Consider the following 64,161-nt stretch of genomic DNA (forward strand, 5'->3'; position numbering starts at 1 on the left):
GGTGGCGCTGCACCTGCCTGGCAAGCACAAGGTCCTGAGTTTGATCCCCGGTACCAAAAAAAAAATCTAAAACAAAAATCAAAGTTAAGTATTGATGATTTTCTGGATTTCTGTAGTATCTGTTATGATTTCACCCTTTTCATTCCTAATTGCATGGATTTGAGCCTTTTTTTTTTTTTGGTACCGGGGATCGAACTCGGGTCCTTGCGCTTGCGAGGCAGGCAACGGAACCACTGAGCTAAATCCCCGGCCCAGGATTTCAGCCTTTTGTTTTTCTGTATTTTTTATAAGGATGACTAAGGGTTTGTCAATTTATTTAATCTTTCAAAGAACCAACTCTTCAATTCATTGATTCTTTGTATTATTTTCTTCATCTCCATTACATTAATTTCTGCTGTGATCTTCATAATTTTCTCCCTCATATGAGCTTTGGGCTTGACTTGCTCTTTTTTTCTACAAGTATTATGTTGTTTATTTGAGCTCTCTTTGTTTTTCTGATATGGGAATTCACCACTATAAATTTCCCTCATAGGACTGTTTTCACTGTCCCATAAGTTGCAGTATATTGTATTGGCATTATTGTTTAATTGTAGAAACTAGTTTTTTCTTTAGTTTCATCTCTGACCCATTGGTTGTTTAGGAGGGTGTTATTTAATTTCCATGTGTTTATGAAGTTCTTGTGGTTTCTTTTGCCACTGATTTCCAGTTTCATTGCAGTATGGTCAGATAATATGCATGGGATAATTTCAATTCCTTTGCATTTACTTAAGCATGTTCTATGAGCTATTATGTGGTCTATTTTGGTGAATGTTCCATGTGCAGCTGAGAAGAATGTGTATTCTGATGTTGTGGGGTAGAACACTCTGTAGATATCTACTAAGTCCATTTGTTCAAAAGTTTGGTTCAGTTCTAATATTTCATTGTTGATTTTTTGTCTACTTGATCTGTTTGTGACAGTGGAGTTGGGCCAAGGATTTAGCTCAGTGCTTCCGCCGCCTGCCTGAAAAGCACAAGGACCCGAATTCAATCCTCGGTACAAAAAAAAAAACCAAAAACATGTGACAGTGGAGTATTGAGGTCCCCTATTACAATTGTATTAGTGGTTATTTGATTTTTCATGTCCATTAGTTTTATATAGTTGTTTTATATAGTTGGGTGCACATTGATGTTTGGTGCATATATATTTATGATTGTTATCTCTTTCTCTTGGATGGTTCCCTTTACAAGGATAGAGTGACCTTCTTTGTCTCTCTTAGTCTATGCTTGAAATCCACTTTGTCTGCAAATAGAATAGCTACCCGTGCTTTTTTCCAGATTCCTGTTGCATGAAGCATTGTTTTCCATCCTTTGATTTTCAGTATATTTCTTTTTTAATTAAATGTGTTTCTTGTATGCAGCATATTGTTGGATCTTGTTTCTTGACCCATTCGGCCAGTCTGTTTCTTTTTACTGGTGAATTGAGACCATTAACATTGATGGTTATAACTGATATGTACTGACTTATCCTTGTCATGTTATTCACCTGTTGTTGGTTTTCTTTTTTCCTCTTTTTAATTTCTTGCCTTACCTGGTGGATTCATTCTGTTGGGATTCATGGAGTTATAATCCTTGTTATCTCTTTCTAGAATATCCTTCAGAACACTTTGGAATGCTAGTTTGGCATTCATATATTTCCTAAGGTATTCTTTGTCATGGAAGTATCTTATTTCTCCATCAATTTTGAAAGATATTTTTGCAGGGTACATCAGTGTAGGTTTGGGGTTGTTTTCTTTTAGGGCTTGAAATGCTTCACTCCAAGCTTTCCTTGATTTGAGGGTTGGTATTGAAACATTTGCTGTGATCCTGATGGGCTTTCCTTTATATGTGAATTCTTTTCTTAAAAGCTTTTAATATTGTATTCTTCTGCTGGATTTCTGGAATTTTGATTATTATATGCCTTGGTGTAGATTTTTTTTGATCATGGGTAACTGGGGGTTCCATATGCCTCAATTATCTGTATGTCAAATTCCCTTTCTCTGTGAAGTTTTCTGCTATTACTTCTGTGAACAGGTTTTTTATTATTTGCACCATCTCCTGCTTTTTCATTGACTCTTATCAATCTTTATTATTCTTCTTTGCATCTTCTAGCAGTTGCTGGATTGATTTCTTGTGATATCTTGCTGTGCATCTGCAGGTTTGAGTTGCCCTACCCATGCAGCGAGTCTGGGCTGATGGAGAAAGTACTGCCTGCCCCCTCCTTCTTCTTTGTTGAAGTCTCTCTTTACTCTCCCCATGGGCTTCAATTCTCACCTCAGATCCTCCCTGAGTCTCAGAGACCCACTTCCCTCCTTCTTCTCTTCCTCACATTGCCATATTCCAGTGTCTGGACACCAAATTTTGGAGAGCCTCTTTCTCTGCTGCTCACCACTCTGCCATCTTCCTTCTTTTTTCAATACTCCCCATTATGGTTTATATCTAGATGTCCCTCCAAGGCCCCATGTGCTCATAGGTGGGGCTCTGAGGAGGTCATGGGGGTGTGATACTATTCAGTGAATTAGTCCACTGATGCCTTTATAGCTAACTGTGATATTGGGAGGTGGAGCCTGGTGGGAGGAGGTGGATCATTGGGGGCCCTCCTCCTCACTTGATCCCTCTCTGCTTCCTGCTGCCACACCATGAGCTGTTTCTCCTCTTCCATGCCAATTGCTTTGGAGCCAGCCAACTATGGACTGAAACTTCTACAAACTGTGAGCCAAAATAAACCTTTCCTTCTTTAATTTGTGGATGTTGGGTATTTTGTCTCAGCAATGAGAAAGTAACTGAGACACTCCCTACAGTGATCTGCAGAGTCAATGCAATCTTTATCAGAATACCAATGGCAGGCAGGCTCTCTCTCTCTCTCTCTCAGAAATGGAAAAACATTCTAGAATTCATATGGGATGGAATTGCCTACAACAGCCAATCAAACAGGAGGCCAAGGCTGCCTGGGCTGAAGGCTGGTCCAGTCTTTTCCTCCTGACCTGCCAGCCAGAACTGGTTAGAACTGCAGCTCCCTCTGGCTGTATATAATCTCCCTTGCGCAGTCCCCACCAGCACTGCCTCTCTTTGGCCTCTGAGTCCTGACACCCTGCCTGGCAAAGATCCTTCTCTAGCGGGTTAGCAGGATCAAATTGAGAGGGAGCAGAGCACCTCATCCTCCTCCCAAAGGAAAACAAATTAGAATGGAGCTGTGGGGTTCAACCAGGGGGTGGGAAACTCAGAGGACTCTAACTCCATCACCATCCAGCCTAGGCTTCTGAGTAGCTGTGGACCTTTGAAAAGAGTTTGAAAAACACAGGATTAGAGGGCTGGGGATTTAGCTCAGTGGTTCTACCGCCTGCCTTGCAAGTGCAAGGTTCCGAGTTCGATCCCTGGTACCAAAAAAAGAAAAGAAAACCACAGGATTAGGACCAAAAGTGGAGTCCCTAGAGTATTGCATATAACCATTCAACATTTTTATTTCTACAGAGTGTGATATGCACATCTGTCATCCCAGCACTCAGGAGGCAGAGGCAGGAGGATCCCCCACAAGTTCAAGGCTGCCTAAGCTACATCATCAGTTCAAGTTCAGCCTGAGCTATATAGTGAGACCCTGTCTCAAAAAGGAAAAAATTCTATTTCTTCTTGAATCAGTTTTGGTGGTTTGCTTTTTTTTTTTTTTTTTTAGTACCAGGGATTGAACTCAGGTCCTTGTGTTTGCACAGCAGGCGGTGAAACCACTGAGCTAAATCCCCGGCCCCTTTTTTTTTTTAATAAATTTGTTCATTTCATAAAAGTTATATAATCTGTTGGAATATAGTTGTTCACAGTATTCTCTTATAATACTATCCCTTTTATTTCTGTAACATCTGTAGTTATGTCACTATGATCATTTCTGACTTTAATTAATTTTTTTTTCTTTGTCAACATAAAAGTCTGTCAATTTTGTTGAGCTCTTAAAAGAACCAATTTTTTTTTTTTTTTTTTTGGTACCAGGGATCAAACTCTGGTCATTGTGGTTGCTGGCCAGGCGGCAGAACCACTGAGCTAAATCCCCAGCCCAAAAGAACAAATTTTGATGTTAGTTAATTCTGTTGTGTTTTCAGTCTGTATTTCTTTTTTTGTTTTTGGTACCTGGGATCAAACTCGTGACCTTGTGCTTGCGAGGCAGGCATCAGAACCACTGAGCTAAATCCCTGGCCCCTGTATTTCTATTTGTCTGTATGCTAATCTTTATTATAGCCTTCCTCCTTCGTTTACTCTTTGTTTTCTAGCTTTGTTTTTCTTTTTTTTTCTAGCTTCTTAAGGTGTAAAGTTAGGTTATCCATTAAAATCTTTGTTTTTTGTCTTTTTTGAGATATTAGGGATTGCATTCAGAGCCTTTGTTCAGAGCTATGTCTCACCCCTTTTTTACTTTTTATTGTTGACAGCATCTCAGATAAGTCACTGAGTTGCCCAGGGCCAGCCTGAACTTGTGATCCTCCTGCCTCAGCCTCATAGAGTGCTGGAATTACAGGTGTGGACCTCCACTTCCGGCTTTATGTTTTTAAAATATACGTAACATAGGCACTTATAGCTAAACATTTCTCTCCAAGCACTGCCTCTGCTGCATCCCAGAAGTTTCACTATGTTGAACTTTCATTTTCATCCACATTCACAGTACTTATCTATGTGGGCTTGTAGGAGCCCAGTCTCTGAGTCCCTCTCCACTTCCTGTCTTGAGATGCGACCACTTGCACAAAAGCATGTCCACTATCACCATCCATTGGAGCCCAAACCAGTGGGCGTCACCTGATATTGAACTTGAACCTTTGAAGCTAAACAAACCATTTCTCTTCCTAAGTTAGTAGCATTGGGTATTCTGTTATAATAATCCAAAGCTAACATAGATTCTGTGTAGGTAACATTTTTTTGTTCTTTTTAGTTTTCTGAGATAGGGTCTCATCATGCAGTTATAAGGTGAGGGCCCAGGGTGGGCGATTTAGCCCAGCGGTTCCGCAGCCTGTCTTGCAAGTGCAAGGTCCCTAGTTTGATCCCCAGTACAAAAAAAAGTCAAAAGATGAGGGGCCCCAGCACACTTCTTGGGGGAGGTGGTGTGTGAGTTTGATTCTGGAAGACAGAGGGTTGGGCTGGAAGACAGGATTCTAGGTAGAGAGAACAGGGTAGATAAAGCAGCAGGCAGGGCTGAGGGTGTAGCTCAGTGGTAGAGCTCATGCTTAGGCATGCCAGAAGCTCTGGGCTTGTTCCCCAGCACGAGAAAACAAACAGCAGGCAGCCGGACACGGTGGTCCATGCCTGTAATCCTAGCAATCAGGAAGCTGAGGCAAGAGGATCTCCATGAGTTTGAAGCCAGCCTGGATTACATAGTGAGGTCCTGTCTCCAATAAGTGAATGAAATTTAAAAAGAAAGAAGACAAAAGGCCAAACAGCAGCTCCCTAAATATCTGCCCTAGATATCATCTAGGTCTTTAACATCTGTGTAAGGTTGTATGCTGCAAAAAAAAAAAAAGTTGTCATCTGGGGCTCCCAAGGGGCCCTGGCACTGCCCGGAGACATCTGTGGCTGTCACAACTGAGGAGGTGGCTGGCGTCCAGGATGCTAAATGTCTCATCCTGCACAGGTCAGCCTCTAGCATGAAGAATCACCCAGGGGCAACCCACTTTCTGGTCCCCCTTCGGTCTCTCTTTTTTTTTGGTACCAGGGATTGAACTCAGGACCTTGCACTTGTGAGGCAGGCAGCGGAACCAATGAGCTAAATCCCCGGCCCTCTTCTGTCTCTCTTAGAAGCTTTCTTTCTCCCAACAAATTTTTCCTACTCTTAAAAAAAACAAATCATCCAGCCCAGGGGTCGGCAGTGTGGAAGTTGATTGAGGCCCTGCTAATGATGTTGTCGCTAGCCACTTTCTTTTCTGTTTGTTTTTTGAGACAGGGCCTTGCTTTGCAGCCCAGGCTGGCACTGAACTCACAGGGATCCTCCTGCCTCAGCCTCAGAAGTGCTGGGATTACAGGCGTGCATCACAAAGTTTGGCGGCTCACAGCCACTTTCTATCTGCCCCTTCCAGCCTCAAAAGGCCATTTCCTCCGTGGCCAACTGGAGGGTTCTACCTGGTGACCCTGGGCCTTTCTATCCCCGCTCCCCCCAGCCCCCCAGCTACGTTTCTGGAGAAGAGCCGCATCTACTTCCTCTTGGCCCTGGCCCAGCCCGAGTGGGAGCATCTGGGTGAGTTGAAAACTCCCTACCTCTGTTATGTGAAGGCCCTGGGAGGAAAAGGGATCCAAGAATAGTAGCGCTTTCTCCCCACCTCTAGGCTGTCCAGCTCTAGCCTCTGGGTCCTAGGCCCCTGGCTGCACTGGGGGAGCTGGCTGGGTGGGGGTGATTTCCCCAGGGAACCTCTGGGTTGTGCTAGTCATGGGTGCACAGGGCCTGAGCTGGTTCATTTGAGGGGTGCTGGTCAGGGGGAGGTGGGACCCTGGAAGAGGCAGTGGTGAAGGAGGATCCCCCTTTTTGCTCCTGCCTTGTTCTCCAGCTCCTGGTTGCTGCCTCCCCTGCAGGACAAATGCCATTGTTTCCCTCCACAACTGCCAGCCCCTGGAGTCAGACAGGGCCTCCTTAGCTGGGCGGCAGCAGTGCCTGTCCCACTCATGTTGGAAGCCTGGAAGGCCTGATCCAGATGAGCCCATGGGCCTCACTTCCACTAGGGTTTAATAAACCCACTGGCAATGCCCTGGCATTGGCCTCTAGAGGAGGGGTACCCTTTTGTTCTTTTTTCATTTGAGTTTGCTTCTTGGTTTTTTGTTGTTGTTGTTGTTGTTGTTTTTGATACTGAGGATCGAACTCAGGACCTTGCGCTCGCAAGGCAGGCACAGTGCTGCTGTGCTAAATCCCCTGCCCTGCTTCTCGCTATGTAGCTCAGGCTGGCCTTGAACTAGCTATGTAGCCCAGGCTGGCCTTGAACTAGCTATGTAGCCCAGGCTGGCCTCAAACGCACGATCATCCTCCTGCCTCAGGCTCCAGAGTGCCGAGATTATTGGTGCACTCCACTAGGCCTGGCTTCTGCTTTTGTTACATCCAGGCCTCCACCTTCAAGAGAAAGTGGTGGGCATTAGTCTGCTGCCTGATACCACAGCAAAACATATCTGAGAAAAACAAACTAGAGGGCTGGAGATTTAGCTCAGTGGTTTCGCCGCCTGCTAAGCAAGTGCAAGAACCCAAGTTCGATCCGCGGTACCCCCCAAAAACCAAAAACAAACAAACTAGAGTAGGAAAGGTTTATTTTGACTCACAGTTCCAGTCCATGGCTGGCTGGCTCCCTTGCTTCCAGGCCCGTGGCAAGGCAGAAGCACCCTGGCAGAGGAGCATGGCAGAGGAAAGCTGCCCACCTGCTGGCAGCCAGGAAACAGACTGGAAGCAGCAGGTGCTAGGCTTCCACTTCCCCCTGCTTTTGTTACATCCTGGCCTCCACCCTATTGGATGGTGCCACACACACTTAGGGTGTCTCCCTGTCAGTTGGCTGTCCCACCTGCCAATCAGCTCTGGACACGCCCTCACAGAAACACCAAGGATGTCCTAGGCATTTCTCAATCCAATCAAGGAAAACTGTTACAGGTGTCCAAACCCCAGAATTGCAGTGCCTTGACCTGGGGAAGACCCAGAAGTCACTGCAAGTGACAAGAGCCACCTGAATTCCCCTGGTGAAACTCACTGGGCTGTGGTGGAGCCAGGGTGCACATGGGTGACACAGAGAGGCATCGGGTACCTAATGGATGGGACAAAGATAAAGATGACGCTCCTCTTCACCACCCGCCGCTGGTTTCTTCCCTGTCCTGTGTGCCCCAGAAGCCACACACCACTGTGGATCCTCCTCCTTCCCCAGAACCCAGGCATCTAAGCTTGGGCACTTGACTGGATGAGGGGAAATAACCCCGCATGAGCTGCCCTGAGCCCGCCACCTCCCACGGGCTGGGCTCCTTCCTCTCCCGAGCAGCCCACTGTAAACCAGCTCCGCCAGCCCCTGCTTTTCTCCCCTGTAGTGGGAGCCCTGCTCCTGGCCTGTCCCCCTTCTTTCTTTCGCTGTCCCTCACATTGGAGCTGTGAAGGTTGAGGTGCAGTTTGTAGCCCTGTCTGCTGAGCTCATGGAGACGTCCAGGTGCCTTGCACAACTTCCAGGGCCTGCGGATCCCAGCCCCTGCCCTCTCCCAATGGGGTGTGTGTGTGTGTGTGTGTGTTTGTGGCCTTGGGCCACTCACATGATCCTATAAACCGGGGCAAACAGAACCTATGTCAAAGGCTTACTGTGAGGGCTGGGGGCACTCACACCACGCTCGGCTGGGGCCTGGGCCACTAATATTCCATATGTTTGCAGGCCTAGCTGTAATTTCTAGAGGATTTATGATTCACCAGGTCAGCCAGCTTGCTGGGCTTTTAGCTTCCAACTTGAAGGTAGCCTTTTTTTCTTTTTTTCCTTCTGTGACACTGGAAATCGAACCCAGGGCCTCACAGATGCTAGGCGAGCGCTCCACCACTGTGCTACCCCCCCAGCCCTACAGGTCAATTATAAAGATGGCGCCTGCCCTTTCGTGGCTGGGTCAGGATAATGACCAGCGGTAGACCCACGGGGTCTGAGCACGAACCCCGTGACTGTCTGCTGGGTAAGTGTCCACTTACGGTCTGAGAAGCGAGTACGGGTGTCCCGCCAGGGTCACAGTGATCTCTGGCGCTTGGGCCCTCCCTGACACTCCCTGATAGCCGCTGTACCCGGCTCCAGCCAGTTGGCTCCCTTCCTCGAATCCTGTTTCCGCTCTTTGCTCCTTTGGCTCCTATCAATGTGCACAGCTCTTGGTGGACTGATAACATCTGGCTTTGCCGATGCCGATTCACTTTCTCTTCAGTATGCAGTCCTGGAGGTCTGCGGGCCTGCAGCGCTCCCGGAAACGCTGTTGGCTGCCCGTTTCCAGCCACTGTGGGGGAGGGAGGGCTCTGTGAAGCACTGCGCATGCGAGAGCTGCCGCGATGGGCGCGGCCAGGAGCTCCAAGAGCCTGTCCCTCCCAGGGCTCCTGCGCACGGGATCTCAGAGCTCACAGACACCTTGCAGCAGACTCTGTGGAGTTTCTTGGCAGGCTGTGCTGGGGATTGAACCCCGGGCTTTGCACATGCTAAGCAGGCGCTGCACCGCTGAGCTACACATCCAGCCTAGGCTAGAAGAGCTGAAACAATAAACTGACCGCCTGCCAATGACTTAATAAGCGTGAGGCCATCTCATTTATAAAGAAAGGATCACAAGATCAAACCCAGCAAGGACGACTTAGCGAGACTCTGTCTCGAAATAATAATAAGAAAAAAGGCTGGAGATACAGCTCAGTGCAAAGGCCCTGGGTTCACTCGCCAGGTACTGGGAAGAAGAGATTAGGAAAAAAGTCTGGCGTGTCCTCAAAGTGAAAGAGTGAGCACACGACCCAGCAACCCCACTCCTACCAGGTGTACACCCCAGAGAGATGAACACATATGTCCACACAGAAACCAGAACGTGAACATTCCTAGCAGCACCATTCCCAATAGCCAAAAGGTGGGAAGAGCACAATGCACTCCATCTGTACAGCAGAATATTATGCAGCCTTAAAAGGGATCCCTGCACCCTGGGAGGCTGGGGCAGGCGGATCATGAGTCTGGGCAACTTAGCAACTTAGTGAGATCTTGTCTCAAAAAGGGAGAGAAGTCAAGGATGTAACTTAGCATGAAGGCCCTGGGTTCAATCCCCAGCACCACACACACATACAGGCATGCATCTGTGTGCAGACAAAAAAGTAATGAAGTACTAACAAATGAAAAAGTAATGAAGTACAACACGAATGACGATGCTCTGCTCAATGAAGGAAGCCTGCTGCAAAAGGCCACATATTGTAAGATTCCATTTATAGAATGTGTACTAGGCACTTGTTTTGTTTTAGGCACTTCCTGGTGGTTGGGACAAAATACTCAACATCTGCAATTTAAAGGAGAGGTCAGGAAAGGGATTTAGCTCAGTGGTTCTGCTGCCTGCCTCGCAAGCGCAAGGTCCTGAGTTTGATCCCCGGTATCAAAAAAAAAAAAAGAGAGGTTTTACATAGGCCCACAGTTTTCTGAGGTTCAGTCCATTGTTAGCTGGCTCCAGGCAGAGACCTGGAAGGGCCGGGTGGAGGAGAGATGCTCACCCCTTGGTGACCAGGAAACAGTGTGGGGCACCTATGCTAGAAACCACCGAGTTTTCACTGGAAAACTCAAATGAGCATTGAGAAAACCCAACAAATACATGTAAAACATGTTGAGACATAGCAAGAATGAGATCTCCTGACTTGAAAAGGAACAGGTGGATACAGAAAACTAAAAATCTTAGCAAAGAATGCAGAGCAGGCCAGGGATTTAGCTCAGTGGTTTCACCGCCTGCTGCGCAAGCGCAAGGACCCGAGTTCGATCCCCGGTACCAAAATAAATAAATAAATAAAAATAAAAGAAAGCAGAGCAGTTCCTACCAAATGAGTCCTTCGGGAAATGGGAAAAGTGACAAGTGACAAGTGTGACAGTGGGATTTATTGATTTACGGCCAGGTGGGAGTGGCTGGTGGAGCGGGGCGGAGTCACTGTCAACACTGCTATAGGAGAACAGGGCAGACCAGGCTATTCCCTGACCCCAGGGGATAAAGGGCTCCTTGCTCTTCTCACCCAAAAGACACTACCATGGAAGAAAGTGTCACAGGTCAGGCCCAGGACATGAGTTCTAGAAAACCAAACTTCCCAGGCTGGCTCAGGTCAGTGACCCAGGTTTATCTTAGAGACATAATTCTAAGCCAAGCGGAGAGGCCACTGCTGCTCCCAGAGGTGCTGACCCAGTACGGCTTATTAAATAGGTGCCATGATCCTCATGTCAGGACTCTGCCCCGTGTGGCTCCCGTAGGTTCCCCAAGTGGCGATACCACCTGCTTTTTCTTTTTCTTTTGTGTGGTACTGGGATTGAAGCCAGGGCCTTCACACTGAGCTACATCCCCAACTTTTTGTTTTCTTCCCCCTTAATGTGAAGACAGAGTCTTGCAAAGTTGTCCAAGCTGAGCTCCAATTTGTGACCCTCCTGCCTCAGCCTCCCGAGTGCTGGGATGACAGGCGTGCTACTTGCTGGGCATGAGTCTTCTTGAAGGGGGTCTCTGCATCCCGAGAGCCAGCCTCCTAACCTGTAAGCGCCACTGCTCTGCGGGCCCCCAGACCCCTCGCCTTTGCTCCCTGCTTCATCTGTCCTCCCTCCTCCTTAGGCTCCATTCCGTTTGCTGCTGCTTCTCTTCCTTCAAAGAAAGAAAAATCATGCTAAGTCTCATTTTTAAATTCTCTCAGCTAAAAGATAAATTCTCCTGGGCCTGGTGGCACAGGCCTGCAATCCCAGCACTCTGGGAGGCTGAAGCAGGAGGACCCAAGTTCAAGCCCAGTCTGGGTAACTTAGCCACCTAACTTCTTTGAGGCGCTCAATGCCTATCATGTGGTCCCCATGGCTGCTGTAATCAATACAGCTTGAGTGGCTTACACACCACGTATTTACGCCCTGGCCCTAGATATCTGAAGAAAGTTTTACCAACCTAAAATAAAGACGCTGGCGGGCCTAGTCCATCCTGGAGGGTCCAGGGGAGAATCTGTCTCCTGCCCTTTCCAGCTCCTAGAGGTCCCAGCCTCCCTCAGCACCTGGCCTTTTGCTCTGTCCTTAGGGCCAAAAGCTGAGCATCTTCCGGTGTCTGACACTGACCCTCTGGCCGCCCTCTTATAAAGGTCAATGGGGACAGTGCAGTTTTCAGACACGTTCAAGAAGAATCAATCGAGTTTTTTTTTTTTAAAGCATCAAAATTGCACTATTTAGATCAAGATGCCTGGTAAAGCAAATGCTTCCAAGAAAAAGTCTCAACAATTAAAAAAAATTCAAAAAGAAAAACTGATGATGAAGAAATGGAGTTGTCAGAGAAAGAGGTTAGAAGGATAATAAAAAGAAGTAAAAATGACCCAAAGCACATGTCTTCTGAAGGACAAACAAATCATATTAATTTAAAGCAGATAAAGATAGCATCCAACAAGAGAAACACCTGGCAACCTCTTTCAAAGAGTGTGAGGGAGCATTTGCAAACTATGATGGAAGCAGTAATAATAGCAATTTTGAGTAATAAAATTAAAGAAAAATAACAAATTAAGTATCATCTCAACTGCCCGAAGAAAAGGTTGCTACAACTGTGTGAAACCCTGAAAGCCCCTCCCCAGAAGCTGAAATATTTAACTAATGTGACAGGTCTACTGAGAATGGAAAGAGCACAAGACAGAGATAATGAAGAAGGTCTGGCATTATTGCCGGAAGAAATAGATAAAAATAGTACAGACTACGGAGTCAGTCAGTGGGAATATTCAGAGTCTAAAAAGCAAAACTGAAATTCTGTCACATGAGCTAGAGGAAGAGGAGGAAAAGGCAAAAGAGATGCTTCAGCTGGATCGACGTAACATACTTTCCCTCCCAGAGCTTTCTCGGCACAGTCTGAAAGCACCCACACTGCAGAAAGAAGTTTTGATGCTAATTCCAAACCAGAATATTCTTCTAAAAGGCTTGGGTATTCTTCATAATTCACCCCAGATGAATAACATGTCAGTGTTCACTGAAGAAGCCCGTAAGAAACTAAATGCCTCTTAGAGAATTTTTTAATAGTTTCCTATTAATTTAATGTTTATAAATTTGTAAAACTGTTAACCTATGATGTTACAGAGGCTGAAGCTTCTGCAGGGTTTATTAGCCTCTAATACGCACTTTAAAATTGGCCTGTGTAGGCCCATCATGAGCATCTAATGTAGTCCTGAAAACTTTTTAGCAGTGACGAAATCTAGAAAAATCAGTATTTACATTGCTGTACTGCAGTTATTTGCCTAAAACATAAGACAGGAATAGCTATGCTCCGATAGTTCGTGATGGATATTGGGAGCTCACCTGTGTTGGCACAGCAGAGTCCTGACGCTGTGACAGTGTGTGAAATGGCCACGTGCAGTGCTTACAGCATAAACTCGAGAGTGTTTGCCGTCACTCATTCTGTAGCTGAGAGCTTGCATTTTCTGTCTGCTTTCACAGAGCTTGAGAAATCCCCAAGTGCCCCTACCCTTACCTAACTCCCTAATCTTGTTCGATAGTTAAAGTTTCCCAGGTTCCTTCAACTGTGAAGTTGGCATTAAGTTCTTATTTCGTTTGTTTTAAATATTTACTTTCTACTGTCATCAAAGTATACTCTTAAGAAAATTACTAAAAAGGGATCTAAGCACATTTATTCCCTTAAAACCAACCAAAAAAACCCCCAAAACTGTTTTGAGAAGACCCATTGTGTGAGAACCAGCCACCAAAGGTAGAAGGTACTCAGACCAAAGAAAGCAGACAGCTGGGCATGGTGGTACATGCCTGTAATCCTAGCGCTTGGGAGGCTGAGGCAGGAGGATCTCTGCAAGTTCAAGGACAGCCTGGGCTACCTAGAGAGTTCAGGCCCAGCCTGAAGCAGCAGGTTCTGTCTCAAAACCAAACCAAGCAACTTCAGAACCATGAGGACAGAAGGAGTATACACATAGTGTACACGAAGCCCCACCGGCCTCTGCCTGTGTGGCTCTAGGGCAGCTACGGCGCGGTGCGGAGGAGCGGCTGGCTGTGCACTGAACAACTGAAGGTCGCCGAAATCTCATTTTGTGTCATTTTCACACGTCACAAAGTACTACTATTGTTAATTGTTTTCATTTTTTTCCCAACCACGTAAAAACATAAAGCTCATTCCAGCTCCTAGGCTGTATGAACACAGGCAGGGGTCCAACCCGGTCGTCCCTCAGCGGCACCCAGTTACGGGGTCGCACACCAACTTCTCCACTTGACTCTGGGGACTCCAAAGCCAGGACAGACCCCACTCACCCCCTCCCCCTGTGCTGTCCCTTGTCCCCCAAGGTCCTCCTGGCCCAATCTGTGCCCTTGCTCAGCTGGGGCCCCTGCCCCTTCTCTGCCCGGCAGCTCTGCCTCACCACGCCCAGTGGGACCCATCTGTGCCTGTCCCTGTGCCCTGCGCCTGTCTCTCCCTCAGGGCCACAGTGTCCTCAAGAGCAGGGGCCCAGACTCTGTCATCTGTGCCCCAGGAGTCGATGGCAAGGACAGCAGCGGTCAGAGAAGACTCTGGTTCCTACCAAGGACTGGAACTACACTTCCGACCCAAGACAAAACCGGAAACGAGCTCCTTTCTCAATGAAGATCTCTAAAACTAAGCAGAACTGGGTTCAAATCACTGCTGTCCTTGCTAGGGCTGAGCACTAGACAGTCACTTCCCTTGCCCTCAGGACTGGTTCTCAACTGAGGCCTTGTGTGACCTGACCCTGCCAGTCGCATGTGTGTCCTTGATGGCACAAGTCTCCATAGCTGGTCTCTCCTCAGTTCCCGAGTCTGCTGAGTCCTGCCTGCCTCAGGACCTTTGCACTTGATGTATTGACTTTTTGTGGATGGAACCCAGGGCCTTGTACATGCTAGGTAAGGTATTGTGGTTTGAATCAAAAAATGTCCCCCAAGAGGCTCATGCACTCAGAGGTGAGGCTTCTGGAAGGTGACTGGATCACAGTTGTTCCAACATCACCCCTGATGAATCTGTAGCTGAAGGCACTGCGAGGAGGTAGAGTCTGGCTTCAGAAGCAGGTACCTGGGAGGGTCTATACTTGTCCTGGTCCCCTTCCTCTCTGTGTCCCTTTCCAACCCCCTTCCATCTGCTGTGAGGTAAGCAGCTTTCCTCTGCTACGCACTTCTGCCAAGCTGTTTCTACCCTGGAGCCAGAAACATGTCTGACCATGGACTGAAACTTCTGCAACCGTGATCCCAAATCAATCTTTTGTCCTTTGAGCTGTGTATGTCAGGTATTCTGTCCCCACTGACAGCAAGGCGACTGATGCGCAGGGTCTAAGTTGCCCAGGCTGGCCTCCTCCTGCCTCAGCCTCCTGAGCAGCCAGGATTACAAGAGTGTGCTGCTGTACTTGGCACTGCTATTCTTTTTTTTTTTTTTTTTTTGGTACCGGGGATCAAACTCAGGACCTTGTGCTTGCGCGGCAGGCGCCGGAACCACTGAGCTAAATCCCTAGCCCTGCATTGCTATTCTTTCTGCCTGAAATATTCTCCTCCCTGGTGCCTCAACAGCGACACTGACAAGGCAAGCTTTCCCTAGCCACCCCACAGCTTTTCTGGCGTGGTCTCTGTAGACTGTAGCCATTGGGGTCCCTCATTATTATTAGCAGTAAGGATAAGATCAAGCACTGGGATGTCGCTCAGCTTGCCGGGCATGTGCAGGGCCTCAGTTCAATCCTCAGCACCACAAGAAATAGAGATAGGGAGAGAGAAAGAAAAGAATGCAATAAGCACTTTTTTTTTTTCCGGTCAGGCTCTGTTCCAGAGTTTCTAAAAGTAGGTTATGCCCTCAGGAAGTATTATAATCACCCCCACTTTATGGGGCAGAGGCTCAGGCAAGGAGACATTAAGAAATCTGCCTGGGGCTGCAGACCTCCTGAGTCAGAGCCACCCTCTTAGACCTGTTCCCCTGGGGCTGGGGCGGGAGACTCTGAGTTAGTGGGGTCCTCACTGCTGTGTCCCTGGAGCTCAGCACCCACACCTCACGTTATGTAGCCCAGGTTGGCCTCAAACATATGGTGATCCTCCTGCCTCTGCCTCCCGAAGGCTGGGATTACAGGTGTGCACCACTATGCCCTGTGGAATGATTTAAATTAATTAAACAAAATTTTGAGCAGGTTTTTTGAGATAGGGTTTCGCTACGTAGTTCAGGCTGGTCTTCAACTTACTATGTAACCCAGGCTAGCCTCTAACTTGCAGAGATCCTCCTGCTTTAGTCTTCTGAGGCCTGGGATCACATACATGCACCACCACACTTAGCAAAATTAATAAAAAATTAATACAACTAAAACTTCAGTTCATCAGCCACATGTCAAGTGCCCAAAAGCAACCAGGCCAGAGCGTACTGAACTGGACGGTGCTGATACAGAACATGCCCATCACCTCGAAAACTTATCTTGGACAGTGCTAAACGATGAAGCGTGCAATTTTTTTTGTTCAGTGTTCGCAACTCCTTGGGGTCCTTTTGCAAATGCCATCTTCTCAACTTTCAAACTACAATCCCCACATTCCCCTAATTTACTTTGCTTCTTACCAATTCACCACTGGAGGTGGAATCCACTGATTTCTTGTCTGCCTCCCCATCTAGCACTGTAAGTTCTGATGCAGCAGCAACTGGCAATGTGTGACTGTTGAGTCCCTGAAATAGTCCAATTTGAGATGTAAAATACACACTAGATTTCAAAAGCACATGGGGTAAAAACAAAATGTGAAAGATCTCTTAACTTTTTATATGGATCACATGTTGAAATGACATTTTGGACATATTGGGTTAAGTAAAACCTTTAGGTGTGGTGGTGGACACCTGTAATCTCAGCACTCAGGAAGGTGAGGCAGGAGGACTGCTATGAGTTTGAGGTCAGCAGGGACTACATAGTTCAAGGCCAGCCTGAACTACACAGCGAGACCCTGTCTCAAAAAAACCAGATCAAATGAAACCAAACCATATTATTAAAATTAACATCATCTGCTTATTTTTCCCTTTTTAAACACAGCTATAATTTAATTTTGTATGTGTTGTGCTGGGGGTCAAACTTAGCCAGGGTCTTGTGTATGCTAGGCAAACTTCTCTACCACTGAGCCACACCCTTAGCTCATAATTTAATAAATTTAAATTATATATGTAGTTCACAAATTTGTGGCTTGATTAAATTTCTACTGGACTGGGCTGATTAAGAACGTAAATTATGGGCCAGGGATTTAGCTCAGTGGTTCCAGCACCTGCCGTGCAAGCGCAAGGTCCTGAATTTGATCCCCAGTACAAAAAAAAAAGAATATAAATATGGAAGGCATGGAGGTGCACACCTGTAATCCCAGTACATGGAAGGCTGAGGCAGGATCGCTGTGAGTTCAAGGCCAGTCGCAGCTACCAGCGACAGAATGAGTTCAAGGCCAGTCTGAACTACACAGTGAGACTGTCTCAAAAACACCAAAGAAAACAAACCAAGTCAATTACTAAAAAATTTGCAAATTACAATTGTAGCTTGCATACATTTCTCCTGGACAACGCTGGCCTAGAATGTCAATCCAAAATGGATCTCTCTCTATATATTTTTGGAGGGGTCCATTCTCTGTTCACTACCCAAACAATGACTGGCACATAATAGGAGCTGAATAAAGTTTTAATAAATAAATGAATGGGAGGATGGGATTCTGGCAACCCATTTGCCCTAATGGCTAGCACTGATGGAGTGATCACGTCCGGTGCCCGCCTCCTCACCGCACCTGAAAGAAACTGAGTCCTGGCGAAGTGACGTCAGCCTAACTGCACGTAGTGCGGAAACGTCGGGACCCGGGATTAGAACCCGGGTCCTGTTCCCATCTCCTTGGCGCGCTGACCGCTCCTACCTTGCTGGGCGGCAGCGGCGGTGGGATGGGCAAATGTGGGGCACACGACAAGCGTTGGACAAGGAGCGCCTCTTCTGGGCCGCTGCCTCTAGTCGGCCTCCGGGGCCCTGGCCCCAGCTCAACCTCTCCGCGGCCATCGCTGGCCACCTGTGTCTCCGGTGGCCGCCAGGCCCTTCTCAGGAGGCGCCGACCGGAAGTCCCGCCTCCGCCGCGCGCCCCAGGGTGCAGCGACAGCCACACCGACCAATGAACAGCACGCCGTGGCGGACACTGACCAATGGGCGCGTGCGCCGGGGGGGAGTGTCCGGGCCGCGGGCCGGAGCGGGTCGTGCGCGCTGAGGAGGAGCCGCCGCTGCCGCCGCCGCCGTCGCCGTCGCCGCTGCCGCTACCGTCGCTACCGAGGCCGAGCGGAGCCGTTAGCGCCGCGCCGCCGCCGCCCGCCCGCCCCGGAGCAGCCCCGGGCCCACCTGCCCCCGTTCAGGTGAGGCGAGAAGTCCTCGGCGGCGCCCTACGGGGTAGGCCGCGGCAGGCCTGAGCTCGCCTGACCGGGCCGCGGGCCTGCACCGGCCGAAGCCCAGGCCGCGCTGGGCCGGGAGGGGACGCTCGCGGGCCACGGCTGGCGGGCGGGGGCCGGGCGGCGTGAGGGCCGGCGCTAGGCCCCAAGCCGGATTCCTTGGGCGCCTGGAGGGGCCAGCGAGGGGACACGGCGTGGGCACGCGCCTGGAAGCCGGGCTCCGCGGCCCTGGTCCGAGCAGCCTCAGAAGCCCAGGATCCGGGGGCGGAAGAGTGGAGCCTGGGCGTGGGAGTGGGGTGAGCGCCCCGGCGCGCAGAGGTCACGGCCCACGGGCTCGCTGCGCGGGGAAACCTCACAGATTCTTTTGTGGTCGTTGTCAGGGCACCGCGGCCCATCCGAGGTCCTTGTAGAAGCGTGTAAAACCTTCTGTACGTAGGAAGAGTCCTAGAAAAGAAAAAAAAATTATTTTTAATCGCCATCTCTAACAAAGCTGTTAGCGGGGCGTGAGACGTTTGGATTTGTAAAATGTGTGTGCATGTTGCAAACATAAACTGCACGCAGTGGAACAATGGGGGACGGACGGTCTTCCTTTTCCGGTGTCTTCTGGTAGGCTTATTAAAATGGGGCACTGATATGTGCAGGGCAGGTGGAGGAGAACTTTTGCTAGGGCTGCCCCTGGAACGACACACGGCGCCCCCCCCCCAAGTAATCGAAAGTGTTTATGTGGGATCTCTCTGGCTGGTGCTCCCGAAAGGGGGGAGATGGGAAGGATGTGCCAGCTGGAGGAGCGTTTCTCAATATGGTACTAGGGACAGTTGGGGGTCACATAATTCTTGGTTGTGGAGGGGGGCTGCCGAGTGCATTATAGGAAGTTGAGCGGCTCCAGATGCCAGTAGCACCCCCTCCCCATGAGTATCAAAAATACTTGCAGACATTGCCAGATATCCCCAGTGATCGCCCCCCTCCCTTTCTCTCTGTTTCTCTCTTTCTCTCTGTGTGCACAGCCACCACCACCAAACTAAATGATCTCCCCCTGAAAGTTTCTTCAGCCTCATCTCTGAAACCCTCGTAAATGCTTCCAAGACCTTGAAGGAGCTCAGCTATGTTGAGCCTTAGTTGTTTTATCTGTAAAAGTATTGTGCAGTTTTAAGGGCATAGGAAGCCCCTAGCATTGCCCATGGCCTATGCATGGTAGGCGCTGAATACACGAACACCCATATTGACAATCTACCATGTCCTGACACTTCACAAATACTGATCTCTAGTCTTTGTAGTAGGTGCTGTTATAATTTTCACTTTAGAGATGGAGCAACTGAGGCTTAGATGGGTCACTTGGCATCATGTTCTAAAGTGGCTAAGGCAGAATTTGAACTCAGGCCCTCAGGCTCAAAGCCTTTACTTTGAACCACTGGAGGTACCCTGAGGGGTGGTGTTTCAGGGAGTCTCATTCAGTTGCCATTGAACATCTGTGTGCAAAACTACTGGGGTGAGTGAGGTGGTCTACTCCTGTAATCCCAGCACTCAGGAGGCTGAGGCAGGAGACTCATGGCAAGTTCAAGGCCAACAAGACCTATATGGCAAGACCTATCTCAAAAAGCAAAACAACTACGACAACCTGTACTGGAGCCTCTTTTAAAATTCTACGGCTTCAGGGTTCATGAAGAGGGTGAAAGAGATGAACATCTCCAGATGTGGCAGGAAGTGATGTTTCTGTTAAAGCACTGGCTTGAAGGGCAGAACTTCAGTTGGGATCTGTTGAATCTGAGGTCTTGTTGTCTTCCTGATGCATGATCAGTTGCCTCTCTCTCACTGCATCCCATCTCTGTCCTCTTTCCACACTTCAGCAAAAGTTGGCTTTTGTTAATGCCTATCTAGGCATTTCCCTCCTGATTAAAAGTCTTTGGGCAGAAAAAAAAAAGCAAATTTTGTGGACCTGTGTAAGTGACTTGAAGGATAAAGTGAGGAGCCCTAAAGTTGGGATACCAGTGCTTTTCTTCTCTAACCTTCCTTCCTTTTTGACCTCATCTGCAGAGAGCCCCCCCCCCTTCCTGCTTGTCACGCCCTCTGCCAGGAGCGGGGCTCTCTTCCACCTGGAGATCTCCTCCTCCTGCCGCGAAGCCCAGCTCCGAGCTCACTCACCACTTGGTTCCTCCTCCAGCTGCCACTCTTCCTCCACCCCCACTGGAATCAACTGTTCCCTGGTTTGTGTTCCCATCCCATTCAATTTATTGAATCGAATTAAATGCTGAATGGCGCGGGAGGTGCAGTGTTGGCCTAGCGTCCCTAGGTGGCAGCAGTGAAGTGAAGCGGCGACCTGAGGCTGTGGGTCAGGGGAAGCCCAAAGAAAACCAGCCTATAGGAGGAAAGTGAGCCTGGCTTCCCTCCTGAACTCTCCCTGCTTCTCCCCTGCGTCCTGGGTCCTGCCCTAGGCCCTGGGGAGGCAATAGTGCATGTGCTGTGCATAGATCATTTCAGCCCCTCTGCTGAGGGCCGATGGTCATGGACTGGGTGATGTGGAAGCAGAAAAGAAGAAACTTAGCCAAGCCTAGGTGGGCTGAGGAGATCCTGAAGTACTTCTTGGAGGAGGTGAGGCGGGAGGGGTAGGAGGAGGTAGGCAGGTGACACCAGGAATAGAACCTTTCAGGATGCAAGAGTTGCAGGGGCAAAGACATGGAGGTGGGTGCACCTGAGTGGAGTTTGCTCACGAAGCCACGTGGGGTGTGGTGCTTCCGGGTCAAGAAGGATGAAGTGAGTGGTGGCAGTTGTTGCAGGTCTTCGGCAGAGGGCTTGGTTGCTATCAGGGTGTTACCAGAACAGTGTTAGTTCATAAAGAGGGAATCAGGTTTGCACAAGAAGAGCTGGAGCAGGACGGGGCTGAAGGCCAGAAAACCAGTCAGGAGACAGACAGTTGGATTCCTTCAGGTCAGAGACACTTGGAACAAGACCAGGGCTGTGGTGGCAGGGACAGAGAGGGCAGGCTTGAGAACAGGTATATAGATATAAGAAGTAAGAAAGGACAGCAGGAGCTGGCTTTGCCTGGGCTTGAGTGACCAGAGATGAATGGCCACTCAGAGAAATGAGGAAGGCAAGCAAGGTGAGTTTTTATATGTGGATGAAGACGAGAGCACGTGGCTGGAGTGGCATTTGAGAAAGCGGAAGGTGGCAGGAGTGTCCGCATGTGTATGATCCTAGGCTTGCTTGTATGCCCAGTGGTCCATCCCACTCCATCCAGAACCTCAGTGTGAACTGGCAACATTAAAAAAAACCTCAGTGTTGCTGGGTGTGGTGACACACGCCTGTGATCCTAGCACTCAGGAGGCTGAGACAGGAGGATTACTGTGAGTTCAAAGCCAGTTTGAACTACATAGCAAAACCCTGTCTGAAAAGCAACCACAAAACCAAACCTCAGTGTGTCTGAGTTTTTTTCTTGTTGTTATTTGTTTTTGGCTTTTTGAGGCAGGGTCTTGCTATGTAGTCCAGGCTGACCTTGAACTCACTATGTAGCCCAGGCTGACCTCAAACTCATGGTGATCTTTCTGCTTCAGCCTCCCCAAGTGCTGGGATTACAGGTGTGCACCACCACACTTGGCACCTCAGTGTAGTCTGGAAACAAAACATAACTGCCTTGTCACAGCAAGGAGGAAGAATTCCCTCCTCCAAGAACTTAGAACCTGCATTGGGAAAAAGTGACCTCACTCTGTGAGTTTGAGTAACAAAAAGGTGAAGGGTCCAGTTTCAGAAACTCGTTGAAAGAAATGAATATCTGGTGTGAAGTTTTGTTTTTGTCTAAGCGAGTTGTTGTGATCAGAGAGATGGAGGGGCTGTCTGAAGCAGCAGAGGCCTGAGCATGTTAGAGAGGCTATGCAGGCCTGAGTGGACCGGTTTGGCCAGGCAGAGGGGCAGGAAGGGAATCTTAGAGGTCAGTCTAGAAAACTGCAGGGTCAGTGACAGACAGTTCCCGGACTGGTCAGGGTGGTCCTGGCAAAGTGCTGGGCTGGGGGCAAGAGGACCACGAGCCAGCCCAGCAGTGGGAGAAGGACTACAAGGTGACCCCTCCTGAGGGTTGGACTGGGATTGCACCTGTGTTTTGTGCACATAGTCAGCACTCCATCTGTGTTAGGGGAAGCAAGGGTTAGCAGGGAGCTCAGAAGTGACCTTTATGCCAGAGGAAGGGGTCGCAAGAGAGGGGACAGTGTAGAGCAGCTCAGTGTCAGGGCTGTTGTCATGAACAGAAACCAGGAGGTAGAGGAAGAAAAGGAGGGAGGTTAGCTTTAGAGACATTCCTAGGAGTTGGTCTAGGGAAGAAGTGACAGTGGCAGAGACGGGAGAGTTAGATGCGGCTCACTTGACGAGCTGGCAGGACTTGGTACTCCATTTGTACAAGGAATGGGGTGCCTTGGATGACAGGTATGGGGGAGGCACCACCACATGAAGTAAATCGAGGAGGAGGAGGAGGTTTGATGGGCCAAGGACAGGAAGAGAGATGAAGCATGTGCATTGGGAGACTGGGAGATCAGGGACACACATGTACCTGTTTTCGCTAATGAAGTGGAAGTCAGAATTTACCAGGCGGCAGGCACTATGCATCCTGTCCCCCCTTGGGGAAACTGAGGCTTGGGGAAGGGGAGCGACTTCCTGTGGTTCATCTGATCAGCAGCAGGGCAGTACTTAGGTTGTCAGATCCCAGAGCCCATGGGTTTTCTGCTGCACTGTTTGTTACTTTGCATTTCTCTGCAAGATTTTACCAGCTGAAAAGAGCAGGGCTCTGGAGCCGATTGGGCCTGGTTGGCCTGTGAAAGTCCTTGGCTTGGGCCACATGCTGGCTGTGCCTGACCAGTTCGCACCTGGGTTTCTCAGCAGGCTGATAGGGAATTGCTGTGACTTAACTGGAGCTGTTGCAGCCAGGCAGCCTTCCCTGGCCATGGACAGGATCCAGCAAGGAGTTGTGGCACTATGTCCACCTGAGCCTCACCTCAAGTGGCAGTCTTAAATGGTTCAGGCCATGCCTTCAGATTTTGCTGGCGCCAGAGCATTTCCTGGGTGACCTGACACTTTTACCTTAACAGATCAGAGTTTTACATCTGGAAAAGACCTTAGAAATAGTTGAGTCCAAGCCCTGTCAGATGATGTGTGAAGTGTCAAGTTCGAGCCGGGAGATATATTTGACTGTTCTAGTTTTATTCTGGCTCAAGAAAGCCTGCCCCATCACTGAGAAGTGAGACAGATTCTCATGTTGCCTCTCATGTGTGCCTCACGGAAGCCAGTCCCACATGCACCGCTGGTGCACACTTTTATGGCATGTATAAAGACGCATATCTCGCCATGAGTATATGGGGGAGTAGGTGTCCCACAGATGTGAGCAACATTGCTAGTACCACTCAGGAGTAGCCAGGATGGTTTGAAATAGTGCAGTGGAGTTGAAAATCATCCAAATGGGAACATTTCTAAAGTAGCAAGAGTCATTTTGCCAAAGTCAAAGTTTCAGCCAGCGATGTAGCTCGGCCGTGCCCCACCTGCCTGGCAAGTGCAAGGTTCTGAGTTTAATTCCTGGTACCAGAAAAAAAGGTCAAAGTTTCCCTTTTTGTTTCATGAAGTTGGGTGGATCTGGTTCTTTGGGGAGGTGCATAGTGATGGTCCTAAGAAAGTAGGGTGCTGAGTGTGTTAATAGAATGTCAGCACAGTTTCCACTGCCTTCTTTAACATGAAGGAAATACTCCGAACACACTATTCCAGGAGCACCTGGCAGTCAGTGACTCTCTCTCTCTCCTGCTGTGTGACACACACTCAATTTACCTGGGAACTGTTAGATAACTGGTATAGCCTCAGCCCTCAAGACTCCACCTTTGACAGTGGTGAAAAGCAGGTCGTTACAGGTCAGAGTGATTAGGGCAACAGTAAAGGTTTCCAGTAATGGCACAGAGGCTCTGAGAGCTGGAGCAACCTGTTGTCCTGGGGGAAAGTGACCCTTTAACAGGGAGGTGAGGAGAACGTGGACATGCCCTGCAAAGGGAGGAGCCAAAGCAAAGGTCCCACACATGAGGGTCTGTGGCATGTTGAGAAGAAGCCAGGTGGGGGATGCTGAGCTGGAGCACCCAAGGGGACCTCACACAATGGCCTTGGATCCAAGCTTAGGAGACTCCTTTTAATGACAGCTCAAGGTCATGTCCTGCCATTTACTGGAACCGTGACTGCAAGATATGTGCCCTCCCAGCCTGGGTGGGTGGTGTGATGCTCAGAGAGGCTCAGCAAATGGGCTTGGAGGGGGCGGGCAGGAGGCAGCAGTGACTTGGGAGTCATTGATGTTTAGGTGGTGACAAGGCCCCATTGTGGTCACAGCTGGTGGGCATGGGTGCTGGTTGGGGCCAAGCCGGGCAGTGCAGATTTGCAAAGGTCTAGGGCAGGGCAGGTGGAGCACACCTAAGCACTATGACACTGCTTTGGGGGCTTGGTGTCTCCCTTCCTGCCAGTCACCAAAGACTTGGCCTGAGGGGGCTGCCTAGTTTCAGCTGTGTGTCAGGAGGTGGCAAAACAGACGTTCCCTTTTAAATCTGAATTTTGAAATTTGCATTTGGGAAGATTTACTCTTTGATGTACAATTGATTGGTTGGTTTATTACTCAGGGCCTTTGCCTCATCCTTTTTGTTTTTTATTTTGAGACAGGTTCTCGCAGAGTTGCCCAGGCTGGCCTCAAACTTGTGATCTTCCTGCCTCTATCCCCTGAATAGCTGGTATTACAGGTGCACACCACCATGTCCAGCCTTGGTTTGCTGAGTCTTGACAAATGCACAGACTTGTGTGACTACCACCACCATCGAAATACTAGAAAGTTCTGTCATCTAAAAAGAAAAATATTCCCTCTCGCTGCCCTTATGTAGTCAGTTCCTCCCGTTACACCCGATGCTGAGCAGCCACAGATCTGTTCATGTATGGATGCTCTTGACTTACAGTGGGCCTGTGCCCAAGAAACCCACTGTAACTTGAAAGTACCATAAGTCTAAAATGCATCAAATACACCTTATGTACCAAATGGCATAGCCTAGCCACACAGTACAGTAAGCCCCCAACTTACAAACATTCTAGCTGCGAACTTTCATGGGTATGCTATATAAGACTCACTTTGTCTGATTTAGGAATGAATCCGACTTAGGAATGTTCTCCCAGAATGGAACTCATTCGTGAGTCGGGGATGTACTGTATCAGTGTGTACCCTCATGAGTGCATGGCTGGCTGGGAGCTGCTATTGCCCAGCGTTACAAAAGAGAATTGGCGTACATATCACTAGGCCAGGAAGATTTCAAAATCCAAAATTCAAAGTACTATTTCTACAGAATGAGTATCACTTTTGTACCATCCAAGAGTCGTTAAGTCATATCATCATAAGCTGGGGGCCATCTGTAGTTCTGTCCTTTTCAGAATGCCGTAGAAATGGAATCACACAGTATGTATCCTTTTGGGTCTGTTTCTTTCACTTAGCAAGATGTGTTTGAGATTCATATGAGTAGCATGGATAGGCAGCACCTTTTCGGTGCTGACTAGTATTCTTGGTCCAGGATACCATAGTTCACCCATGGGAACCCTGAGCAGATGGTGACGGAGCTTCCCTCATCCCTCAGCCCTCCGGGGTCTCACCCTTGAAAGGGTGTAAAGGACATTGCATTGTACAGATTTTGGTGACCAGAATAAAGCTCCCACAAGCATTTATGTGTAGGCTTTTATGTGAATGTAGGTTTTTATTTCTCTAGATCGAGTTGGATTATTGGATCATGAGTTGAGTGTGTATTTAACTAAGAAGCTGTTTATTCAGAGTGGGTGTAATATCTTCACATTCCCACCTGCAGCACAAGAAAGGTCTTGTTTGTCTCCATTCTCCCCAGCACTCGACACGGTTGTTGTTTTAGCCATTCTTTGTGGTTTTTTGGTTTTGTTTTTATTTTTTGAGACAGGATCTCAATATGTAGTCCAGGCTGGCCTCAAACTTGCAGTGATACTCCCGCCTCAGCCTCCCAAGTGCTGGGATTACAGCCGGGCACCATCACACCCGGCTAAGTGAGCATCTTTTCATGTGCTTATTTACCATCCATACTTCAGTCTTGGTCTTTGGTGCAGTGTCCAGATCTTTTGCTGTTTTTGAAATTGCATTGTTTTCTTATTGTTCTGAAAGCTTTTTAAAAAGGTGCCCTATTTTTGCAAATATTTTCTCCAGTCTGTGGATGTTAGTTCTGCTATCATCTTTTTTTTTTTTTTTTCTTTTCGGTACCGGGGATTGAACTCAGGACCTTGTGCTTGTGAAGCAGTGCTGGAACCACTGAGCTAAATCCCTGGCCCAGTTCTACTATCATCTTTTGATGAGTAAAGTTTTAATTTTTGATGATAGCCAGTTTAGCAGGTTGTTTTTTTTTTTTAAGGAATGTGCTTTTGGTGTTATAACTAAGAAATCTTTGCCTAGCTCAATATCACAGATTTTTTCCTGGAAATGTTGTATTTCTTCATTTTAGAACAGAGGTCAGCAATTTTTTTCTGTCAAGAGCCAGATGGTAAATATTTTCAGCTCTGTGGGCTGTGCGGTTGTTACTACTAAGCTCTCATTGTAGTGGGAAAACCAAGCATAGACACAGTACATAAGCAAGTGAAAGTGATTGTGTTCTAATAAAATTTTATTTGTAAGAACAGGCGGTGGGCCACATTGGTCTAGCACGATATGGTCTACAGCCTAATGTTTCAGAAGGTCCACTTTTTACCAGGCATAGAGGGTAGAGTTGAGTAATTATTGTCCAATTCATCATCCATGAAATTAGAAAAGCAGACACCTAACTCTTAGACGAAGCATGAAGAGAGGGAGAGAAAACAAACAGGCACACAAAAGAAATGAGTCATTCTTGATCATACTTCAGAATGTATTTTAATTTTTCTGAGTTAATTTTTGTGCTTTGGAATGGGCTTGAGCAAAAGTTTTTGTTTGTCTTTGAGCTAATGATCTATTTTGAAATCTCATGGCCACAGTTTATTCGATGCATGGAGTTTTTCTTTATTAAGCTTTAATGCTTTCTACCGAAAGTTGGTATTTATTTAGCCATCCCCTGTTGAATCACCTCCAGTTTTGTATTTTTACAAGCCATAGGATAGGATTCCTCCTGCATATTAACCTGCACATGTGATTCTTTCTGTAGAACAGATTCTTTACCATTCCCAGGCACAGGGTAGTGTTCACATAAAAAATTTTGGTAGGCACTGCCACTATCCTCCTCCAAAAAGGTTATACCATCTCGCACTGTTGGCAACAGTCGATGAGGCTGTTTCCCCCCCAGTTTATCCTTATTTGCACTGGATTTTAGTCCATCTCAAATTTTATCCCATCTGATTGGCAAAAAGTAGCATCTTATTTTCTTTTGCATTTTCTTCATTATTGGTGAAGTTGAGCTTTTTTGTGTGTTTATTATCCATTTGAATTGTTGGCATCTGTAAGTCCTAGTTCATATCCTTTCTCCACTTATCTATTGGCAATATGTTGGATGCTTTTTTTCTCATTAATTTGTAGATGTCTGTATTATGTTCTCTCAACTTCAGCAGTATTAACATTTTAGGCTGGATATTCTTGGTTGTGGGCCCTCTCCTATGCTTTGCAGAATGTTTTAGTTAACAGCATTCTGGCTTCTACCCATTAGCTGCCAGTAATACACTACTGCTCCCAGTGGAACCAACCAGAAATGTCTCTAGACATTGCTCAGTGTCCCCTGTGGGACAGAATTGCCCAGTGTGAGAAGCACTGATCTAAGTAATACACAGTAAATACTTTCCTTCCAGTCTCTTGCTGCTTATCATTATTTATGATGCTTTTTGCCATACGTTATGTTTAATGTTAGGAGTCTAACTTTCCAGTCTTTTTCGATGCTAATGTTTTTTTTTTTGTATTGGAGATTGAACTCGGGACCTTGCGTTTGTGAGGCAGATTGCAGTACCACTGAACTAAATCCCCAACCCAATGCTAATCTATTTTTTGAAAAGCAGGGAGCACAGACACCTTCAAAAAAGTAATAGAAATGCTGGGAAATTGTGCTAATTTGTATGTTTGTCTGAGAGTAGGAGAGAGAAGGCTGAACATTTCCACTCTTTCCTCTGCCAGCATTGATTCAAGGGTAGGTGGGAAATCTCCATGCAGGAGGTATGACCAGGATTTATGTATCTGCTGGCAAAGGTGTTTTTAAAGAAGGCCCAAGATTCATGACTGGGCGCTGGGCTCACAGTGCAAAGCTGCACACCCGACAGCTGGAGAGAAGTGGGCTGCCTCTGAGGCCTCCATGCAGGTGGGCACCCATGCAGGGACAGTGACTGCTTAGGTTGGGCACCAGCTGGCAGAACTCCCAAGCAGGCGCAGTGTGGCCTGTGCTTCGAGAAGAGGGGTCTCGGCTCTCTAGGGTGGTTCGATCTAGACACTCCTTCCAAAGGCATCCCGTACTCCAGTTTGTTACTGAAAGCAGACTGTGGCAGGCTGCAGAAGTGTTCCAGCACCCATAAGCTGTGAAGACCAAGGTGCTCCGACCTCTTCGCAGTTCCATCAGTCTTTGGGGACAAAGGGCACAAAGGACCATTGCCTGCCTGCTCAGTGACAGGTGTGTGTGTTGGGGTGTTGGGGCTCACATCCTGAGCTCCTCAGTATCTAGCTGGAGTCAGTGGTGAGCGCAGGGTGAAGGCAGCCAGAAATCTTTGGAAGGCAGAGAGAGAGCCTGGACACTTTCTCAGCAGCTGGAGTTACAGTGCTGTGATTGTGTATAGGTTCCTATAAAGCCTTCTTCATAGACATAGTTGAACTTTGAGCTGTTCTGTTTTGTGTTAATAGACTATTTTTTGGAGCAGTCTTTTAATTTTTAAATTTTGTTTTTACCACAAAGGGTATTGAACTCAGGGCCTTCACACTAAGCTACGTCCCAAGACCTTTTTAAATTTCTTTCTTTTTGTGTTTTTTTCTTTTTTTTAGTTTTGAGACAGGGTTTTGCAAGTTATTGTGTTACCCAGGCTGGGCACAGACTTGCATTTTTCCTGCCCCAGCCTCCCAAAGTGCTGGAATTACAGGCATGCACCACTCATCTCAGTTTAGTACAGTTTTAGGTTGACAGAAAATTTACATAGAAATTAGTGAGTTCTCATGTACTCCTTCCCCAGTGCATCGTTTCCACTATTATTCCCATCTTGCCTTGGTGTGATCACTTCTTTTTTTTTTTTTTGGTAACGGGGATCGAACTCAGGTCTTTGGTCTTGCGCAGCAGGCAGTGAAACCACTGAGCTAAATCCCCAGCCCTTGATCACTTCTTATAATTGATGAGCTGATGTTGATACATTGTCATTAACCAGAGCATGTAATTCACATTAGGGCTCACTCCTGGTGTTGTTCATTCTGTAGGATTTGACAAATGTCTCATGTCCTGCCTTTACCGTTAGAGTATCACACAATGGTTTGGCTGCCCTAAAAATCCCCTGTGCTCTTCCTATGCATCCCTCCCTGTCCAGGGCAGCCATTTGTGTTTTTGCTGTGTCTGTAGTTTTGCCTGTTTCCAGAAGGTCATATGCTGTAGTAGGAACCACAGTATGTATAGCCTTTTCACGCATTTCCTTTCACGTAGTAGTGTGCATTAAAGTTCCTCCGTGTTGGGCTGGGGATGTGGCTCAGTGTTGGAACACTCGCCTTAGTATGGGTGAGACCCTGGGTTCTATCCATAGCCCACAAAATATAGGGGTATAAAAAGTTCCTCCTTGGGCCAGGGATTTAGCTCAGTTGTTCCGCCGCCTGCCTTGCAAGTGCAAGGCCCTGAGTTTGATCCCCAGTAACCCCCCCCCCAAAAAAAGTTCCTCCTTGTCTTTTTCTGGCTCTTAATAGCTCATTTCTTTTAAGCACTGAGGAATACTCCATTTTATGGGTGTGCCATTTAATGAATGGAGCTTACTTGTCCATTCACCTGTTGAAGGACGCCTTGGTGGTCTCCAGGCCTTAGTAACTGTGAAAAAGGCTGCTGTGAAGGTCTACAGCAGGTTTTTGTGTAGCCACCTCTGTCCTGATAGCAAAAAGAAAGTGCAAATGTGTCATTACTTTTGCCTTCACATACAACAGCGTGAACGTTTGGATTCACTTGATCTTATTTTTCCCTTGCAGATTAAAAAAAGAATACAATGTCTAATGGTTATGAAGACCACATGGCTGAAGACTGCAGGGATGACATTGGGAGAACGAATCTAATTGTCAACTACCTCCCTCAGAACATGACGCAGGATGAGCTACGCAGTCTGTTCAGCAGCATTGGTGAAGTCGAGTCGGCAAAGCTAATCCGGGATAAAGTAGCAGGTAGAGAGCAGAGGTGTCTGCAAAGAGGGTACTGGTGCTGTCCTCCAGGCATTATCGACTCTGCCTGTGCCTGTGTCCCGTTCCCTGGGGTAGAATAGCCACCGCCTCGGAGCAGTAGCTGTGGTGTTGCCTTTGTTTTTTCTCACACGCTGATTTCTTACACTGCCTTAGTATGAGTTTGAATATAGGTTCCCGAAGAAGAGAGATTCTTTATAAGACAGAGTACATATACAAAGTAAAATGTAGGGCCGGGGATTTAGCTCAGTGGTTCTGGCAACTGCCTCACAAGCGCAAGGTCCCAAGTTCGATCCCCAGTACCAAAAAAAAAAAAAAAAAAACAAAGTAAAATGTAGAAGCTGGCGTGGTGGTGCACACTTCTCATCCCAGCACTTGGGAGGCTGAGGCAGGAGGATAGTTGCGAGGTCAAGGCCTGCCTTGGCTACATAGGTCAGCCTGAACTACGTACTGAGACCCTGTCTCAAAAAAGGGATGCGGCAGGAGAGGAAAATGAGGTGCCACCAGAAACGGGCTGCTCTGAAAGCTGGAAGGAGCCAAAGTGTGCAACCTAGCCCAGCTCAGTCTACGCAGGCTGCGCAGGGCTCACATGGCAAGGGGACCTTGGTGAACCTGCTGCCTGGTGACCCCGGCCAGCCTGTCATGATCTACAGACCCCCACTCACGGTCGAGATCGAGCCCACAACGGGACCCGTGGGCAGCCTCTTGTCTCTTTTAGCCAATGTGACTGTTAACTTAAACTTCTGCACCCATGGAGCTTGAACTCTGAGGGGGCAGGAGCAGGGCAGCCAGGGTGACTGCTGGGCCTCTGTGTCCCCATGCATGGAGGGGTGGGGGCACTGGCGTCTGGGCACCTCCCTCCCGGGTGGTCACAGCAGGCTGTTCCTGTCCAGTCCCGGCTTACATGAAGGTCTCCATTCCGAGGCTTAGGCTTCAGGGCTCTGGAGCAGGGGAGACCAGGTGCTGCAAGCACTGCTGCTTTCCTTTCCCTGCTCCTCCTCCTCCCCTCCCATCCCCTCGCTCCCCTTTGCACCCTTTCACTCCCTTTCCGCAGGCTAAGGAACAGACAGTCCTCTCAGAGCAGTCTTGACTGCCACCCAGCTCGTAGGGACCTTGAGTCTGTATCTTGAAAACTAATTTAAAACTTGGTGTTTTATTTTGGTAATGGGGATCGAACTCAGGACCTTGCGCTTTTGAGGCAGGTGGTGGAACCACTGAGCTAAATCCCCAGCCCTTAAAACTTTTTAAAAAACAGACTTTTTTGTTATGGAAAATTTCAAGTATACATGATCAAAGAGTAATACATTGAACCCAGTGTGCCCACCATCATGCTTCATCGACCTTCAACCTTTTCCCAGTAACCTGAGGACACCTGACCCCTAGATGACCCCTGGCAGGCCTCTCTGACAGAGTCCAAAGAATTAGCCCATCACATGGGGGCCCTGAGCCCAGGTACCTTCTCCCCTTGTGACTCTGAGAGTCTGTGATTTAAACCTTCTAAAAAAACAGACACCTCATAGAGAGGGACTTTCCATAATGTCCAAACTAGAGCCGTGTTAGAAGGTTCCTGAGTAGGAGAGTGCTGGCTGGAGGACCTTTAAATTTGCCTCTAGCAAGTCCTGCGTTTCCCACTTAGCTCCTAAGGGAGGGAGGGACTGCAGCCCGGAGCATCCCCAGTGCTGCAGTCTGATTTCTCATCACCCGACCTTTGTTCGCTCACTTGCTCGCTTGCCTGTGGTGGTTCCAGAGGAAGGTGAGCTGTGCTTTGCAGGAACACCTGGTTTAGAGAGGTCTATCCTGGAGCTGTGAAGGGACAGAAGTGTGATCTGGAAATCATTCAGTCCCAAGATAAGGTTTGTCTTCTGTTTGGGCCGCGGTCTACATGCCAGGAGTTGTGCCAAGGTGCTGGGCTAATGGCACAGCTGTGTCTCTCCAGAAGTCCTTGAAATGCAACAGTGGAGCTGGGTGTGGTGGTCCATGCCTGTAATTCCAGCACTTGGGAGGCGGAGGCAAGAGGATCACCATGAGTTCAAGGCCAGCCTGGACTACCCAGCAAGACCGTGTCTCAGAAAACCAAACCAAAAACAGATGCAGTGAATGAAGCTTCTGAACAATTCATGGAACCCCCACTTCATCCTGCTGCCGCCAGCATGTGACAACTTTGCTGGCTGACCCTGAGGCTGTGGACTTAGATTTCACTGTGATACCACTCTGAAAGCTCTGGTCATCTTTTTCCAGGCTGGAGCTCAAGGTGCCCACCCCAGCAAGAGTCTCTTACACCCAGCCAGTTGAGATTGCTGCCGCCAGATCCCATCCCACCTTACTCAGCTACTCAGGGCCGCCCCCGTGTCTGCACCCACCACATCCCCTTACCATGTCTGTCTTCCCTCCTCCCACCTCCGGCAGCACCTGCTTGCCCTGTCAGCATCAAGCCCTTTCCTGGCTCCCTGACTTGCTCTAGCTCGGGGGTTCTCTGCATCAGCACTACTCCTCCTCGGGACCAGATACTTCTGTCTGGAACCAGGCTGTGCATTATGGGGTGTCAGTGTCCCTGGCCTCCACCCACTTGAGGCTGGTAGCACATTCTGAGTTGTGAAAACCAGAACTGTCTGCAGATGTTGCTGCATGTCCTTAGGGGGGCACACGGCCTGTGAGAGCTGTGCACAGTGTGCCCCCATGCAGACTCTGATTTCCATTCTACTTCCTTCTGTAAGTGTCCTCTCCCATTGACCACTGACTTTCTTTTTTTTTGATGCCAGGGATCAAACTCAGGACCTTTTGCTTTCAAGGCAGGCGCAGTGCCACTGAGCTGCATCCCCAGCTACATCCTCCCATTGACTTTCCACCCTCAAGCCAGGTTGTATCCTGTTTGCAGCTGTCCTTTTCCCGGACTGCATCTGGGTCCTCAGGCTTATTCTGTAGCCACACCGGACGTGGGGTGAGCGGGTGCTCATACCTCCGTGTGACCTGTTTGTCTCCCACCTTGGCCAGAAAGCCCTCCTGCCCCGGGCCCCTCAGCACCACAGGTTCTTGTGTTCTAAACTGGTCTCATCCTGCAAGCCAGCCGCTCGTGTCCAGTGTCCTGTCTTAGCGGATGGCACCACTGTCCACACAGTGGCTTGGTCAGATACCAAGGGTTTCCTGACCTCCTGGATCAGTGGTGGCGAATCTATGGCTCTCATGCTGCAGCAGGCTGTTCGTGTCATTGGAAGCTCTCCCAGTTCTGCCATCACGGTCCTGGGTGTTTCTGCAGTCCATCCCTGTGCTGCACCTCCCCAGGCACTAGCCCGGCCAGGTCACCATCGCCTTTGCACGCACTATTGCTGTGGCCTCTATAAACTGCGCCCCATCTTCCCTCTAGCTGTTCTCACTGCAGCAAAGGGGCCTCTTCAAAGCCCTGTGACTTTGTCACTCATCCTCAACACCCTTCAGGTCCTGGCCTGAGCTTGCTTACAGAGGCCCTTCCTGCCCCACCCAGACAGCATCAGATCCTTGCCTGTGGGGTTCCATAACAACCAGGAAGCCTCGTACCAACCTTACCGAGGTTGGAACTTTCTCCTCTAGTACATTAACATAGTTCTCAGAAGCACTGTTAACTTCTGTGGCCCTAGATGTGCCCACAGTACTCATTGAATGAACGACTGAACAGTGCTGGGAATTGGGGAGAGTTCGGATCAGCATGCATTCATTCAGCAAATACTTATCAGGGGCTAGCCACAGACTGGGCACTGGGAGCAGGGTAGGAAGGGACGTGGTTGTGGCTGGGATGACAGGGTTGTGCAGTGGCTGGCCTGAAGATCAAGAATAACCCGGGTGCCAGTCCCCTGCCAGTGTCATGGCACTTGTTGACTGTTCCATCCACAGATACTAGCTGCAGAGTCCACAGATACTAGCTGCAGAGTGCCACTGCAGCATCCAGCGGTGCCACTTGGTGTCTTCCTGCACAGTGCTGCCTACTCTTTCCGTGATGTCTGGTCTCTGCAGTAGCCCGTATGACCCAGGGCAGGAGCCAGCCCTCCGCCCTCATGCCTGTCCCACATCCACCCACTTCCCATCCTCAGCCCATTTGGTCAGCTTCTGTCTCGCTGTCACCCTCCTGTGGCCAGGATAAAGCCCTGGCCCTGCCCTGCTGCTCCCAGGACCCGTGCCCCTCATCTCACCCACCTGTAGGCTGGGCTGGGCTGCTCCTCATTTCCCAGACAGCCTGCTCCTGCCCTCAGGGTCTCCCCTGCTCCCTTCCCTCTGCAGGAATGCCCGCCATGCCATGCTGGCCTGGCCACTGTGACGTGAGTCATCCTTGTTCCTTTCAGAAAAACTTAAGCCTGAGACAAACAGGAAGAGAACCGTAAGACACCCATCATCCCACCACAGCTCACTTTTTGGGTACCTGTCCTTCCATGACTTTTCTGTTGCTACTTATTGCAAGCAGTCCTGCCCTGTTCAAGAAAGAGACTGGTGCCCTGCAAGCTGTACAGTAAACCAGCTTTCTGGTATCTGGACTTCTTTTTGGTCACTGCACATCGCACTCTCCGTCATCACAGTGGTGGCAGGGTAACCAGTTTTCCATATTTCCATATTTATAAGCTCCGCCGAGATAAATATCCTGGCACCACCAATCTTTGCTTGTTGGCTATTTCCATAGAAGGTCTTCAGGAAGTGAAGCAGCAGATGGGAGAGTGTTCTTCTAAGAACTCTTGGTACCCGTGGCCAACTCACCCTCCCTTCCACCCAGCCCTGCTGTCCCCTGGGTCCGGCAAGGTTTCTCTTTGCCAGCCAGAGATGTGACCGATGACATTGGATCATGTTTCTGATTCACATTTCTGGTGAAGTTCGTCATTATTTCATCTAGGCTGTTTGTATTTCCTGTTTTGTAAAATACTCTTCTTGTCCTTTGCCCATTTTCTTTCTTTTGGAGCCCTGTGCTATTTCTTACCTTTTGCCTGGTGAATTCACACACACACACACACACACACACACACACCCGCCCCTGAGACCTGGTCTATGTCTCTTAGTGAAGTCTTTCCTGGAGGCTGTGTAGATGTTTGAAGAAAGGGGTCATAGTACCAACCTTAGTGCCCACCCCAGGTTGATCCGAGGCTCCCGGATCTGAGAGCACTGCGGGATTAAAGCGTGTGTGTGGCAGGTGGGGAAGGAATGCTGGGACGCCGTCTCTCTGGTCTCAGCTCTTGTCAAGGAGCAGAGAAATGTGTCTGGAAAGGCAGGGGCATGGGCCAGGTCTGCCCAGGGGTTGCCCACCAGGGCCCCTCTGGCCACCGCTGGCGTCTGGGGACTTGGAGCAGTCCTGGGGCCCCTCCCACATGCACCCCATCAGCCAGTGGAGGGAGTTACTTTTGTCATCTGGGTTTTAACTGCCTGGAGGTTGTACTGGCAAATCGGAGAACCAGGGCACAGACCCGTGCCCTGTGGCCAGAACTGTGTTCCTACAATTTGGGGAGATAGCTTAGGGAGCGCTGGCCTCTGCACCGTCCACAGACCTCAGACTCAGGGTTTGTGCAGTCTTCTTCCTCTCGCCATCCTTCCCTTCCCTCTTTCCTTCACCCCTCTCCCATCTGAGGGACCCTGGTCATCTCCCAGCTCCAAATCCTGGCAGGCCCTGCTACCTAAGCCTGTGTAGGAGCTGTGCCCGGCCTGGCTGGGCCCCAAGCCCCCTGCTGCTTGCCAGCCGTCAGGCCGCCCTTGTTCCCTGGAACCAATCTCCATCTCTCCTCTCCTGAAGGGGCATCTGGAAGGAGCTTGGCAGTGTGGATTTGCACACTGCAGGGTCTCTGGTCCCAGACTGAAGCTGGCTGTGCAGAACTGCATCACTGCCCCCATTCCAGACACCTGGGGGAGCCAGGCAGTGTGCACATCGTGCCGCCTCCCTCCTCTCCTTAGGCCTGTCCCCAGGAGCCTGCTCAGTGTGCATTCACCAGGCCAGCCCTGCCCTCCTGCTGCTGCCTGCCTGCTGCCCCCTCCTGCCCCTGCACCCTCCGTCATCCTACATCTCACAGGCGCCTCACTGGGCTTTGCTTGAGCTTCTGCCCCTCACTGTCCACCTCCCACCCAGTGACCACTCCCAGGCCCTTCCCCTGGCAGGATTTTTTTTTTCCCATTTAGTTTATTGGTACATTTTAGGTGCACAGTACAGTTACATTCATCATTGGGATCTTGTACCTGTACATGATGTATCTTGGTTCTTATTTTTCCCCACTCCCCTGCCCTCCCTTCACCCCCTCCACCTCTTCCTATTTACAAAGACTTTGTTTCCATGTTTTTCCTTTTTCTTTTCCCTTCTTTCCTTTCCCCTTCCCCTCCCACTTCCCCTATTCCTTTAGACATTTTCTTCCTATTTCACAATATCTTTTATACATTTTGATTCTTATTTACACTTTTAGTTTTTCACACCAGAGAAACTGTTCAGTATTTACACATGTCCCCTGGCGAGTTTTGCTTGGCTTTGCTAGCTGCCCCTCCTTTCCTAGGGCCCAGCAGAATCTCCGCTGCCTTGGAGATTTGGCACTTGTCCTTTGGTCTGGACTGCTCAAGCCCAGCCACACTGAGGTCTTGGTTCAAAATCTCCTTTGCCATGGCTGTCCCGACTGCCCTATCAGGGCCTGTGCTTGCAGCCCCTCCCAGTGCAGCAGAGCTCGTGCCCATAATCCCTCCACAGGGCCTCATTGTTGGGGTCTTTGCCCATTTGTTTCTGATTTTCTGTTTGACTGCCCCTAGGTGTGGCAGCTTTCACTCTTGACAGCAGCTGTCCTCTGTCTTGAACGTCATCAGTACCCGAGCCGGGCATAGGACCTCATTGGAGAGGGTGGAGGAGGAGGCGCAACCCCGAGGATGTGTGTGACATTGGCAGGTGTATGCTCTTGGATCACCAGGAAGCGCATAATGGCTGAGGGGGCACAACAGGGGTGATGTGTCCTGTCCTAGAGGACAAGCAGGTCCCAGTGCTGCCAGGGTTAGGGAGATATGTCCTGAAAGGCTTGTGGGGCAGCACCAGAGAGTCAGCAGTGGCCACCCTGGGGTCCAGCTGGGCGATGAGATGGCAGGAACAGGGCTGGGCAGGGATACATGGAGCCATGCCGGGGCAGGACTCCTCAGTAGGGCTGGATTTCCCCAGCAGTGCTTAAGTGCTGAAACCCTGACCACAGTAGAGCCAGTGGTTCAGGGTCAGGGGTGGAACAGGAAAACAAGGCTGTTGCTCTCCAGGAAAAGCCGTGATGCCCTGTCCAGGGGTCTTGGCAGACAGGACAGGCTTCATGGCCCGGCACAGTGGGAGATGGGCGGGAAGGCAGTGGAGAGAGGTTGGGAATCTGTGCTCTCAGAATTTGCAGGTGTTGCCTGGACCGTTTGTGGAGACCCTGAAGTTGCCAGCCTCGGGCCACCAGGAGTTTCAGAACTGACCAAGCTGGCTGCTCTGGCCCCACAGCCCTGCTGCTGCTGCTCCTCATTCTGTTCAGGCTCTGGAACCCAGTCTCAGATCTGTGGAGTTTTTTTAGAAATACGGGTTTAGAGGATCAGGTTTTGTTGGTTTTAAAAAAAAAGTTCTCTGCAGAATTGCAAATAATGCATATAAGCTGCTGCACTATGAAGGGAACAAGGCTGCCCCTCAGGTGTTGGCTGCACTTCATGACTTCTGAAAAGGGGTCCGGGAGCGCCTGGCAGTGGAGACCCTCGAAAACCCACCACCAGCCAAGTGATGGCATGTGTCCTGCACCCTAGATAGGCTGTGACGAGAGGGACAGACCGCCCTGTGGTCTTCCACACTCTGAGATGCTCTCAGATGCCCAGGGCAGTCTGAGGACACGTGGTGATTAGACGCTGGGTGCCTTTCTGGGTCAGAGGAAAAGTAAGGGCGTGAGTCAAGCGTGGGCCTAGTTAATGGTAATGTGCAGGTATCTGGGCACTGTAACGAATGCACCACACCGCACCTCACTGCGCCTGTGCTCATCTCCTTTGTCCCAGAGCGGCCCACCAGGCCTCCTGCTCCTCAGGGGAAGGTGTGGCTGGTTGTCTCCCAAGGCTGCCTCCTCCCTCCAGCGATGCTCTCCCTGGGTCTCCTCGCCATGCTGTGTCTGCTCCTGGTATCCACCTGGTAGTGGCTCCTATCTGTCCTGAATATTCCAGAGAGGGGCCAGGGACACCACGCTTGTCACCCTGGTTCTTTTGACAGTGAGGACCTCAGGTTTCCAACTGCCCTGAACACGAGCTGATGACTATATTGCAGTGGAGTCTGCGCCAGGGGAGGTGTGGAACTTTGACTTGGGGCTGTGGAGCTGGGCTGGGGCTTCTCTTGGCTCTGGCTTCTCCTTGGGCCCCTTTCCCACCTGCTCCTCAGCCAGGTCCAGTTGGCCCCACGTTGTTTAGGAATTAATGCGGCCAGTGCTGGATGGTGCCAAGACCCATCAAGCCTTCCCACAGTGGGGGCGAGCACGGAAAGGCGGTTGCTGGCTGCCCTTGGGCTCTGCTCATGGGTGTATCCCTCCTTACCCTCACTCCCCAAGGCCCTACAGCCCATGAGACTGATCATAACGCGTTACTGCCTTTTCATAGCTTTTTAAATTATAAGAATGACTTTTGTTCATTACAAGCTTGTACAAGTTTGCCAAAGAAAGCTAGAAAGTTTGCCCCATCTCGAGGCCACACGTACAGCGGCCAGTGCTCCTAACATTTCTGAATGTTACCTACTCTTTTCTCTGACCTTGCCCCTGACCCTGGTCAGCTAGAGTCCTGTTGGTTCTCCTGTCCTCTCGCCCACCCACTTGCTGTAGCTGGTTTACCTGTGTCCTTGTGTTCTCCCACACAGGACACAGCTTGGGCTATGGCTTCGTGAACTATGTGACTGCAAAGGATGCAGAGAGAGCGATCAACACACTTAACGGCCTGAGGCTCCAGTCCAAAACCATTAAGGTAAAGAGACTTGATCCCCACTCTTCCATTCCTGCTGAGGCCTGGCCCGGCCTCGGTCACTGACTAGCTGTTAGCACAGCCACCCGCTGAAGCCTGGCTTTTGTGGCATCAGGGAGCCTGGTCGCCGTTGGTGGTGACTGTCCCAGGCTTTGCACGGATGGCTCACGGCCACCTCAGCCTCAGCAGCCAGGGCCCCGTGAAGGTAATGTATGCAGGGTCAGGCTTCACCCCAGCCCAGGGTCTCTCCCGGGGCCTGTCAGCTCCCAAGCAGCCTCCTCCACAGCCCCCACCTGTCTCTTGGCCTCCCTCATCACACTCCCAACCTCAGCAGTTCCATCTCCCGTGAGCATGTGGCCGGCTCCAGAGGCTCCTAGCTTGTGATAGCAGCAGCCCCCTGCAGCCCCACCCCTGTGGCTTTCCTCCCTCCTCCTAGAGAGCCATCAGACCTTCCTCTGGCCTGTTCTTTCTACATCCATTGAGCACCTGTGTGTCCACACAGTTAACAGCACACATCCAGGAGCCTCACGGAGCCTGGGCCCCAGGGTGTGAAGCTTCGGAGCTGTGGGGCTGTGGATGGCGAACACTGCAGGTGACAGGCAGACACCGGGGGAAGGCCTCACAGTGACAGGACAAGGGCACCATCCTTGCAGCCCCTTCAAGGGGGCCTCTGCTGTGGCTCTGGTGCCCCACTGCCCAGTCAACTCAGTCAGCCTCCTGTGCCTCTGTCCTCCTGAGCCACTTGGAGGGCGGTGCTCTCAGCCCGAGCTACCCCCATCCCTTTTCCTGTGTCTGCCTGTCGGTTCCCCTGTTGCAGCAGCACCATCAACCCAGGACCAGCTGTGTTCCTCCCAGCCCTTATTCCCATGTCTACTTCATCCAAGACGCTGCTGGGCCTTCCCCAAGCCTCCTCCCCATGACGTGGCTTCCTGCCACCGCTTGGCAGCCACTGTATCCACCGCCCTCTGGCGCACACCTTCAAGAGGTGCGCACAGACTGGCTCTTCACCTCTTGTTCCTGAGAAGTATGGATGCTGGAATCGTTTCTCTCTCGCTCTCAGTATTTCTCCCCGTCCCCCTCCCCCTCCCTCTCCCTCTTCCTTCTCTTCCTTCCTCTCAGCACTGGGGATTGAACACTGGGCCTTTACACATAGCTACATCCCCAGCCCCGTTTTTTCCCCGTCCCTTATTTTGAGCCAGGGTCTCACCAAGTTGGCCAGGTTGGGCTTGAACTTTTGAACCTTCTGCCTCAGCCTCCCAGAGTGCTAGGATTACAGATGTGCACCACCACACAAGCCTGGAGTTACTGCTCTTGATCTGAAGCCAGGTGTACAGGGTTCTGTCAGCGTCAGCATCACTCTGGGGTGCCCCTTACTTTTGCAACCCACCAGGGATGCCTCCTGACCTGGCCTTAAACTCCTCTGTGATCGTGGCTACTCAGTGGCCGTGCCCTCCTGGAGCCACTCACACAATGGCAGGTTTCCCAGACCCACCTTGAGCCTCGTAGGTGTGGAGTGTGCAGTGGGCTCCCAGGGTGGGAGTGTGACTCCCGAGTCCTTGCATCCACTCGGGCCCCACAGTGGAGGCTGGTGAAGGCAACCTAATGTTCTGCAGGAGCCCCAGGTTGTCTATCCTCAGCCTAGGGCTCCCCAACTCTTAGAAATTGTCTCCTCCATTTGGGAAATGTTTTCGTACTCTTGTTTATAAGGCAGCCGGGCTGAGGTGAGACCAGGCCAGTTATTCGTAAACGCAAAGTTCTATTTATTCAGTTGTAAAACACACAACTACGTGCGAATCTGGTGCTTTAACCTCTTCCCGATGGATGTTGGCAGGAAATGGCCCTTCCTGAGGCTGAAACCAGGAGCTCCTAAGACCCCAGGGGAGCAGGCCCAGGCAGTGCTGCCTCTCCTTGTCACCCTGGCCAAGTTCAGGTGGCAGCCTTGCCTTGGACTCCAGAGTCTGGCTCCCAGTGGCTTTCCACCACTCTCCTAGTTCTGCAGAAACAAATCAGTCCTTCAAGGACACGAGGCCCTCAGTCATCATTTCTCTTCCTGTCACCTTGGAGCTACACAGGCCTGGCTTCTTTAGCCATTTCCCCAATGTGCTCTGGGGTGCTTTGTTTTCCCACCATGCCCCCCTGTGAAAGCAAACCCTTACTGAGCCCCCAGCCAGTGCCAGTGCTGAGCTGATGCTTCGAGACCGACTTCAGATTGGCTGCCTTGCCCTTGACAGCCTCCAGCTTGGGGCTGACTCACCAACACAGCTGGATAAAGGCTGTCGCGTGGGTTTACTCAGTATTTGCCTACCACCAGCTGGCGTGCGCCAGATCTATTCTGACCCCAGCCACCCACAGGTGTAAGGGCACAGTCCCCAAGAAGGCTTCCCTGACAATGCCAGGTACACCCTGGGTTCCCCGGGTCAGACTTCTGACCAAATGACTCAAGTTTGGGTGTTCACACGGCCCCTTCTGCTTCCAGAACTCATAGGTCCGATTACGGTTTGATTATAAAGGATGCAAATCAGGACCCACCAAATGGAGAAGGCACAGCGCAAGGTCTAGCAGGGTCCCAAACACAGAGCTCTGTGTCCCCACCTGAGGAGTCAGGGTACCTCACTGTCCTCCCAGCTGGGAAATGCCACAAGCTTCTCATCCAGAGTTTTATTGGAGGTCTCAGTCTGTAGGCCTGACTGGCTCCAAGCCCTAGCCCTCTGGCCACGCGCTTCCATCCTGACCTATCAGCACAAACCCAGGTGTCTCACCCATGGTTCCTGAGTGACAAGGAAATCTCAGGGGTTTTAGAATCCCTCACCAGGAATCCAGCACACGGTCCAGACCTTTTTGTGTTTTTATTCTGCAGGAGTTTTTTGTTTTGTTGTGGGAGGAGGTGCTCTTATTACATTACCTCAGGGTGGCACACAAAGTCTTACTATACAAGCATGGCTAGCAGCCTGGCGCCTTACCCAGTCCCGGGGCTTCTGTGACCCACAGCTGGCCATCAGGAGCACTGCTGTGCTCACTGATGCGGCCTCCAGATCCCCCTAAGAGGGTCCTGGGATGTGCTCAGGCAGTGCCAGGGAAGGTCCTCTGAGAAAGCCAGAGTTGATCTGGAGGAGGAGTTAACCAGGGACCCACAGAGGACGGAAGAACCACTCATGGATGGGTGCAAGGCAAGGGTGCTGGAGTGCAGGAGATGTGGTGGCCAGCATGCTGGGAACTGCGGGCGTCTCCCTGTGAACAGGGCCTTCCTGGGGCTCGAGGTCCCTGTCCTGCACAGCTAGCCTAGTTGTCCTGCTCCCCCCACACAACTGCCTTTTCCCTGTGACAGCAGCCAGGCGCCACGATGGAGTGGACATGTGGAAGAGCCAGGCTGTACGTGGCACAGGAGCTGTAGGCCTGTGTGATTCATGCAGCTCACACTTAGGAAGGTTTACAGTGGCTGGGCCCTTCTGGGCCTTGTCTGTTCTTGCCGCAGCCCTGTAAAGTGTGAGCCCGTTTAGGGCTGAAGAAGCCAGTTTTCTGAAGAGTGAAATGGCCTTTCCAAGGTCACAGTGGGAGGGTGGGGCAGTGTCTGGCAGCTTCCCCAGGAGCCAGAACAATGTAACTTGTGTTACCAGGGCCCAGGCAGCCACCACCTGTCTGTTCCACAGGTGACTGCTAAATGCCTGCACTCTGGGTGCTCGGGAAGCAGCAGGGATCACCCAGTGTTTGCTCCATGGAGTCAATTAAGTAGATGCCATAGTGCTCCAGATAGTAACAAAGGCAGTGGCCCTGACTGACGAGGGACAGGACAGGGCAGCACACTGCGGGTCAGGGAATGTGTGAGCTTCTGGGGCTGTGTGAGCTGCTGGGATGCCATTCCCAGACCAGGCAACTCAAACCACAGAGAGTAGCTACATCTTGGGCTGGGGATTTTGCTCAGTGGTGCTGTGCCTGCCTTACAAGCGTAAGGTTCTTAGTTGGATCCCCAGTACCGGAAGAAGAAAAAAAAAAAGACACATGAAATTGTCTGGAAGGCCCCAAGTCAGGCTGCCTGGGCTGGTCCCTTCCAGAATCACTGGGGAAGGATCTGTCCTGGCCCTGCCTGGCACAGCCCCTCTCCCTGCAATCTAGGGGTTGCTGGCAATCCTGTCCTTTCTGGGCTTGTAGAAGCCCCACCCTGCTCTCTGCCTCCTTGGTCACCTAGCAACCTCCCAGTGTGCACCTGTGTCCACACTGTGTCCCCATGGTACAGGACACAATTGCAGTGGTTTAGGGGCCCACCCTCCTCCATGTGGCCCCCTCTTAGCTAAGTACCTTTGCAAGGAAACTGGCTCTGAATCAAGTCTTAGTACGAGTCCCGGAGGCATGAATTTGGGATGGGGCGTGGGGACACGATATCACCCCTTACAAATTTCCCAGGAAATAGACAGGGAAAGACTTGATTGAAGCTGAAGAACAGGTGTCACCTGAAATTTAGGAAAGGGGGTTGTGGACCAGGAGCAGCACCCCAGCCACACCACGGGTCCATGCACACCTGCTGGGGGCCAGCTGCCCTTGTCCAGCGTCCTTTGATTCTGTTTGACCCTGAGCTTGGCAGTGGCTGGAGAAAGGTCCTTGAAGGTCCCTGTGGTCCTGTGGCATAGCAGTTTCCCTCAGCATTTGGCTCAAGGCATTTCCCTCGGGGCTTCATCCGGGGCCTAAGAGTAGTCAGTGCGGCCTGAGCACTGCTCCCCCAGTGCCTGGTGCAGCTTGAGGATGCCTGTTACCCCTGCATCCTTTGGAAAGCCAAGGTTGGTCCCAAAGGCAGTGCAGCCTGGGCAGGTCTGCAGATGGCCAGGGCCCACTGTGGGGAGGTCCTGGGTTGTGGGGGTTTCCTCTAGCCACCCTTCCAAAATGCATGCCTCTGACCAAGGCTTTTGGTAGAGTTGAGGGGATGTGGCTGGGAGTGCTGCCCTTGGACAGGAATGTAAGTAGGGTCAGCCCAGCATGTCTGGCCTCTGGGGAGCAGTGGGCCAAGGCAAGTAGCCAAGAGCCCCTGACCCACAGCTGCACCAAGGCACTTTGGTCCTGGGAACAGACAGGAAGGCATCAAGGGAAGGCCCATGTGCCCCCCTCTGCTTCCTCAGAGACCTCCAACCCCTCAGGACCTAGTATCCTCAGCGTACTTTCTGCCGGGTGCCTGCTGAGAGGTGAGGTCTCTGCCTAGGCCTAGACCCCACCCTTCTGGCAACTCGCTCCCTGACCCATCTCCCATCCTGGCAGGCCCCACCTCTAGACAGAGGCTCCAGCAGCGGCTCCTCCTCCCTACAGTAGCTGCAGTCCTGTCACTCCTCCTGGCTCTAGGTCGCAGACAGCCGTCGGCCTCAACCTGCAAGAGCATTGCACACCTTTTATTGCCATTGCTTCTGGCCCCTATCCCCATTCTCCAGTCAGTCACTTAATAGTGAAAACATGAGGCTGAGATAGGAGGATCACAAGTTCAAGGCAGCCTGGGCTGCATACTGAGCTCCTGTCTCAAAAACAAACAAAATACTGAATGCTTTCATACTGGGCTCAAGGTTCCCCAGAACTCAGGGGCCCCTTGTGGGCTTGCATAGAGAGCTCGCTTGTAGGCAGAGGGTGTTGCATTCTCTCAGAAGGACTCCCAGTTGTGCCTGCCGCACCACCAGCTCCTGCAGTCACAGACCAGGGCCTGTCCCCAGCTCTGGGCCATTGCCAGCACATCAGAGAGGGCATCAGGCCTCAGTGGGAGAAGAGCAAATGGGCCTTGAGCCCAGCCCTGCCTCCACCTGGTGTGGGCCCAGTCTCCTAACCTGGGAGTAGGAATAGGAATATTTGCTGGGTGTGGCAAAGACCAGGGAAGGGAACATGACAAGGTATTTGCACATCCCCTGCTGGTGATGGGTTACCGGTGAGAAACGGTCCTGTGCTCAGTTTCTTAGCACAGCCTTAGCTGTTCTTAACCCCAAATTGTAGGGTGCTTGATCCCTTGATACTTCGGCCATATACCTGTCCTAATCTTAGGAAATGGTTTTGTTTTTAAGGTGTCGTATGCACGCCCAAGCTCAGAAGTCATCAAAGACGCCAACTTGTACATCAGTGGGCTCCCGAGGACCATGACCCAGAAGGACGTGGAGGACATGTTCTCTCGGTTCGGGCGCATCATCAACTCCCGGGTCCTTGTGGATCAGACCACAGGTACAGCGGGCTGCTAGGACAGGCCACGGGGCTTCCCTCCAGGCCGGCTCCAGCTGGCCAGGGAGACAGCTTGCTGCTGGGGTTTTTCGTGGTCTTAGTTACTCCTGAGACAAGGGCAGAATTGGAATGAGGAGGTGTTTATTTTCACTGATGAGGCTGAGCGCATTCAAAGGAGCCCCGGGATTAGGCCACTGTTTTATGGTGAAAACACCCAGAAATCCTGGTACTTCCTCTGAGGCACTGGTGCCAGCCATCTACTGCTGTTTTCATTGCAGGCAGGCAGTGTGTGTCTGTTACGGTCCCAGCTCCCCACTTGGCTGCCCTGAGGTGACATGGTGGCTGTTTGAGAAGAGCCACCTTCAGGCCCTGTGACTGGGGAGCCAGCCCTCTGCTACACCGGAAGCTCAGCACAGCAGCCCTGGCTTCCCTCCCTGGCAGCCCCAGCCACTCTGCTGCCCCTCCCACCGTCTCAGCACAGGGCTTGGGGTGCAATCAGTCAGAGACCTGCATGCATGCTGTGTCTCCGACCAAGGAGGGGAAGGGGCCACTGCAGTCCAGCTGAGGCTCGTTGGGCCAGCACCGGGCACTAACAGGTTGTAGGGCTCTGGGAGCGGCCTGCAGTCAAGTGTAGGTGCACTGTGCCAACATAGCCTGGGGTCCCTCACACAAGTCCTTCAGTCTGCCCTGCTCTGGGATGGATAGAACCCCTGGGTCTATGCCAGAAGTTTCTTAACGGATCCCCAAGTGGCACATGGTTGGCTCCTTGACCCTCCTTTTCTAGGACCCATGTGGACTGCTCTGCCCAGCCTTTATGTCCAGCTATGACCCAGCACTTCGGGGAAGGGGAGTCGGCGGCATTGCACCCCACCACCTGGCTCTCCTGGGGCTCCCCTTAGCTTCTCAGACACATGCATCCCCACTGTGCCGAGAGTGGTCACTTCTGCAGACGGCTCCCCTTTCCCCTCTGCAAGGGCAGTGTCCGCCAGGCTGCTTGGGGCACCTCAGGATCATACCCCACGTCAGCCATGAACCTCAGGGTGGCAGGCAGGACCCTCGTGCTCTTCCTCAGCTTTCGCTGCCAGCCCTTTTCTCCTCTGGCCCCCAGGCCTCACGAAGCCCCAGCAGTAGCAGCCCCCTGCACCTCAAGGTGTGGAGAGAAGGGCCAGCCAGTAGGTTCGAGTAGAGTTTGCCTTCAGGTAACGTGCTTTGAGGGTGAAGAAACTGGGGTGCTCTCTTAAAGAATCTTTGCATTCGGAGCCAGGTGTGGCAGCACACACCTGTAATCCCAGCTACTCAGGAGGCTGAGGCGGATCACAAGTTTGGGGTCAGCCTGGGCAACTTTAGTTTCTTTGCTTCTTTATTGTAATTGCGAATTTTATTAGTTCACTTGTATGAGATTGTGCCATTTCTTGGTCTCTGCTCTTAACCCTAAAAACACTGTAAAATATAAAAACAATGCAAAGCCGTCCTCAAAAGGTACGCGTTCATCAATTTGATGACTTTGTGTCTCCCTACATGAAGTACCATTCTTTTTCTCTCCGGGTTTCCTTTGTTTCACTCAGGAAGTTTCTGTTGGAAAGCCCCTGTACAAAACCAGCCAAGGAAACCACCCTCGCACACCGGCTTCCCAGCTGGCCACATGCAGGTCTGTGCGGAGAGTGACTCCTCCCCGCGGGCTGCTGTGTGGGCCCATGGCCTCGGCACTGTCCTGCTTGCCTGGACTTAGCTTTGCATTTAGGTTTCCAAGGCTGACTGAGCTGGCCTTCATGTGCATAATAATAAATAAAAACAGCATTTGCCAAACGTGTGTTTTCAGGGATCCCTCCTGACCTGACATTTGATAGTGAGCTCAAGCCCTAGACCGGTCCTGGTCCCAGGCATGTGGCTGGGTCTGACCTCATCGAGCTGTGGGGGCCTCTGGTCAGGTGACATTTGAATTCACAGCTTTTGAAAGCGCTGTGCTGGGGAGGGTGCCCCAGGATCGAGCTAGGTGCAGGGGGAGCATAGGGGTGTGGGGTCCATGGTGCGTCACAGTTGTAAAGAGAGTCCTTAGCCTGTGAGTCCCTGGGCGGTGTCTGTTCACGCAGGGCCCACAGTGTCGTAGTCATGGGCAGTTGGAGAGCTGGGAAGCGGTGTGGAAGGGGCAAGGCCCCGAGGGGACAGTTGGTGGCACACTCCCTCAGCGGGTTCCCCTGAGGCCCTGCGTGGTCCTGCTTTGCGCTGTCATTCACCGCATGCTGAAAGAGAAGAAACCCCAGCAGCCTTTGGCAGTCATGAGAATGAGGGTGCTGAAGCCAAGCTAAAGAGCCTTTCTTGCCAGGCCACACATGAGATCCCAGCCCAGAGATGTCACTTGGGCCCCTGGCTGGTGCCTGTCCCGCACTACAGCCTTCCTCTTGACCCTCACCCCACGTTCTTTCCCCAGGAGCCACAGCCAGTTCACTGCCCCACAACCCCCAGCCTGCAGCACATCCAGCCCTCACCCCATTCCTCCACTTCCTCGGGGCCAGACCTGCTCACACCATCCCCAGCCTGGGCCTAGAATGCAGACAGCCAGGAGGTGGAGCAGAGCCCACACTTGGGCTGGCCAGACCAGGGCTGCCTGTAGTGGTGGGATTGGGTGCCAGCTGGGGATGGGGTGTGCCTTCTGCTGGTTAGTCTAGTGGCAGGAGAAGGGACTCCCCTCTGGGTAGGAGCCCCTCCGGGGCCCTGCAAGGGCTCCTGACTGGCTCCGCCTTGTGGAGCCTGCTGGGCACTTTTCTCTCTGCCTCTGTCCGAGGGCAGTTGGGAGTGGAAGGAGATGCCATGTCTTCAGGGGAGTCTCCGAGAGGCAAATGCTGTGCTGAGGCAGGACGAACTGGAGGGGAGGTTGGCTGCAGGACACACCTTCCTGGGGGAAGGAGAGGGCAGGGGAGTGGCTCCGAGTGGCCAGTGTGTCCGCACGGCAGGCCGGGAAGGTGCAGTCACCTCAGCCCACCCCATGGCTCCTGCTCACAGGGGCCCTCTGGCAGCAGCTGGGACAGCCCAGGGAGGGGTTGGAGACCTGACCTTGACAACCCTCCCTCCCAGCACATCTGTGCCCCACACTGGCCCTGCTGGCTGAGGAGGGACAGTAGATGTGGCCTCTGCTGATACTGCTTTTTTTAAAAAATAGGTTTGGGTACCTATTTGGTTTGTCACCAAAATATCCCTTACGCTGGGACTGTGGAGCCCTTTTCAGCTAGAAGAGTGAAGCCTCAGCCTTCATCAGTCACTGTGTATTTGCCTTAATCAGTTCATTTATTTTTTCTTTAGGGTTAAATTTTGTTTATTTCGTTGACCAGACATCCAGTTTGAACTGCAGTAGACTGACTTGACTTTTGCTTTTCAGTTTTACAAGTCCTCGTTTTTTTCCCCCTAACTCCATTTTTGTTGGTTTGTTAAAAAGGTTTGTCCAGAGGGGTTGCGTTTATCCGGTTTGACAAACGGTCAGAAGCAGAAGAGGCAATTACCAGTTTCAATGGTCATAAACCCCCAGGTTCCTCCGAGCCCATCACAGTGAAGTTCGCAGCCAACCCCAACCAGAACAAAAACGTGGCGCTCCTTTCGCAGCTGTACCACTCGCCTGCGCGGCGCTTCGGAGGCCCCGTGCACCACCAGGCGCAGAGGTTCAGGTGAGTGCGCAGGTGGCCTCTGGCGTCCATTCTTCAGGTCTCATGCCGCACTACTGTGGGCGACCACACCAGGTGGAAGGAAGGTGCTGGGGGTGCTCGCTGCTCCCAGCAGTCGCTTCTCGGGATCACTTTGGTGGCTGTGCACCACCCCCATCAGAAACGCACCTGTACAGAAGCCATGCACGGCATCTGTTGGTACCAGGTCCAGGGTCCCCCTCGGGTACCAAAATCCAGAGGTGCTCAAGGCCCAACACATCTCCCAAGGGCTTCACTGCATCTCTGGGTGACTTGTAGCCCTCACACAACATGAATGCCATGTGGACAGTCACCACACTAGCACTCAGGGACAGTGACGAGGGGAAGTCTGTACACCGTCAGTACAAGTGTGGAGTTTCACGGGATTTTCAGTCTGCAGTTCATGGACTCTGCAGTTAGAAGGGCTGACCAAGCGTCCACTGAGGAGCCCACGCTCAGGGGAGTTGCAGAGATGGCCCAAGACCGGGCTCCTGGGTGGGATTTCTGGCAGCACCAGGATGGAACGGGGTGATGGACCCTTCTGTGTCCGTGGCAGCGGAGGTGGCGCCCAGGGATGCTCAGGGGAGAGCCGGTCTGCGCCCCGAGCTGGGTTTTTCCTTCCCTTTTGTGATGCTAGGGAAGGGACTCGGTGAGTGCTCTGCCACTGAGCTGCTCCTCGGCCACATCCAGGCTTTTTAGCAGTGCCCTGGCTCGGGCCTTTCCACACACCTACCTTGTCTGTTTTGTGTCTGGCTGTTCAGTGCCTGCTCCTCCGAAGCGCTGCCCCAGAGGAGCAGCTTTCCCATGTGCCTGAGTCCAGCAGCTGGCCTGCCTGGCCCTTCTGGTTTAAAGGCTGAGACTGGGAAGCATTTTTGGACGGAATTGAGCTGGATTTTAAAATCCAACTTTCGGAAGCCAACAGCAGCACAGAGAGCACTGCTCCTGGGAGGCTGGATGTGTGGGTGGTAGCAGGCAAGGAGGAAAACCGGGGACGGCTGGAGGAGCAGGGCCTTGGGTCACAGTTGGGGATGAGAAAAGAGGAAGCTGGAGCAGGAGACATCACTGGTCAAGCTGGAGGGGTAAAGCAGCCAGAGGGACGCGGTGGCCCCACAGGAAGAATGGCCAGTGTGAGGCAGGCGGTGCAAAGCTTTGCTGCTGACGGCAGAGGGAGATCAGGAGAGGAAGAATGGCATGGAGGAGCGGGGAGCTGTCTGTAAGGTCCTGCCACATCCAGAGAAGCCTAGAATCAAGGAAGGAGTTGTTCTACATCCTTCTGTTGCATCATACATGGGTGTGTGTGTTCTGTCAAGGTCAAAGAAATCAGTTGTCATGTCAGAAGAAAGTCCAGCCAACAAGAGTAAATCCTAAGAGCAACAGCTATTTGGTTGTGGCCTAACCAAGTATTTGGTAAAATACTACCTCAGATCATTTTTAGTATCCAACCATCCCTCAGTGCACAGACCTGTAGTCCCAGTACTCGGGAGGCTGAGGCAGGACAATCACTGCAAGTTCAAGGCAGCCTGGACTACATAGTGAGTCCCTGTCTCAAAAACCCACAAAGCCAAAAAAACCCCACAAAACCAAAAAGATAACAGAGCCCAGGATCTCGAGCTCCTGTATAAAATGCCATGGTGTCTGCTTGGAACCCATGCAATCCTCCTGTGGACTAAGTCCTCTACTGACTTACAGCACCTAGTGCAGTGCACTGTACTGGAGAAGTTGCTGGAGAAATCACTGCTCTGCTGTACTGTCCAGGGAATAGTGACAAGGAGAAAGGTCTGCATATGTTCAGTTTTTTAGTATCTTCTTCCATCCGAGCTGGATCGAATCACTTGCAGGTGGGAGGCCTGGTGCAGTGGCTGGTGCGAATGGAGGTGGCACAGGAATCGGGGCCGGAAAGGCTGAGCTCTTTCCAATTCTCTGAAAGTCAACTCAGCTCAGTGTCCCGTGGAGCCTGGCTGCCTTTCTCTACCCTGGTCTAATGTGGCTCAGCGGCCTCAGCATCACCTGCAGGCCACTGAGTTACTTAACTAACTCATTTCCTGGTGTGGGCTGCTTATGCTGAGTTTCGCAATTTTTGAAACCGTGACCAGTACCATATCCTGGTTCCTCCAGTGTGTGCACAGGGACCCGGGGCTGAGCTGCCTGCAGCATAAGTGGTGTCTTTGGAGGGTGATGGATCAGTAGCACCTGAGGGCACCTGCTCTTGCATTTCTGTTTGGAGCAGATACTACTCTAGGTGTGTTGTGTGGCTTCGCAGCTGTATCCTACTCAAATATTCTTTTTTTTTTTTTGGTATTGGGGATCGAACTCGGGTCCTTGTTCTTGCAAGGCAGGTGGTGGAACCACTGAGCTAAATCCCTGGCCCCCAAATATTCTTAAATAGGCCCCAAGTCTGAGGCGTCTAGAAGGCAGTGTGGCTTCACTGAGTTTTGTCTCTGCCTTAATCTTTACTGCAGTGCTCACACATTGCCAGAATAATCTTTGGTGCATATGAAAGTGTGGCTGTGGACAGAGCTCCCTGAGTCAGCCCTGTTGGGTGCCTGTGGTCCTGGTGCCCCTCCTTGCAGCCCTCCGCTGTTGGGCCCAGGTCCTTATGGGGTGGCTTCAGCCGGCCCAGAGCTGTGGGAGGGGATTCTCCCTGTGCCCTGCAGTGGCTCCGTGCGGGGGTTGTGAAGAGGGAAGGGCACTGCATTTGGGAAAAGAGCATGTGCACATGCATGTGCACAGGATATGAGGCTTTTCTTTTACTTGCAAAGCGGGGGTGAAGAGGCATCCATGTTAAAATTCGGGGCACCCCTGAGCAGCTAACCAACCTGTGCACAAACAGTACGAGGAGTGGCGGGCACTGCTGGAACCCTCTCTGCAGCAGGAATCCCACCCTCCACTACTATCCTGAATCCTTTCCCAAGTCAGTCGTGGCCCTTGCTGTGCTTCAGCCTTTTTGTCCCTGTAGCTTGAACTGTAGGACAGGAAGGGGCCCAGTGCACACGGGTCAGCATGTGCCAAGCCATCTGTCCCCATCCCTGTCCCCACCTTGTGTCACTGTCGGCCCTCGTGACCTTGACCTGAACGCTGTGCTCTCTGTTTGCTAGGTTCTCCCCCATGGGTGTAGATCACATGAGTGGGCTTTCTGGTGTCAATGTCCCAGGAAACGCGTCTTCAGGCTGGTGCATCTTCATCTACAACCTCGGGCAAGATGCTGACGAGGGGATCCTCTGGCAGATGTTTGGCCCCTTTGGCGCTGTCACCAATGTGAAAGTGATTCGTGATTTCAACACCAACAAGTGCAAAGGGTTTGGTTTTGTGACCATGACAAACTATGAAGAAGCCGCAATGGCCATAGCAAGTCTGAATGGCTACCGCCTGGGGGACAAAATCTTACAGGTTTCCTTCAAAACCAACAAGTCCCACAAATAACTCGCTCATGCTTTTTTTGTACGGAATAGATAATTAAGAGTGAAGAAGTTGAAACTTTTTTGTTAGTGTACAACTCATTTTGCGCCAATTTTCACAAGTGTTTGTCTTAGTCTAAATGAGAAGTGAAAAGGTTTTTATACTCTGGGATGCAACCGACATGTTCAAATGTTTGAAATCCCACAATGTTAGACCAATTTTAAGTTTCTTAAGTTATTTCCTTTAAAATATATATTAAACAGAAACCTAAGTAGACTGCATTTGACTAACCAGTCCCTCTGGATGGTGGTGAGACTGAAGCATGCTTTACTGCTAAGACTGTCTAACACTCATTCATTTGATGTCTCCACAAACTGGATAAAAAAGTGATCTTTCAGTTTCAGTTTTTAATCTAAAGATGTTAGACAGATGCCGAGTGTGCGTTTTCTCAACTGCTTCAACATCTTAAGTGACGTATGCTTTGGTTGACAGGAAATTGCTTTCCCGAGCAGGTCCCACTGCCACCTCCTTGCTCACTCAGTCCCGGGCTCTGCCATGTGGTTCTGGGCGTGGCAGTGGCCCCTGTCCGGCGTGGGCCACCACCAGGGAGGAGGCTGCATGCCGGGCTGGGCCGGGCCCTCCAGAGAAGGACACAGAGGTGTTCTGTCGCCTGGGCACCCATGGGAACGGACCAAAGAGTTTCAGGAAAACTCCAGTGTATTCCAGTCGGCCCTGAGCTCCAGGCGCTCCTGAAGACGTGTCGCTGCTCTGCCATCCCGAATTTCTGTCCACACTTTGCATGCATGGTGCCCCATACATCGGATCCTGTTGTTCACAATGATTTCCCGTTTCCAAGAGCATTTAACGTAGCTTGAATGCATAAGATAGCTCTATTTTTTAATAACACATAAACATTTGAGCATTGTATTTCTCGCATCCCTCCTTGTGAGCGCTAGCCTTTTTTCTATCTTAGTCGGATTTTGTTTTGGAATATTGCTTTCATATGGACACTCAGCAGAAAAGTACTTACTTCTTGCCAGTTATCTATTAACAAAAAACCTTTGATTTGTAGTTTTAAAGATTAACCCTCAAAAGTTCTCTTCATAACTGCCTTGACATTTTGGGTTGTTCTGTTCTGTTAATTTTCTTTTGCTTTTTTGTGTTTTTTGTTTGTTTTTACTTTTGCATTTAAGACCATTAAATTTGATTTTGTTTTGCTCGAGTTTTGTTTTGTTTTTTGTTTTACCTTTTCTTTCTTTTTGGCTAGGGAAGGCACAGACAGCCCAGCATTCAGGGAGGGGTCATAAGATCTTAAGAAACAAGCACTTGCCTCAAAGAAAAAGCATTTGGAAACCATGGCATAGGGATGGGCAGCCACGGAAAGGTGATTCTTACCCAGGAAGCCGGTAGGAAGGGAGAGGTAGGGCCCACCCCGAATAGCAACTCGGGACCTCATCAGGTTTTAGAAGTAGCTGGAAAAGAGGATAGCTCAGTCCTGGCAGCTTTTAGCCTTGACATGAGGTGTCAAACGTGATGACAGGTCGTTTGTTAGTTCTTAATGTTATAGTGTGACAGCGTTATTTATCTGTTTATCTAGGTATTTATTTATTTATTTATGTATTTATTTATTTAAGTGGAAAACTGGGTAACAGGCACAACCATCTCCAGAGCAGGTCCACGTCTCCAGAAGCCCTTGGACAGCTTGAGGCTACCTGTCCCTTGCCCCCTTCACCCTCAGAGGGGCCGTTTACATTGTCCTCATGTATCACAGAGGCTGCTGTGAGCGCTGGGCCTTATCTCCTCAGAGTGGGCCGCAGGCCGTTGGACCTCTTCTTTCCCCAGAAATCCCAGCCTACCTGTCCACATTCCACACAAAGAGCGGCTCTGCTCTGTCTCCCCAGAGCACCCCTTCCCTGGGGAGCTGAATGCTTTCCTGGAAGAATAGCCCTTTTGGGTCCTTTGAGCTGGCATCAGTTGTGAGTACAGGACTCCAGACCCTGAAACCTCTCCTGTGGTCCCCTAACTCCTGCGTATCCCTGCCAGCTTCAGCCAGCGTCCCACCCTGGCAGAGGTGGCCGTCTCAGGAGTGAACCGTGAAGGGCTCAGTGGGCTCGCAGCCAGCACCTCTGCCTCTGAGGGCCGCTCTGACCTTGGGTGGTCAGAGGGGAGCCCTTGTAGCTTCTCAGTTCAGGGAAAGCCTGGTTTCAGGTGGCTTCCACTGTGAACACTTCCAAGCCAGAGTGCCCAGCCATTGCTCCAGGAACTGAAACGTGCCAGGGTGTGGAAGTGTTTCACTCTTGAAACAGTGCTTCTGAGAGGCAGTTTGCCATTGAGGCACTAGATGGCTGGCCCAGGGCTGAGTTTCTTGAGTCTTCTGGACCCCTCTGCAAAGAGAAGAGCCACCTTTTTAAAAGTTACAAACCAGGGGCTAGGGGCTGCTTAGTGCCAGAGCGCTTGCCAGCCTGCTCAGAGCCCTGGATTTCATCCCCAGCACTGCAAAGAAAAAGTCACGACCCAAAAAAAACCATTTAAAAACTTTACATAGATCCATTGTGTTTATATTAAGTGAAATGATTGGCTTTTATTTGGGAAGTTTGGTGAAAAAGAATGAAGAGTAGATAATGTTAGTTTGTCGACATTTGGTTCAGTAAATCCCACAGAGGCTGTGGTTGAACTCTTGTGACCTCTGTAACCTCCCTGGTCCTTACCATGCCCTCAGCAGCTCCAGACTGCTGAAGCAGACTCCAGTCGAATTGTCTGTTTTCCCCCATGGGGTTCTGGCCTGATCATGCTTTTCAGTGTACCGTGCCAAGCAGTGGCCTCTGCTGGCTGTACCTCTAGTCCCCACGCACGGCCACCCCCTTGTACAGCTCTCCAAGGGCCAGCACGGGTGGCACGGGTGACGGCTTCCTCCCGAGCCAGGTGGGTCTGTCCCTCGCCAGCACAGCTGCCTTAACTGGAGAGTCTGCACTGGGCGGGCGTCCAGGAACTGAATGGTGCTGCCGTAGAGACCTGAGTTGACAGTCCAGGGGTCTCTGCGGGGCCCCAGAAGCAGATGAACCCCCAAGGCAGTTCGTAGCAATGAATTGCCTACCCTGGTTTGCCTCTAGACAAGAGCCTCTTGTCTAAGTTGTTGAAAAGACGCAGCACCCCAGTCCAGCATTGGCCTTGAAAATCGAAGTTGACATCTCTCAGCTGTCCATCTCCCTGCAGCTCGGCCTGGTTGCATTTCTGCATGCTCTGGGCAGCCAGCCTCCCTGCTTTGGACAAGAGAGTGAGAGGCCAGTGCGGCCTCCACCCCCTGGGGCCGGTCCTTCCTCTCTTCCCATCTTCCCATGACCTGTCTCACCTCCTGGGACTCCCAGGGCTCATCTTTTCTGGGGGTCCCTGTCCGCCCAACCTTCCCGAGACAGCTCTGGGGTCGCAGTGCTTTCTGTCGAGTGGTGTGGATAATTGACACGTTCTCACCAGAGCAGTAGAACCTGAATCTCACCCCGAACGGGGTTTGCCCTGACCTCTAATGATTGTATTACATTCCTGCAATCTTTCAGTGATACAGTTTTTTGTTGTGTTGTTGGTCATTAAAAAACAAAAGTTGTTACGTCACCAACCACAAGTACCTAAGTTAGCCTGGCGGGGTCTTGGCAGGGCTGTGTGTCCCTTCCCTGAGGAGAAGGCTGGCCCGTCCCGCTGGCTGGGGCCGCCCTCTCCCCTTGTGACTCCGGTGACAGTGGCTTGCTTGGGGGAGGGGCGGGCTTTCTCCACTGATTCCTGCGTTGTACAGTAGATGGCTAGACATTTTGTATATTAGTGTGTTTTAAGTTACTGATTTGTTTTATATGAAATAATTTATTTTCAGGTACCATTTTTCATTTTAACTTTGTTTTTACATGGGTTTGTTTTCAATAAAGTCTGACATTGCTGTCCAAAAGTCAACAATAAAATGAATCCCATTGTGTTCTTTTGAGGATTATTATGTAACTAGCTTTTTTTAAAAATTATTTTCAGAAAAAGAAAGAGAAAAAAGACCCTAAATTTTCCATCTCCCCATTGCCTCTTTTATTTTTTCCTTTAAATCCTTGTGAATAAATGTTCTGTAGTGTTTTAGGAGGAAAAAGCAAACCTAGATTTTGATAATCCAGAAGATTTCAGATTAATAAAGAAGCTTTGAAAGAAGACCATTTTTCAAAATTTTAGTGAAGTGTGAATATTTTTTGTCAACAGCTTTCTCAAAGAGAATGAAACTTTTGCACCATTTTCAGAGTTTTTATAGAGATGCCAAATTGATATATTTACATGTAATGGAAACATGAAAAAGTTTTATTAAACAATTGTTCATAGCTGTGTAGACATTTTAATTCAGTTTCCAAAGCTCTCCAAAGCGTATTTTTGAAGTACGGAGTGATGCGGTTTGGGGCGTTACTGATGATTCCCTAACACTCAATTGTCCGACACTCAGTTCCTTCCGCAGGTATCAGGTTTGTTGTGCTCAACACTGTATGTTACCGATGACTGGAATTCTGTGATATTTTGGTAATAAATGAAGTGGGATAACTGAGATGTGATGGTGTAGGGGTGATGGTGTGTGACTACTCATGATGGTGTAGGGAGGGCGGGAGCCCGAAGACAGTCCCAGCGAGCCCTGGGACCACTCCCCACAGCTGCCCGCCCACCACCCAGGTGTCTCCTCCACCCTGGAGAGCTCACAGGCCAGAGACCCAGAGGCTGTTTCCCCAGGGTCCCAGTCCTTGGGACACCTTGGGATCCAGCCGCTCCCCTACCAGCTGACCTCGTAGCCTGGCCTCCCTACCCCTGACACTGGCTATTTCCTCTCTGCCCATGTTGGACCCTCCTGTGGCCATTCCTGAGGCTGTATGGAGTGCCTTTTGGGACTAAGTTCCTCTGGGGCTGGGGAAGCGAGTCTGACTCTCCAGCTCACCTGGAGGCAGGATGCCAATGGTCAGGAGTGCAAGGGTCTCAGGGTCAGGTCCTTCACCCCAGATGCCACCTGCTGTCCCCACTCACCTGGTCTCCCTGGCCTCCTGGCCAGCTTCCACCCCTCAGGGTCCTTCCTGCAGCCGTTGTGGCCTCTGCTGGGGAGTCCTCTCCAGTCTCTTCAGGGATTGGGGCTGTCTTGTCTTTGGACTTCTTGTGGACCATGGAATTTAACATTCTACCTTCTGCCCTCGCCCTAAGGACTGCATTCTGCCTGATGGTTTTTCTCAAGTTGAAGGCTATTGGTGCAGGGCCCCAAGAGTGGGTGGAGGGGGAGGAAAAGGAGGAGAAGGGCTTCCAGGGTGCAGAGAATTGCAGCTCAGGGAGTCGCTGCATGGAGGGCAGGAGAGCAGCCAGCCCCAGGATGGTGCAGGCCCCTTCCCCAGGAGGTCACACAGGAGAGGGCCATGGGGTGGCCAGAGGGAGCTGCTGGGAGCCGCTGGGGATTTTTCTCCATGAGTCAGCGGTGTGAGCTGGACGTCAGCCCCAAGCCGGTGCAGCGGGCCTGGGGATAGGCTTTGACGGGCTGAAGCCACTCCGGATGATGTTGGAGCCCCAGGAGTTGAGAAGCCTCGGAAGGGCTGGGCCTGGGTCAGAGGCACGAAGGGGCAGTGGCTCAGCCAAACCTTCTTTCACCTGACTGACGGATGCTTCTCCTGCACCACATGAGTACAGTTGCTGCATCCTGGAGAACAGTGGGATGGCTTGTCACCAAATACTGGAGGTGTGATAAATAGGGACGACACCCTGGGTGGGTACAGAGGATGCAGGACACATGGCAGCCATCACAGTGCCACCTTGGGCCAAGTGCCATTAACATCCCACACTGGGCCAGGCATGGTGGCCCACGGCTGTCATTCTAGCACTGGGAGGCTTAGGCAGGAGGATTGCAAACTCAAGCCCAGCCTATGCAGCCTGGTATGACCCTGTTTCAAAAAAAATTTTTAAATTAAAAGTAAGGGCTGCAAGGGGCTTTTGGTTCAATCCCCAGTTCTGGAGGGAAAAAATACCTTCCCACATTAAAAGTGATTTTTTGGGTTTTTGGTGTTTTTTGTTTTGTTTTTTCTTGAGACAGGGTCTCACTATTTGGTTCATCCTCACCTTGAATTCACTATTAATCCAGTCTGGCCTTGTACGCATGGCAATCCTCCTGCCACAGCCTCCTGCATGCTGGGATTACAGGTGTGCACCACCACACCCCACTCTGACAAAGTGATTTGTTAAAAATGAGCTTTAGCCAGTTGCACTGACATGACTATAATCCCAGCTATTAAGGAGGCTGAAACAGGAGGATTGCAAGTTCAAAGGCAGCCTGGGCAACTTAGCAAGACCCTGTTTTGAAATAAAAAAATGTTTAAAAAGCTGTGGGTGTAACTAAATGGCAGAGCACCCCTGGTTCAATCCACAGTACCACAGGGGAAAAACAGCCTTGAACAAAAATTTCAGAGGCAGATGTGCACCCGGGTCTATGTCTTCATTTTCCTAAAGATTCACAGGTCCAGGAAAGTGATGGGGCCCCACATACCAGGGTGATGCAATGGGCCAAGGGAGACCAGTACCCAAAATGGTCTCAGGCTGGGCCATCAGCAGCTGGTTTGTGGCCCTTGCATGCTGTAATTCTAGCACTCTGGGAGGCTGAGGCAGGAGGATTGCAAGTTTGACCCCAGCCTAGATGATTTGGTGACTTAGTGAGACCCTGTCTCAAAACTAAAAACTAAGTACTGGCACAAAAACAGATGTGAGGCCAGGTGTGGTGGTATACACCAGTAATCCTAGCACTCGGGAGGCTGAGGCGGGAGGATGTATGTGAGTTCGAGGCCAGCCTGGACTACATAGGGAAGCTATTGATCTTTGCTAAAAACATACACTGGAGGAAAGATTGACACTTTAATAAATGGTGGTGGGGAAACTCGCTTGCTACCCATGTGCAAAAGATTGAGTCTAGACCCATAGATTTCACCATGTTCTAACCTAAAATCAAAATGGGAGCTAAATGTTAAAACAGAAACACTTATCCTGCTGAAAGAAAATAGGTAGAACTCTTGAAGCCATAGATGCAGGCAAGGACTTCCTGAACTGAACCCCAGTTGCATGGGAAATAGTACCAAGAATCAACAAATGAGGTCATATCAAATTAAAAAGCTTCCACACAGCAAAAGAAATACCAACAATGAAGAGACAGCCTACAGAATGGGCAAGGATGTTTGCCAGTGATTCCTCACACAAAGGACTGACATCTAGATTATATAAAAAACTCAAAAACATTAGACACCCCCTCAATAAAAGATCCAGTCAAAAACTGGGCAAGTGAAATGAACAGGCACTGCTCAGAAGTACAAATGGCCAACAAATCCATGAAGAAGTGCTCAGCATCATGGCCATTAGAGAAATACCAATTAAAACAGCACTGAGATTCCATCTTACCCCAGAGTGAATGATCATCATTGGGAAATCAAATAATAGCAAATGCTGTCGAGGCTGTAGGGTGAAAGGGACCCTTCTTCATTATTGGTGGGAGTGTAGAGTGATACAACCACTGTGGAAATCAGTGTGGAGATTCCTTAAAAAACTAAAACTAGAGGTTCCATTTGACTCAGCTATTCCCCTTCTAGGTATCTTTGAGTTAAAGCCATCATATTACAGTGATCCATGCACACCCATGTTTATAGCTGCACAACATATAATAGCTAAACCTTGAAAGTGCCCCATATGTCCATCAACAGATGAATGGATAAAGAAAATGCGGTATTTATACATAATGGAGTACTACTCTGCCGTAAAGAAGAATAAACTCATTTGTAGGAAAATGGATGCACCTTGAGACCATAATGTTAAAACAGACACACAGGCTTAAATATCACATGATTTCTCTTAAATGGGAAACCCAAAGTATAAATTTACACTACCTTTTTTTTTTCCTGGTACTGAGGATCAGACTCATGACCTTATGCTTGCTGGGCAGGTGCAGCACCACTGAGCTACATCCCCGGACCCCCCAAAGTATAAAAAAAAACTATAAATAAATAAAAGGTAGATAATGGGAAGTAGGGAGATAGATCTTCCACAAATGGAAAGGGGATTGCGAGAGGGAGGGGCAGTAGGAAAGGGATGAGAAAAGGAATTAAGCTGTTACGTACCTGTACCAACTCCTGTCAAGGAGTGTGATTATATACTGTAGACGCTCATAATTAAGTAAAAACTAAAAAGAGGTTGGTGATACAGCTTAATGGCCCAGGGTTTATCCCATAATATACATATTCACTGTCCCTACGTTCTCAACCACTGCTGTGCTGGGAAATGTTTAATACCCAGCTCTCAGTAAACCAGTGAAAAAGCCCCGGATCTGGAGCATTTGGCAGTGTCCCAGTGGGGACATTCCTCTGTGGCCCATTTCAGTAACCAGGCATCGTCCAGGACTGAGCTGCAGCATCCCACAGAATGCAGTATTCCTGGGATCAGACACAGTGCGGTTAAACGTGGTCCTTAAGGATGGGGCACGTGCTGGCATCGCCAGCAATCTCCTTGTGAACCTCCTTGCATGTCTTTCTCTCTCTTTCTTTTCCTCCTTCCTTCCTTCCTTTCTCTTCCTTCCTTCTGCCCTTCCTTCCTCCCTCCCCCGCTTCCTTCCTTTCTTTTTTTCGGAGACAGGGTCTCACTTTGTAGTTCAGGCTGGCCTTGAACTCACTGTGATCCTCCTGCCTCAGCCTCCCCAGTGCTGGGATTACAGACATGTGCCACCACAACCAGCTTATAGAGTGTATTTAAACCTAGGTGGTGTGGGCCAGTCAAGAGCCGTGGTAAACCTGACATGAATGAGGCTGCAATGTGGCAGACTATTTACAGAATATTTGTTATATAAGTGGAAGAAGTACACTCTAAAATGATGATAAGAGGTATAATACATAGTCGGCCACAGTGCCGCATGCCTGTCATCCCTGCTACTCAGAAGCCTGAGGCAGGAGGATTGCAAATTCAAGACCTGGGCAATTTAGTGAAACTGTGTGTCAAAAAATACAAACTAGGGCTGGGGATTTAGCATAGTGGTTCTGCCACCTGCCTCAAAAGTGCAAGGACCCGAGTTCGATCCCTGGTACAAAAAGAAAAGAAAATACAAGCTAGCCAGATATGGTGGCCCATGCCTGTAATTCCAGCACTCTGGGAGGCCAAGGCAGGAGGATCACTGTGATTTCAAGGCCATCCTGAGTTATACAGTGAGACCCTGTCTCAGAAGACCAAATAAATAAATAAATAAATAAATTTAAAAAATGGGGATTGAGGGAAAATTACCCTGTCTCAAAAAGAAATCTTACAGGACCAGTGGCCATCATATATGTGATATGTCAATGCCCAAAGGGACATTATGTGGCACATGATGCTGTAGATAAACTCAGGCATACAGATAAAGCCAGGCGCGGTGGTGCACACTTGTCATCCCAGCAGTGATGGAGGCTGAGGCAGGAGGGTCTCGAGTTGGAGCCCAGGCTGAGCAACTTACTGAGACTGTTTCCAAAAAGAATACAGATGCAGTGAAATAATGAAGGAGTGATGAATTGGGGCTGTTGTTACCTTTGTTTTTTAGAATCCATTTAATAACTGTTTTACACAATTAATTGTTAAATATTGGCTGTGTTTAACAACTGCCTTAGAAATTCTTGAGATGGTGCCAGCTGGCTCTTGGGAGGCAGTGTGAGCCAGCCCCAGTGCACTTGGTGGGGAGAATTCTCAACCCGCGCAAAACCCCACAGGCTCCGTCCTCTCCTAGCCCAAAGTCTGCAGCGTCCCACAGCCCTGGTGCAGCCACCATCCCCACGGCCGCCCTCTTTCCCCCTCCCAAGAGTCTGCCCCGTATCCCCATGGCCCCTCTGCTCCTGCCGTGGCGCCCAGTGGATACACTGTCCCTGGTTTCAGTGACAACTAAGATGCTGTATGTCTAGGCAGGACCTTCTATGACTCTTTACCTCCTAGAACTGGGGATTGGAGCCAGGGCCTTTGGACTGAGTGAAATGCCCAGCTGTGGTTTTTGTTTTGTTTTGTTTTTAATTTTTTGGGGGACAGGGTCTCACTGTGTAGTTCAGGCTCACCTCAGATTCATGGTGATCCTCCTGCTTTAGCCTCCCAAGTGCTAGGATTATAAGTGTGTGCCACCACACCTGATAATTTTCTTTTTCCTTTTCTTTTCTTTCTTTCTTTCTTTCTTTCTTTCTTTCTTTCTTTCTTTCTTTCTTTCTTTCTTTCTTTCCTTCTTTCTTTCTTTCTTTCTTTCTTTCGATAGAATTCTGCTAAATTGCCTAGGCTGGACTTGAACTTCTGATCTTCCTGCTTCAGCCTCCCAGAGAGGTAGGATTACAGGTGAGCCTGGCCACTGGTCTACCCTTAAAGACCTCTCAAGAGTGGGCACCTTCTCTTTCTCCACTCTAGAAGTGGAGTTCCCGAGGGAAGGGCTTGTCCAATCCTGAAGTCACGAAATGTGCGTGTGTTCCTCAGGGCCATGCTGCCTTTCTCTTTAAACTTATTGAGCTGGCTGCAGGGGCACACCTCTCTAATCCCAACACTGGGGAGGCTGAGGCAAGGGGATAGCCTCAAGTTCAGGCCCAGCTTGAGGTACAAAGTGAGTTCAAGGCCAGCCTGAACTACATAGTGTGACCCTGTCTCCAAAAACCAAAAATAAATAAAACTATACTCAAAAAGTATAGATGAGGGCTGGGGATGTAGCTCAATGGTAGACGGCTTGCCCAGTGAACCAGAGGCCCTGGATTCAATCCCCAGCACCATGGGGGGACACAGATGCTTCTCATCGGCAGCTTAATGAGTGATACCAAATGTGTCTGGCCTGGAGAAATGCTCCCACATACACCTCTTGGCTCCATGGAAAAGAACGCCTCTCAGATGCACAGGCAGTGTGTGTTTCCACACTGAATGCTGATGTTATTTCCGTTCTCAGCATCCAGATCGCTGGTGGCTCCTGGTCCCCAAGACTGCCTGAGCCGCGGAGTAACCTCAGGGCGGAGGGCACTCCTGTCTCCATAGTCTGTGGCGCCAGCCGCCTCTTTCTCAAGGAAGAGTCCACAGGTATGCACCGCAGGGTAAGAACGCAAAAGGCTTCAATAAGACAACGGCCGTACACATGGGGTGATAAAGAATACGGTGAATGCTTACAACTGTTTTAAATATTACTGTAAAAGACATAGTGTCAAGACGGATAGGGTATGTGTGTTAGAAGCCACAGGGAGTATTTTGAGTGGGATTTATGGCAATGTGTCTTTCTTTGTTTTCCAGACAAGGTCTCACAATGTAGCCCAGATCCTCCTGGCTCAGTCTCCTCAGTGCTGGGATTACAGGCGCATCACATGTCCAGTGGCAACGTCTTTTACTGTAATAATTTTTTAAAAAACACTGTGGGAGGGAAGGGGAAGGAAAGAATCAAGATGTGCCATGTCGGCCCGGGATTTAGCTCAGTGGCACCTTGCCTGCTTGGCAAGCGCAAGGGTTTGAGTTCAATCCCCGGTACCAAAAAAACCCAAGCCAAAACAAGATGTGCTATGTCCACGTACCACCTTCCCACGAGGAGTGTAATCACTAGGTACTGCAAACAAACCGTCACTGTATTTTTTGATCACCGGGTACGTTCTCTCCCCA

The 64,161-nt window shown here is 50.3% G+C and overlaps 1 protein-coding gene, 1 long non-coding RNA gene and 1 pseudogene across 3 annotated transcripts; 2 read left to right on the plus strand and 1 right to left on the minus strand.

Annotated features, from left to right (window-relative positions):
• Window positions 1–11,836: 11,836 nt before the first annotated feature.
• On the plus strand, window positions 11,837–12,680 carry LOC101714366 (centromere protein Q pseudogene; annotated as a pseudogene).
• A 2,354-nt stretch (window positions 12,681–15,034) lies between these two features.
• Window positions 15,035–17,696, minus strand: LOC147821130 (uncharacterized). Its single transcript, XR_015447585.1, has 2 exons — window positions 17,517–17,696; window positions 15,035–16,308 (listed from the first exon to the last, which is right to left on the minus strand). It is a non-coding gene; the product is annotated as an uncharacterized LOC147821130 (long non-coding RNA).
• Window positions 17,697–17,803: 107 nt separating this feature from the next.
• Elavl1 (ELAV like RNA binding protein 1) lies at window positions 17,804–53,752 on the plus strand. Of its 2 annotated transcripts, none has more exons than XM_004865391.4 (6): window positions 17,804–17,997; window positions 30,173–30,361; window positions 39,189–39,292; window positions 45,313–45,466; window positions 48,894–49,119; window positions 52,230–53,752. In XM_004865391.4, exons 2-6 carry the CDS (start codon window positions 30,190–30,192, stop codon window positions 52,552–52,554), a joined length of 981 nt encoding a protein of 326 aa, XP_004865448.1. In that variant the 5' UTR covers window positions 17,804–17,997; window positions 30,173–30,189; the 3' UTR covers window positions 52,555–53,752. The 2 variants fall into 2 exon arrangements, with proteins under 2 accessions (XP_004865448.1, XP_004865449.1); XM_004865392.4 differs by having other exon boundaries at window positions 48,984–49,119.
• Window positions 53,753–64,161: the final 10,409 nt, after the last annotated feature.

Source organism: Heterocephalus glaber, unplaced genomic scaffold (assembly GCF_053883595.1).
Source record: "Heterocephalus glaber isolate CG9 unplaced genomic scaffold, H.glaber_assembly_v1.0 deba00001761, whole genome shotgun sequence".
Taxonomy (NCBI): Eukaryota; Metazoa; Chordata; class Mammalia; order Rodentia; family Bathyergidae; genus Heterocephalus; species Heterocephalus glaber.

What these genes read in the sequence shown, in the direction of transcription:
- Elavl1 (XM_004865391.4), top strand. Translation starts at nt 30,190, where the DNA reads ATGTCTAATGGTTATGAAGACCACATGGCTGAAGACTGCAGGGATGAC. An exon ending in CCTTGTGGATCAGACCACAG is followed by an intron (nt 45,467 to 48,893) that starts GTACAGCGGGCT and finishes TTTGTTAAAAAG; the next exon opens with GTTTGTCCAGAGGGGTTGCG. An exon ending in CACCAGGCGCAGAGGTTCAG is followed by an intron (nt 49,120 to 52,229) that starts GTGAGTGCGCAG and finishes TCTGTTTGCTAG; the next exon opens with GTTCTCCCCCATGGGTGTAG.